Genomic DNA, 72,089 nt, shown 5'->3' with positions numbered 1-72,089 from the left:
CCAGGTTTTTGGGGGAGACTCCAACAGCATTCAAAGTATTTCGAGCAATTCCTAGTTTTCCACCAAAGGTTGAAGGGGTTAGAAAGAAACTGGTTCATGCAAACACAGGGGCCCATAACCAGGGCAGAAGAGGCTGGGACCAGCAGGGACCCAGTTACATGTGTCTGACACGCAGGGGCTTTTATTTGAATAAATTGCCTGTACAAGAGGCTTTCTAGCAGAACAAGAAAGAAGAGAAATTTATGATCTGGCAAAATGTTCTGAGAAGCATGCTAAGTTTGAATTCAAATCGAAAAGGATCCTATTTCAAAATATTCTTCTTGAAAATGGAGCCACAGTCTCAGTAAGCTCCCAACATCACACCAATTAAAACAGATACAGTAAATAGAGAAACAAGTTAAATAAACCTTGAGGAAACATCAACCTCAGAATGTGGGACATTCTATAGGACTTCTGACATGGTTTCTCCAACAAGTTGATGGCATTAAAAAGTGTGCATGTGTGTGTAATGATGTAACAACCAATTGAAAAGTGCGGGCCATAGTTGGATCCTAATTTGCACAAAACAAATGTGAAGAGTCCCTCATGATCATCAGGAAAAGTTAAACATAGACTGAGTATTAGATGACTTTAGCAAAGAGTCCTTATCAGTTACAAGTCTATCCTGAAGTATTTACAAGTGAAATGAAAAGATACTTGAAATTTTCTTTAATATTCTCAAGAAAAATGTGGGGGAGTAGATGAAGCAAAATGGGAAAAATTATTGTGGAAACTGACTAATAGCTAGCTGCAGGTGCCTTCTAGTCTCTTGTGAATATTTCACAATTTCTATAATAAAGGTTTGAAAAGCCAATGTATTACCATTAATGTAAAAAAGTATATAAATATTATTATCTTAACATAATTTAATGTAGCACAGAATGGAAATAATCTAAATGTTCTTCAGTAGAATTTGAAAAAAACAACTGTGATAAACTGATCTGATGAAAATTATGCAACTATTAAAATGACGATATGGAAGCGACCAACAAAGAAAATGCTCATGGAATTATTGTTTTTACAGTAAGGATGACACCCACATTATGATCATAACTCTTTAAAATCTGTGTTAATTAAAAACAAGGAGTAAAATAATAAAACATAGGATATCAGGTTGATGTTCATAAAGTGTGGTGAAATGGGCTTTCTTTTTGATGATATACTGTTGATTCTGAAACAAATAAAACGCTGACCTGAACAAAACAGCAACAAATTGATATGGACCTACCTATGCTGAAACGGAGCAGAATGCAGTAGAAATAACACTGTCTTTGGAGACCCACAATGTGGGCAAGTTCTTGTAAATAATCAGAGAAGCGGTTTCCTCATCTACCCTTCAGGGGTGCTGCAAGGATGAGAGATGTAAGTAAATACCTATCACAACACCTGGCATGTGGTGAACATTCTGTAAACAGTACTTATAACTATTGTCATATTATAGATGGAAGAGTTCTGAGAAGTAGAAAAATGCGAGTTGAGCTGGTGGTGACGTTGACACAGACTTTAACGGTAATATGGTTTTTGCACACAAAAATGAAGGTAGGGCAAAATGCAATGAGGCTTTAAAATCTTACCCGGGCCAGTTCGAGATAAAGGCTAGTTGGAGAGGGGCTACCAATTGTGCAAGGGGCTGGTGACTGAGGCAAAGGCGGGCAGTGCACAGGTGAGCAAGCGTTCCCTCTCGGGAGGATGGGAGAGACATATAGCCCCTCGCTATACTCAGACTATCCTGGAGCTTCATGGCAAAGCCTACAGTTCTGGAGAAAGGGGGAGAAGAGCAAGAAAGGAGCAAACTAAGAAAAAGAACCTAGAGGACCCCAAATCTGAATAGGGCACAGGAAATGTTCAGGCGCCTTTCTAGGGGGCGACAGTGATGGGCCTTCTTGGCAGAGACATACAATCCCTCTCTGAGATTGTTATGATAGATGACAGAGCTTCAGAGCCTGATGACGTGGAGCTCATGGAAGATTATCTCGGTCTGTCTCTCTGTCCTAGAAGACAAGAAAATTAGGTCCAGAAAGGGGAAGGCTCCAGGTGCTATGGCAACATCCTAGGGCAAAGCTATGCCTGGAACTTGGCTAATGAACCCTGAACCCAGGGCCTTGCCATACCTCATTATGCCTCCTCCAAGGCGGTTTGTCCGTTACCATCGCCGAGTCAATTATTTTGACCCATATTTATTAAATATATGTAGCTCTCAATGTCTTACAGCAAACAATAAAACATAAGCACTTACTCTTTTCACTAATCTTTCACACCAAAAGCTCCCTACTGACTTCAAATTATTTTGTTGCATGTAACAAAAAAGAATGTATTTGCTGAACAGATATTCCATCAGCGCGTACTATGTGCCAGGCATATAAAAATGAATGGCACAGGGAAACAAAAACAAAAAAGAAACAAATAGGACTACATCAAACTAAAAAGTTTTTGCACAATAAAAGGAAACCATCAATGAAACGTAAAGACAACCTACTGCATGGGAGAGGCTATTCACCAATGATACATCTGATAAGGAGTTTATTTCCAAAATATATAAGGAACTCTTACAACTTAACACCAAGAAGACAACCAATCTAATTAAAAAATGGGCAGAGGACCTGAACAGACACTTCTCCCAAGAGGACATACAGATGGTCAATAAACATATGAAGATGCTCAAGGTCACTAATCATCAAAGAGACGCAAAATAAAACCACCTTGAGGTATCACCTCACACCTGTCAGAATGGCTCCATCAACAAGTCAACGAACTACAAGTGCTGGTGAGGGTGTGGAGAAAGGGAACCCTCCCGCATTGTTGGTGGGAATGCAGATTGGTGCAGATCCTGTGGAAAACAGTGTGGAGGTTCCTCAAAAAATTAAAAATAGAGCTACCATATGGCCCAGAAATCCCTCTTTTGGGTATTCCGGAGAAATCCAAAACACTACTTTGAAAAGACATATGCACCCCTATGTTCATTGCAGCATTAGAGATAATAGCCAAGTCACGGAAGCAGCCCAAGTGCCCATCAGTAGGTGAGTGGATAAAAAAGCTGTGGGACATTCACACCACAGACTATTATTCAGCTACAAGAAAAAAGAAAGAAATCTTGCCATTTGTGACAGCATGAATGGACCTAGGGGGTATTGTAATAAGTGAAATAAGTAAGTCAGAGAAAGACAAATACCATAGGGTTTTATTTATATGTGGAATCTAAAAAGCAAAATAAACAAACTCACAGATACAAAGAACATTTTGATGGTTGCCAGATGGGACAGGGTTGGGGTAACGGGTGAAAAAGGTGAAGGGATTAAGAAGTGCAGACCGGCAGTTACAAAATAGTCACAGAAATGTTAAAGGACGGTATCGGGGAAATAATAAATAATATTATAATAGCTGTGTATGGTGTCAGATGGGTACTAGGCTTATAGAGGGAACCATTTGTAAGTTATACAAATGTTTAATCACTATGTTGTACACCTGGAACTAATATAAAATACTGTATGTCAACTGTAATTGAAAATTTTTTTTAAATTTAAAAAATGAATGGTCCAAACCCTGTTTTCGAGGAGCCAACAACCAGTGAAGACAAGCATACCTACAAATAGGCATAGTCCCGCAAGTACACTCTATAATGTCCACTGTGCGTGGAATTAAAGATAACGGAGCTCAGCAGACCTGAGGGGGGAGAGGAGACGAGGAATCCCACCGAAGGTGATGCTGAGTGGCCCCTGAGGAACACAGTTGGTCAACAGGCAAGGACAAGAAGCTGGTCAGTTTTAACATGTGCCTGGCACAGCAGCTTAGTGACGGGGTGACGGCTGAAACTGTGCGAACTACCAGAAAGTACAGCAAGCGCTGAGTGGGAGCTGAGTGGAGCCTGTGGAGAAAAAAATCAGTCAGGCCAAATGGCAGCAGAACCAAGACCAAAGTAAAACCAAACCTCTTTTAAATTGTAAGGAAATTACTTGAGAGAGAGAGAGAGGGAGAGAGGGAGGGAGGGAGAGAGAGAGGTGCTTCTTTCTCTGAGCTCTGACTATAATCAGGTGATTAAAAGTGAGGCATCACCAGCTGAAATATAACAAGTCTCCAAGAACAGAACTAATGCTGGTCTTGTGCAGATCCTACCAAACCTACGTTTTGGAATGTTAGTCCTGGAGTGAGCTTACAAATTCTGGCTTCCTGGCAAAAATTCCTTTCTTTCCTTCTTTCAGGAATTGTGCCTCTTTTCTTCTGGCTCCCTCTCACCCCATCCCTCTCTCTAGTTGTGGTATTTAGATTAGAAATTCCAAGTTCAAGAAGATTGAAATCATATCAAGCATCTTCTCAGACATTTACACCTGGGAATACTAGGCAGCCGTAAAAAAAAAAAAAGAATCCCTTACCCTGTGAGACAGCATGGAGGGACCTGGAGAGTATTATGCTAAGTGAAATAAGCCAGGCAGAGAAAGAAAAGCACCACATGGCCTCACTCATATGTGGAAGCTAATGAACAAAATTAACTGATGAACAAAATAGATCCAGAGACATAGAAGCATGGAACAGACTGAGGGATCTCAGAGGGAAGGAGGGGATGGGGGTGTGGGTGGGTGAGGAGAGATTAACCTAAGAATTTATATGCATAAATGCATAACATATGGATACAGGCAATAGTGTGAGGAAGGCCTGGGGGGAGGGGTGCAGGGGGAGGAGATCAATGAGGGCAAAAGGGGGACACTTGTAATGCTTTCAACAATAAAGATAAATTTAAAAAAAGAAATTCCAACTCAAAAATACTTGGTCTCTGTGGTGTGATCTCTCTGGTCCTGTATGGCCTCCAACAGACAGTCCTTTAAACCGCCCGAAGACGCACTCATCAACAGCCCCCAAGAAGCAGCCCCTCTGAAGGACAACGTCTATGGGCGTCAGTCACTCTACCCTCATTTCCAAGTGAGCCCTGGGGAGAATTTCATCAGCTGAAGGGACGTGGTGTGCAACACAGGAAGGCCAGCGGAGGTTCCCGCGGAGATGGCCCCTCTCCGAAGCAGAGAGGGAAGCCGCCCCCAGTGCTGGGCACCACCCCAAGCACTTCGTCTGTGTTACTTAATGTTTTTGTTTTCTTCTTTCCTTAGTTCACTCAGTTTCATTCTTTCAAGTATCTCACAGTAGTCTGTACACATTATATCACTGCAACTAAGCATAAATTTGGAGATGATTATGACAGAGACACTGCCAGTCTACAGTCAGAGAAAACCTATTTCTTCAAACTCCTAGGTACTTTTTCTCTGTAAGAGCTCCACTATTGCCCTGGCCAGTGTGACTCAGTTGGGGGGTGTCCCATGCACGGAAAGTTTGCTCGTTCAAATTCTGGGCCGGGGCACATGCCTGGGTTGCGGGCTCAATCCCTGATAGGGGACATGCAGGAGGCAGCCACTCGATATTTCTCTCTTTCTCTCTCTTCCTCTCCTTCTAAAATCAATAAAAATATATTTATAAAAATTTCTTTTAAAAGCAGTTTCACTATTTTCAGACAACAGAGCATTTAAGGATATACACTGACATGCATATCTTAATTTTTCTTAAACTACATTGTGGGCATAAAGAATGCTCAGTCCTCGGAGAGTTTTGCTTTGCACAAGCACATCCATCCTTCTGTTAAAATTCGTACATTTTCTGAACCTGGGTGCTGTCATGAGGACGACCCCAGGAAGAAGCGACACAGCTTTATGAGGACTTAGCTCTCCCACCTGGCAGGCTCTCTCAAGACAGCCCTGCAACCCGGCCACCGATTTACATTCTTCCCCGCTGCATGCTTGCCTCGCCTATTAGACTATTAAAATATTAATAGGGTCTTGGTGTCTGTCATTATTAATTTTAGAGAGTAATAAGGACGTGCTGAGCCATCGCACTGATAGATTTGTAGAATATGTTAATCGCAGCTCTCATTACTCAGCTAAGTTACTATTTTTTCAGATGGTTTTCCTCGCTAATCATTTTTTATATTTAACAATTTGTCACCTGCAACTCTGCACACTTGTTCCTTAGATATCTACTTATATGTGTATTTTATAATGTCTTTATAGCAACAATTTACTAAACAATTATTGTGCCCCATCATATAATGAAAAAATCTTCTGGCAAATATCTAGAGAATTTAGCTAAGAAATGAGTATATTATTAAGTCTGGCCTAAGAATAGTATGATCTTGTTTTTGAAATGAGAAAGCTGAAGCAAAGAGTTAAATAACTCCCTAAGAACCAACATGCATGAAGATCTAGTATTTTCTAATTCTAGAAGCTTGAAATGTACTAAGTTTAGATTTGAGATGTGTATTTAACAAAGGCAAACTCAGGTTTTGGTTAGAGTATAAAACTCAAATGTAATTGAAAAGGTAACTAATAAGTATTTTGTTGTTGTTGTTACCTAAAATACAAATTCTCTCTTAAGGTAACGATTCTTATCCTTGATAGGTGAATGCCATCAAACCCACGTGTCTCCCCGGTCTTTCCATTCTCCTCAGTCTATTCCCACTATCATTTCTAAGGGAGCAGTACTTTATCTGCCCAAAATGGGGTGGGGGGGAAAAATGCACAAGCCACAGTGCTAAGTTAGAAAGGCTTACGCTTCATATCCAATTACATATAGTAACTGAGTCGGTGCTCACACTATGGTGCTTACTCCTGTACTGACGAGAGGGTGAGGAATGCACGTGGAGCCAGAAAACAGTTTGGCTGGTTGCATTACCACCATCGCTGCTTATGAGATACCTCTCACTGCGGCTTCAAGCAGAAGCAGAAGTGCCTTCAACGTGGAGGCTGCAATAGCCTCAACTGTGTTTTATCTAAGGCTGTCTCTATCACAAGTCAGACAGTGACACAGCTCTTTTTTTAACATGGCCTAGACTCACAAAATGACAAATGAAAATAACAACGGCAGGCTGCTTTGTTTATCCCTCCTGGGCCACGACTAAAATGCAAGAAGCCCCAACCAATCAACTAAACAAGAAAACTCTTTGGGGATGTGTTTTCAGTTTTCAATATTATGCAGTTCAAGTTTAAATGGATAATCCAGCTCTCTTCTCATGACCTTGAAGAAGCTCGTAGTCTTTCACTTGTAAAATGGAAACTCCGGTGCACCTCCCAAAAGCATTCAATGATGAATTCTATGACAGAAAGCATTACATGAAATGGGAGGCTTGGGAAACAGTGTTGGATTAACCCAGGATTCTCCACAAGCCCCTTACTTTCCACTCCTGCCACTAGAAACCTTGTGAAAGTTAGTTCTCGGTCCTTCCTTGGTGTTCAGAATATAAACGAAAACTTCCAGGGTGACTAAAGCCCCCTTGGGGATTAAGTTGATCTATCACTCTGAAGTCAGCGATTGGCCCATGTGACTGCAAGGGCGGCTGGTTCGATAGAAAGGGCAAGAGAATGTTGACGCCATAAACATCTTTTTTTTTTTTAAATATGTCTTTATTGATTTCAGAGAGAGGAAGAGAGAGGGAGAGAGAGAGAGAGAAACATCAATGAGGAGAGAGTCATTGATCGGCCGTCTCCTGCAAGCCCCCAGCTGGGGATGGAGCCCGCAAGCTGGGCATGTGTCCTGACAGGAAATCGAACCCGGATCGCCTGGATCCTAGGTCGATGCTCAACCGCTGAGCCACGCCCGGCCAGGCGCCATAAACATCTTGAAAGTTACTTTCCATTTTCCATTTAATTCCCGACGCAAACACTTTCGCTTGTGATCTCCTTTTCTAAAAGCCTCGGGTGCGGCAGGGGTGGGTGAGTGCAGGTGTGAGGGTGTGGGGGGGAGGGTGAGAAGAAGGGGTGGAGAATGTGGCTCTGAAGGTTCCAGTTGACTGACATTTGCTCCATCATGGACTGAACTACTATATACTCTTGGGTTTTTTTCCCTTTGTTAAATATGCGCTTCATGTCAACCTTTTTGGCCAGACAGTAGCTTTGTTCATCTCAGCCACAATGATACAATTAGTTGCTAACTTTGCCACAATAATACAATTGGGTAATGCCATGGGCTAAACTGTGTCTCCCCAAATTCCTATGCTGAAGCCCTAACCTCCACTGCGAAGGTGTTTGGAGATGGGGCCTTCGGGCAGTCAATAGGTTTAGATGAGGTCATGCCGGTTGGGGCGTCATGGGATTAGTTAATCATAAGAAGCCACCAGAAAGCTTCTCTTGGTCTCTCTCTGAAGAGGTCATATGAGCACACGTCAAAGTAGCCACTGCCTGTAAGCCAAGAAGAGAGCCCCCTCAGAGCCCCCCGCACTGGCACCCTGATCTCAAACGTTCAGCCTCCAGAATTATGAGAAATAAACGTCTGCCGCTTAAGCCAGCCAGCCTGCGGTGTTTTGTTATCACAGGCTGAGCTGACTGAACCAGGCGGGGAGACAGAGACATTTCAGAAAGAGTCGTTTCCATAAAAATAGAGTTATTCTAAATGCAATGGACAGTTATTTCCTGTGCCTCATACTCGTATTTATGGAAGTTTCATTGAAATAGGCACCCCTTGGCCAGTGTCCAGGGCTGCGGCCCTTAGAACAGCAAACAAAAGCGTCAGAACTGAGGCACAAGACTGGATACCAGTCTCCTCGGAACACGGAGCAGTGACTTCCACCTTCTGTCACACGGTCCTTCTCCAGCTGCAGCAGATGAGAGCGGAGGCCCAGCTGGTCCCTGCAGGGAGGGGCTGGGGCCCTGGCCCTGGGGAGGCCTGTGCTGGGCACACTGTGCGCTGGGCAGGCGGGAATCTGCTGGAGGGCCCTCCGCACCGGGGCCCGCCCCACGCCTGCACCTTACAGCCCCCGCGTCTCCATCCGGTAAACCCAAGTGAGCTAACTGGAGAGATCACTGGCCTCCAACAAATAGTAACTTAAAGGGAAAGAAAAACTGCTAAATTCCACTATACTAACCAGGTTGGTTCAGTTCTGACTTTAGCAAATCTACAGCTTTCTATTGGACACCGTATGGTTCTGTTCCATTAGGGCTTATGCAAGGCCAGCATATACAGCTAGGCTTACCCCCTGCCCACCGTCAAAGTGAAGATGCTCTGAGAGACAAACCAGTTTCTAATAAACTGTTTCCTCCTGCTTTAAAAAAAAATAAGAATGTAATGTCTACACCATGCAGGCAAATATGGAGACAAAAATGAAAGCTCTGCCTATCACTGCAAGCTTTATTATTATTTTTAAATAAAATTGATTTGGATCAATTTGAGATAAGTGCTGGGAGATACAAGGTTTTACTTTTAAATTCATCATTTCTTTTTGTTTCCGATCTGGGCTCAACAGGAACATTGCCAGTGTTTTTGCAGTGGCACAAGAAGTTCTAGAAGAGTTAAAATAAGAAACCCTACCTGTTTAATCTGCCAGAAAACACATGAGAGGAGCAATCAACTCTGGGAAGAGTCGCTCTGAATGAGGTACGCCTGGCTGCTTTAGGCCATGCTGTTTGTCAGTCTTTCAAAATTCAAGTCATTACCAGATGCTGATCTGCTATAATATTGTGATATTTTATCTGATTACACTTACCTGATTGTGCCTTATCTGCTATTTGCCTCCCCATTCTTCCATGTATATTAAATGCAGGTGCTTTTATTATTCTGAGAGCTAGAAAGTGTTGACTGCTCTGAATATAAATGGGGATATTATATCATTAACTTGCTCGGAAAGCAGGGCCATTCACTGTGTAAATCACATGCAAGGTACCTGGTGGAGACACAATAAACCATAATGTCTTGAGAAAGAAAGCAACGAGGAATGACTAAGGAGATAAAATTTTAGGGCATTGTTAAAGAAGGGTAATCTTCAAAATCCTATTTGGTTCTTTCAAACTGGCATTTGCTGATAATATAACCTTTGTATTAGAAACTTTTTTAAGTTCATAAAAAAAAAAAAAAAAAAACTTTGGGGGGAGGCATCATAACGTGGAATGTTATCACTAATAGAACTGCAGAGAAGCACGATCACTCACATTCTACGGCTTGTCTAAGCTAGAAAAATGTTTTGAAATACAGGCCTAATCTCTTAGAGAAGTACACTTTGCTTTGGCAAATATATTCTTACCCTATTTGGGCGTACGGCTTAAACAAGATGAACAAATAGCTGAATACTTTCAGCATTTCTAGACATTAAAAGGTGAATAGTTTAGACCCTGGTTGCAAATTTCAAAGGAAGTAACATGTAGTGAATTAAGGCAGAGCCGTGACAACCGGTGGCTGGGATTACACCTTCTGCTTAGTTTCCACTGTGTTGGCCTCACTAAAAGTTAATCCACAGTTATTTAAGTGGAAAGTTTCCATTTTCGAGGCAAACGTCATGTGTTTCAATGAACCACTGCCCTCTTTTAGCTAGAACATCAGATGGCCTGCTCATTAATCAGTGTGTCAGATTCCTCTGCCCGAGGAAGAGCTGGGAGCCAGGCCATGCAGGGGAACACAAGTGACACTTTCCCCAAGCAGTGCGGCCAGTCACCCTCTCTCAGATCTGATGTGTGAGACAGAAGAGAGCAAGTGTTAGTGTGGCGGGCAGTTAGACAGACATGAGCAGAGCGAGGATGATGGATCAGGAACAGAAGGTCACCAGGGCAGAAAGCCTCGGGTGCCCAGCAATGGGCAAAACTGAGAAAACAAAGACCTCGCCCCCAGAGTGACCTTTCTTTCCCTGGCGTATGGCTGGCCATGCAGTTTAGACCCCCTGACCGTTCATATTGCTGGTCATGCAGTTTGGACCCTTCCCTGACCTTTCCTCCCCTAGCATGTCACTAGTCATGGGGTAGACCCCCTTACAGGAGAAACAAGGGGCCGAAGTGTGGCCTCATGAGACTCCCACGCGGGCTCTTGTACAACCACTCCCTTAAGCGTTAGCCCCTAGGGATAACATCTAGGCCTCAGTTGTGTTTCAGCTCCAGACCCAGAAAAGCAGCAAAACCAGACAAGCAATGCAATGGCTACCTCAGGACCAGCTGCATTGGCTAACGACCCCCTGCCCTGGTGCCCATCAATCAGTGGAGACCTAGACCCTGAAAGGACAAACCTGGAGAGCTGGTGAATATTCTTCTTTTTTTAAAAATGTATCTTTATTGTCGAAAGTATTACAGATATCCCCCCTTTTTCCTCATGCCCCCTTCCACCACACACCTCCCCCCAGGCCTTCCCCACACTATTGTCTGTATCCATCGGTTATGCATTTATGCATAAAAGTTTTTAGGTTAATCTCCCCCCCCACCCCCACCCACCCCCGACTTCCCTCTGAGATCCTTCAGTCTCTGTTCCATGCTCCTATGTCTCTGGATCTATTTTGTTCACCAGTTTATTTTGTTCATTAGATTCCACATATGAGTGAGATCGTGTGATATTTGTCTCTCTGACTGGCTTACTTCAGAAAGTTGATGAATATTCTATTGAGATCCTTCCCTGGGACTTCCCCTAAAATCCCTACCCTGAAAAGCCCTTAGGCAGGAGGACCCAGTGCAAGCTCCCTCTTGGGGGCACACCCACACGTTACCTTTACCCTTCTCTCTCTTAAGCTCCAATAGCCCCTTCTTTTGCCTCTGTAACTTGTTTCCTAAACCCACTTCTTCTACAGCTCCCTTCTTTTCCTCTGTGACTTTCTAAGTAAGCTTTTGCTTATAGTTTGAGTCTTCACTCTGAATTCTTTCTTAGCCAGAACTCAAGTACCGAGGTTTGAACCAAGGTCCAGTCTGACTCCACCACCCTAACACCTGGTGCTCTTTTCGCCGCCAACATAAGGACAACTGGGAACACAAGGAGTAAAGTCCTTTCTGCTGAGTAGTCAAGGAGCATGTGGCCTCTGCTCTCACTTTCCTCCCAAATTCCATGTGCTTCACACTGAAGCTGGAGGTGTGGGCGCTACTTCTCTCTCCCTGCTGTTCACCATTACATACAAATGCATAGAAAGGTCAATTTTTTTTTAACTGAACAAATGCATGTTTAAAACACCTCTTTAAGTCAAGGTTGCTCTTTAATCAAAGAATCCTTTATTGTTCTTAAACCATATGCTTGAAAACAAAACACGAATATGGAAGATGGTCTGATCATTCAATAATTCTATATTTGCACACACTGTCTCATAACCTGATTATATTTCATTTATTTGTTTATATATAAAAGTATATTTTAACTGGGTATTTTACATTGTTTAGAAGATCCATTCTTGAAAAATGGTTAAAATTAGTGAAAAAGCAAAATAAATATCCCAAACATAAAAAGTGAAACTACAAGGCTTTCAAAAGAGAGTACAGGAGAATATGTTCATGTCTATGGGTAGCCACGATTTGTTAGGTTACAGGAAGAAATAACCATAAAAGAAACAAATTAGGCTTCGTCAAAATTAAAAACTTTTACTCATCAAAAGACACCATTAAAGAAATGAATAGTTGAGGCATAGACCTGGAGGAAACATTGGCAAAGCATGTATCTGATAAAGGACTGCTATCCAGGACAGACAAAGAACTGTGACAGTTCAAGGAGAGAAAGACAAGCAATTCAATTTAAAATGGGCAAAAGATTTGAAGAGTCATTATATTTACACAAATGGCCAATAAGCACATGAAAAAGTGCTCAATGCCATTGTCATCAAGGAAATGCAAATTAAAACCACAAGGAGACACCACTGCACATGAACCAGAATGTCCACAGTTAGAGAGACCAACACTACCAGTCACAGGATGAGGGGACAGAGCGGTGGCTGATGGCAGGGTAAAATGACACAGCCATGCCAGGAAAAGGTCAGGTAGTTTCTTTTAAAATGAAAGATACACATGCCCTATGACCAGCAGTTTCTCATAGAGGTATCGCCCAATATAAATAAAAATACATTCCCAAAAAAAGAGTTGTGATACAGCTATTTTATTCATATAGCCAAACACGAGTCCCAGGGTCCATCCATAGAACAGATAAATAAACGATGGTAAACAGAGCAACCAGGGGACAAACTGCTGATGAGTGAGAGAAGACAGGTAAGTCTCCCAAATATCGTCCAGGTAAAAGAAGTCTTACACAGAGGAGTGTATATTGTATGACTGCAGTGACATGATGCTAGAATATGCCAAACTAATCTACAGTGGGAAACATTCAGAACAGGGGTTGCCTCTGGGGTTTGGGGGAGGGGCTCACTGGGAAGGGGCACGAGAGAACTTTTTGTATTCCAAGTCTCGATAGGTTATACACGTCTATATGTTTGTCGAAACTCAGTCAATGCACTCTTAACAAAAATCCTTTTAAAAAATACCTCAGTTTGTCCAAATGTTAAAGGCTATAAGCAGCAGTGCAATGAGTCACACAACTGTATAAAGACTATTAAAAATGTAACATTTTTTAAAAATCACAGACTTTCTTTTCTTGTTTTATAAAGATTTTTATTGATTTTTAAAAACAATATGTTTCTATTGATTTTTTTAGCGAGATGGGAAAGGAGAGGGAGAGAGACACACTTCCTTCAGCTGCTGCGGGACATGCTCCTGGGATCGAGCCACATCCTGGGCATGTGCCCTGACCAGGAATCCAACAGGCAACCTTTTGGTGCAGAGATGACACTCAACCAATGGAGCCACACCAGCCAGGATGTAATTTTTTTAAACTCTGTTTTCAAACTTCTAACCATCCTGGCCTGCCTACACCTGCCAAAAACCTGAGATGATAACTGATGAGACCGCAGAGGCCATTCCCAGGCGTCTCCAGCCACTATATTCCTCATCTGCAGAGATGAATGAAGGACTGCTTGGGTTCACAGCTCACTGGAAAGTTCGAATCATACTCACTTGCTTTTAGATCATCTCATTCATGTATGGACTTCGGGAATGACGGCAGATTCCAAACAGGGAGACAGGGGTTATTAGGCAACATACCTATCAATCAGGTCCAAGTTTACAGTCCCTGTGGCAGGTACTAGAGAAACACGGCCAGGGCTAGAAAGGTCTTTGACTACCAAGATTATGCTTTCATAACAAGCTCATCGTGTGACATAAATAAATAACTAAACTGATATTTATATATACATGTACATGTATATAAATATAAAGAGCAAAGACACTGTACAACCCAGCCCTCATGAATCTGCCAAAAATAAAACTAGGCCACTCAAATATTTTATTGGCAGGTTTTCGCAGATCGCTGATGAAATCTATGCTTTCTCATCCCACGACGTCAGGGTCCCATTCAACTCACAAAACAGCCAAGGCATATTTCCATGACAGCAAGCTAAAGAGTAGAGCTTGTAGATGAGAAAGGGGGGTGTCTCCACTGAAATTAATATGTACCTCCACACACCAGTCCTCAGTTCCTCACCTGCTAGTCTGCAAACATTCCTTCATCTCTAGAGACTCATTGAAATCCCAGGGTCTGGGTAAGAAAACACATAGAGCATTCTTAAAAGTCAAAAGAAGTTGAGTAGCTATTTGCTTATAGACTAACTCATCCATCTAGAGATTGATCTCTGTCAAGTGCCCCGTGATTCTGTTACTCTGTTATTTATGAGGACTGCGGCATCATGTTTCAGAGATTACCAACCAGTCAGCACTGATAGGTGGGTATTTTTCTTGCTCACTCAGTGGCAAGCCCATATATAATAAATTCTAAGGAACTTTATCTCTTTCAGTTAGAGTCAAAATAACTGCTGACTCAATGATTTGCCACAAACTCTGTCCCTGGATAAAAGGGAGGACCACACTCTACAGAAAAGAAGTATTTCAATATCTCAGCATTTCCAAGGACAGAGCAAAATAAGAAACTATGTTCTATGACTGAGAAGTTGTGTCTAAATAATTCGATACCTCTTTAAACTTGTTCCCAATGGAAAAATAGCAACAGATTAATTGCCCACATATCCATTGGATAAAAAAAAATTTTTAAACAAACTTATTTTACTTTAGGAGTTATTAACCATCAGGCTTGTATTAAACATTATACAAATAAACATTATTTTACAACCAGAAGAGTGATTCATAGAGCTGAACATTTATTCCCCAGTAATTCTTCTTGGCCATTTTAATAAAGGCCTGAAGTTAATATGATTTCGACTCTTTTTAAAGTCCATTACCTGTAATACTAAGATAAACAGATGACAATACAGTATTTCACTGTATGAAGAGGGCCTTAAAGAAATTTTAAAAAATTTGCCAGCAGCATCCATTATCTCCTTATGAGGAAACAGTTAAGAGGAAAAAAATGACAATGTAAATCGGAATTCGGGCTGTTAGAGAAAATGAGGGTGACACAAACCCACCAGCTGAGAGTCCTGGTAAGGAATGCTCTTACACGGTCACGCGTCCTCCGGCGCAATGACAGATCACGGGTATTCGGGTCAGCATTCTACTTCTCTGCTTCTTCGAAACATGGAAATGAGTGTGTCCCCAGATTCAGACAATAACCAGACAAGGCTGAAGATCTCCTGAAGAGAGTGTGTTTTCACCCAAATTTATTAAGATTAGCGAAACACCCTGAAGAACAGAAGTCAGCATAAACCAGCCAAAGAAAAATCTTCGTTGAAGACAAACTGCACTCTGAACCCCAGATGAGGGGCTCTTGGGGACTGCAGAGGCCCCCAGGTATTCAGCTGAGCCCTGGGGGTGCCTGTGAGGAAGCTGCAAGGCCAGGGGAGGCAGGACTCATGGTGCCCACCCCCACGCAAGGCTAGGGGAGGGCCTGCTCCCAGCGGCCGCTGCAAAACCTCAGGACTCACCGGGCACCGAGGACACAGCAGCGCTTCATCGGCAGCGGGCACCAGCGTGCCCTGGAATGAGCATGATCCAGGGGGACCTCACGGATCCTAAAGGCAAGAATGGAAAGGATCGCATTATTTACAAGCGACTTAACCACGTCTCAGTAAAAAGGCTTGGCTATTTAGAGGAATAAAAATATCCAGCACAGCCCCGGCCAGTGTGCTCCGTGGTTAGAGCACGGGCCCATGCACTGAAGGGTCATGGGTTCGATTCTCTGTCAAGAGCAGGTACCTCTGTTGCAAGTTCAATCCCCGACCCGGTTGGGGCATGGGCCGGAGGCAACCAGTCAATGTGTCTCTCTCACATCAGTGTCTCCCTCTCTCTCTTTCTCTCTCTCCCTCCCTCTCCCCTTCCACTCTCTCTTAAATTAATGGAAAAAAAATCCTTGGGTGAGGCTTAACTCTATATATATCCAGCACCCAATAAAGTAAAACTCACAACATCTGGCATTCAATCAAAACTTGCCAGCCCTATAAAGAAACTGGAAAATATGAGCCACCATTAGCAGAAAAATTCATGAATTGAAACTAACCCAGAACTGACACAGAACAAGCAGAAAAGGACTTTTTAAAAGTTCTTATATAACTATGTATGGTGCAAGCTGGGTACTAGAAACAGTGGGGGAGCACTTTGTAAAGTGCATGATTGTCTAATCACTATGCTGTACACCTGAAACTAACATAAAATAATGTTGAGTGTAAACTGTGATTGAAAAATAAAAATAAAATAAAAAAGTAGATAAGTTGCACTATCCACAAAAAGTTATTATAACTATTTTTATATGTTCAAAATGTTAAACAAAGACATGGGAGATATAAAAAACATACAAATTCAACTTCTTAAGTTGAAAATTGAATGTTTAATATGAAAAATGTATTATATGGTGTTAACAGCAAGTTAAATATTGCAGAATAAAAGACTGGTGAATTTGAAAAGAGAAAAAAGAGAATTTTAAAAAATGAACAGAGCATTAGTGAGCTTCAGTAAAAACTTGAAGTACATTATATAGTACATGTATAATGTGAGTCTCCAAAGGAAAAACGGGGCAATAATAAAAATATGAAGAAATGATGACTGAAAATTTCCCAGATTTGATAAAAACGATAAACTCACAGATCCAAGATGCCAGTGAACGGCCCCCCACAAAAGACAAAAAGAAAACTAGACAAAGTCACATTCTAATCAAATTGTTCAAAGCCAGTAAGACAGAAAACTGTAAAAGCAGCCAGACAAAGACATGTTACGTACTGAGAAATAATGACGACAGGAGATTTCTCACTGGAAACAAGCAAATGAGAACGCAGTGAAGAGGCATCTTTAAAATACGAAAAGAAAAAAGACAAACAATAGCAAGTGGTGGCAAGGAAACCGGAACCCCGACGCACTGCTGGTGGAAACGCCAAATGGCACAGTGATTTGGGAAAGCCTGTAAGTTCATCAGAAAGTTAAACACATGACCTGGCAACTCCACTCCTAGAGAAATGAAAGTGTGGGTCCACACGGAAAACCCGTATGTGAATGTTCATAGCAGCATTATGCACAACAGCCAAAAAATGGAAATAACCCAATAATCATCCAAGGAATGGAAAAACAAAATGTGATGTATCCATACAGTGGAAAATTATTTGGCCACAAAAAAGAAGGAAGCACTGACATATGCTACAACGTGGATGAACCTTGACAACAAAGAAGCAGATACAAAGAGCCACCTTTCGTATGATTCCATTTATATGAAATGTCCAGAACAGGCAAATTCACAGACAGGAAGCATATTAGTAACCAGGGGCTGGGGAAGGTGGGATGGGGAGTCGCTGCTAATGAGTGTGAAGTTTCTCTTTGGGGTGATAAGATGCTCTGGATTCGGATAGTGTTGATGGGTGTACAACTCTGTAAAAACCTCTGTACTATATACTTTAAAAGAGTGGACTTTAAAGTATGCGAATTACATATCAACAAAGCTGTCAAAATAAAAGAAATGATAGAAATGTATGGTGGGAGGTATCTAAAAGGTGAGAGAGAGTGTTACAAATGACGTGCTATGTACACAAAAGATATGCATAAAAAATACACTGTAAAGAAAATTTTTTAAATAAATAAAAGTTTATTTATAAAAGTTTTCCATTGTAATACTGAATGGAAAAGGAAGACCCGCCCTACAAGAAACATAATTTAAACATAAAGACACAAATAGATTAAAGGATTGGAAAAGATATGCCATATTAACACTAATCAAAAGAAAGCAGAAGTGGCCCTGGCTGGTGTGGCTCAGCTGGTTAGAGCATCGTCCAGGGCACCGAAAGACGACGGGCTCTATTCCTGGTCGGGGCACATACCCAGGCTGTGGGCCCCGTCCCCGGTCAGGGCACGTACAGGAGGCAACCAATCCATGTTTCTCTCTCACATCGAAGTTTCCTTCTCGCCCTCTCCCTCTCCCTTCCTCTCTCTCTAGAATCAGTGAAAAACATATCCTCATGTGAGGATAAAAAAAAAAAAGAAAAAGAAAATAAGAAAGCAGAAGTGTCATATTACCAACAGAAAAAGAAAGACTTCAGAGCAGAGAGCATTACTAGGGAAAATAATGTTATTTCATTATGATAAAGAGATCATTTTTTTTTTTAATATATCTTTAGTGATTTCAGAGAGAGGAAAGGAGAAGGAGAGAGAGAGATGGAAACATCAATGATGAGAGAGTCATCAATCAAGCCCCCAACCCGGGCATGTGCCCTGACCAGGAATCAAACCCCAATTGCCTGGATCCTAGGTCGACGCTCAACTGCTGAGCCACGCCTGGCCGGGCAAGAGATCAATTTTTAAAGAAGATATAGTAATCCTAAACATCTATGCACTTAACAACAAGTTTCAAAATACTTGAAGTGAAAATGACAGCATTACAAGGAGAAATAATTCACAATTATTGCTGGAGATTTTAATACTCTGTGGTTGTCAGAATTTTAAGAGCACCCCAAAAATTCTCAGCCTTGCTATCCATGCCCTATATAATTCCTGGCCAAGACTTGTCTACATGCCATGTCATCCCTGTGATTATATTATGTTATATGGCAAAAGTGAGGGATTTTACACCTGTGAGATAACTTGTCAGTTGATTTCGAGTTGGTTAAGAGAATTATCCTGAGCAGGTCAAGTCTGGAGATTAGGGCTGAAAGAAGTCAGAGACTCTCTGTCCTGTTGGCTTTGAAAAAAACTGGCTACCCTAAGTTCCACAGCTGCAAGGAAATGAATTTTGCCAAGAACCATCTGAGCTTGGAAGAGGCTGCCCGGCCTCCGGTGAGACCACAGCCCCGCGGACACGTTGATGGCACCCCTCTGAGACCCCAAGAAAGGACCAGCTAAGCCATCCCCAGATTCCTGTCTCATGGGAGCTGTGAGATAATAAATGTGTGCTGTCTTAAGCCCAGTTTTTGGTAATTTATTATGCAGCAGTAGAAAACTATATACCTTCTCTCAATAAGTAAAGAATATGGACAGAAAATCAGGAAGAATATAGAAGATCTGGACAACACCGTTGAGCAACTCAACCTAATTGACGTTTATGTACCACCAGGCGCCAGCAGAATATGTGTTCCTTATAAGTGTTCGAGAACTCCTAGCTAAGAGACGGAAAAATTAGGGGGGGACGATCCTACCAGAATACTCCAAAACACCACAAAGATAAGCAATTTGAGCTTCACAAAGTTTTAGGTAAATGAACAACCAATTATTGTATTTAAATATTTTAAAATGCAGTTACTATTGAAGATAATGGGCTTCTATTGCAGGAATAGAAACAGGAGTGTTATACTATCAAATTCTTCCTTATAAGCTGACAAAAGAAGCTGTCTCTTCGCCTGATGGCAACAAAAGGCAGAAGATGAATGAATCATTGCTTGTGGAAACCAATTTACTTAGTCACTTCGGACTGCTTTATTTATTACTTGTCAGCACATGCTGTTAGTTCAATTAAATATAAAAATCTGAAGTTCTCCTTTCTTTCCTATCCCCATCTTAAATTTTAAAAAAAGGGTACAAATTTAAAACATTAAAAGAATATTTTAAGTTTATTGTGTTTCTATTATGTTACTTAGGGGCTATTTACTAAACATTCTGCCACAAAGGAAAGATTCTTTATTGCTTTGATAAGTCAAACGTAAATGTTTACAGAGATTAGACATGGAAATATAATCTGGGAGCTCTCCTTCCAGGGTAATACAAACACAAAAATTTAAAACAAGGCCCTCAAAAAAGTGCTCGCTGCAACAGTGCCCTGAATTGGGAGGAAGCCGGAGACAGCGAACTCATGGCGAACATAAAGTTCCATTTCTCCACTGCAGTGTAACTGAACTATTTCAGATAAGTTATTATACTCATATTTGTTACATACAAAGTATATATTTTGCTTTGACCATACCACAAGATTCTCACCATTTAACTGCAATCAACCATCAAAAAAAACACTTGTTCATATAAAAGTATTGCCATGTTGCCATGAAAAGAAAAAAAAAAAAAAGATATTTGGAGAATCTGTCAAGAGAGTAATATTAAGCAACGTATGTTAAGTAAATGGGCCACCTACCCCTGGCAAGCATGAAAGCCCGCTATCCTTAATTACGTGTCTCACTGAGTTTACACCTTTAAAATGTCAAACACAGCCCACCAGTTCGGAGCTCATTTCAGCATTCAGTGATAAACAAAGCGGATGCTTCAAATAACATTAAGTGGCCGTCTACCCACAGAGTACATGGGTTCATTTTATTTATTCTATTGTTTCAGTGAACGACACATTTTCCAGCAAACAAAGAGTTGGACTGCAACTAGGACTCAAATCAAATGTAGGTGCATGTAACAGACATCTTCAAATAGCTGCCTGAAGATGGTGCCTCATTTATTCAGTAAATCAAGAAAAGAAGCTGCCTAGCCTTCTTATATCAAAACAACTTTTTAAAACACATTTTACAACAAAACTTTTTGGCACACAGCGGGGCGCAAGCCTTGCTACTTGCAGGCTGTTCTTCATGAGAAACATCAATTATCACACTGCAGTGTCACACTTAAAGCAAACAAAACTTCTGATGCCATACGACTTGCCCCTGCCCTAGACGGTCGCCCAGGATCGCGTACCTATGGTCTTTCGCTGGAGCTGTCATCTCTCCCTGGTGGGGTGCTTCCCCCCACATCTCCCAGGGCTCTCTCCCACCACGTCAACATTCTCTCAGCTTCCAGAATCAGCAACCACTTCATACACATCTAAGATACTGACACTCTGTAATTTCCTTTTTTTTGGTTGTCAAATGATCTTTAATAGAAACATTGTCCTTTGTAGTTCTTAACTAGCCGGGCCTTCCACTGCACCACTGTCGATGTCACCTATGATGTCATGAGGGTGACGGCCATCAACATTGCAGCCCACAGACTGGGCAGTCCCTAGGATCTCTTTTATGGTTCCAGAGGGTTCTCTAGCTAAAGATCGGTGCCGCATCTGTCAGGCCATGTTGAGAATCTCATCAAATGTGATATTTCCACGGTGCTTAATGTTCCTTTGCTTCTTTCTGTCTCTTGGTGGTTCTTCGAGGGCTTTGATGATCAGGGCAGAGGCAGAAGGCACTGCCTCAATCCGGGCCTGTCTGTTCTGAATGGTTTCACTGTCATCCTCAGACCCTTTCAATCACCGGTTGCTTTGGTGAAGACAGGCCCAGGGGGCCGATCTTGGGGGCCAGGGCAGACTTGGGGCACCCACTTCCCCGCCGGTGCACCTTAGGTATACGACTTTCATCTCGTTGGGGTCGAACTTCGGTGCATGGTGGAGGCGGCTGGTGTCGGATGAACCCGGATTCCGGACGGCCGAAGAAAGTTGCGCCTGAGCCTTCTCCAAGCCGAAACCCACAAGCTACACTTTGTAATTTCTTGGTTATATTAGATCATAAAGATATCAACCTACGGCTTTCATATTTGTGCAAATGCCTTTCCTCCAGATTGCTTGCTTTTTACCTGTCTGGCCCTATTCTCCTGCCAACACCAAGTATCTCGTGTGTGTGTGTGTGTGTGTGTGTGTGTGTGTGTGTGTGTGTGTGTGTGTGTGCTGCTAATTTATCAACAGATAGTAAGTATGAGAAAACAAGGGAAGAGAGCTACAGGTTACATCTAGATAGTGGGATTCTCCTCTCTACTTTTCTCTTTTGTCCAAGTTACATGCAATAAACCTATAATACTGCAAATGAGAAATAGAGAACTGGGAATTAGGAAACACAGCTTTAAAAGAAAACCTCTGAACCTGGAAATCATCTAGTGTTCATGTACTTTTGATCATTTAAACTGAATTGTGGGAGAAAGATAAGAGGAAGGGAATTCACATTTGAGTGATATATGCAATGAAGTCATTATGGGGAATGAGGGAAGGAAGTACTATGACCAAAACTTTAATCTTTTCTTGTAATAAGAACACACTAATCCAAAAATAAATTCCTTTGAAAGTCATATGCAATAAATAAACATTCCATTTGTTGGTATTTTGAATTAGATCTTTAATAGCCCATCTAGTCAGAAATTCTGTTTCTCTGGTTCACTATGAGAAACAAAGCTTTTATTTTTTTACATTAAAAAAATTTTTTTAAGTGTATAGGTTGAGAATAGAACAAAGAGCAAAGTTACTTTTATCTTCAAATAATGATCAGTTAAGAAAGGAAGTGCAGGACAGGAAAATGGCAGAAGAGCAAGGGAGAGCTAATGGTGAGGTGGAACAAAAAAACGGAAGAAAGGGAGACCAAAAAGATTTACTAAGAAGGTTGGTCGCGCCCTGGCTGGTGTGGCTCAGTGACTAAAGCATCAGCCTGAGCACCCAAAGGTCTCGGGTTCGATTCCCGGTCAAGGGCACATAGGTGGGTTGCAGATTCGATCCCTGCCCAGATGGGCGAGTGTGGGAGGCAAGCAGTTGATGAGTTTCAGAAAAGAGTCACATTTACAGTTGCAACAAAAAGGATAAGATACCTAGGACTAAGCTTAACAGAGGAAATGCAGGACCTGTACACTGAAATCTAGAAGGCACTGTTGAAAACAACTGAAGACACAAAGAAACGGAAAGATATTATGTGCCCATGGATTGGAAGAATTAACATTTTAAAAATGGCTCTATTACCTAAAGCAACATACAGATTTCATACAATCTCCATCAAAATCCCAATGGCATTTTTCAAAGAAATAGGACAAAAAAATAATCCTCAGATTTGTATGGAACCACAAAAGATCCTGAAGTTGAAGCAATGCTGAGGGAAAGAAAGAAACAAACAAACCTAAAACCGAAACCAAAGCCAGAGGCTTCACACTCCCTGATTTCAAACTATACCACAAAGCTGTAATAATCAAAACTATGTTACTGATAGAAAAACGGACACACAGACCAATGGAACAGAATTGAGAGCCCAGAAATAAACCCACGCATGTATGGACAACTAATTTTTTACAAAGGAGCCAAAAACACACAATGGAGAAAGGATTCTTCAATAAACGGTGCTGGAAAAACAAGAAAGCAACATGCAAAAGAATGAAACTAGGTGGCTGACACCATTCACTAAAATTAACTCAAAACAGATTAAAGACTTGAATATAAGACCTGATACAATAGAAATATATAAAAGAAAACGTAGGCACTAAACTTACGGACCTTGCTCTCAGAGAGGATTTTGTAAACTTGACCCCAAAGGGAAAGGAAATAAAAGCAAAACTAAATGAATGGGGCTACATCGAACTAAAAAGCTCCTGCACAGCAAAAGACACCATCAACAAAACAAAAAGGCAACCAACTGAATGGGAGAAGATATTTGTAAATGATACCTCCAATAAGGAGCTAATATCCAAAATATATAAAGAATTCCTGCAGCACAGCAACAAAACAAAAACCTGATCCATAAATGGGCAGAGGACCTGAATAGACACTTTTCCAAGGAGACACAGACGGCCAATAGATACATGAGAAGATGCTCAGCATCGCGAGTTATGAGGAACATGCAAATCCAAACCTCAGTGAGATAGCACCTCAAACTTGTTAGAATGGCTTTTATCAATAAGATAAAAAATGACAAGTCTTGGAGAAGTGGAAAAAGGGGAACCCTTGCACACTGCTGGTGCGATGTAAACTGGAAAACAGCATGGAGGCTCCTCAAAAATTAACAGAGATAGCGTATGGCCCAGCAATCCCTCTTCTGGGTATCTACCCCAAATTTTGAAAACACTTATTCAAAAGACATATGTACAGCAGCCCCATGTTCATTGCAGCATTCGTTATTCACAATAGCCAAGACATAGAAACAAACTAAGTGTCCTTCTAAAGATGACTGGATAAAGATGTGGTACACACACACACACACACACACACACACACACACTAGAACACTACCCAGCCATAAAAAACGATGAAATATTGCCATTTGAGACAACATGGATGGATCTTTAGAGTATCAGGATAAGTGAAATAAGTCAGACAGAAATGGACAAGAACCCTAGGCTTTCACTCATATGTAGGATATAGAACAAAATTAACAAATGAACAAACAAATAAACAAATTCATAGATACAGACAGCAGAATAGTGGTGACCAAAGGGGAGGGGGGAGGGGGAGAATAAAGGGAGTCAAATATATGGTGACAAAAAAAAGACTAGACTACGGGTGGCGAGCACACAGTGGAGTATACCGATGTATCATAAAGTTACACTCCTGGCCCGGCCGGGCGTGGCTCCGGGGTCGAGCGTCGACCTGGGATCCAGGCGATCGGGGTTCGATTCCTGGTCAGGGCACATGCCCGGGTTGCGGGCTCGATCAATGACTCTCTCATCATTGATGTTTCTATCTCTCTCTCTCCCTCTCCTTTCCTCTCTCTGAAATCAATAAAGATATATTTTAAAAAATTTAAAAAAGTTACACTCCTGAAATTTATATGTTATTAACCAACGTTACCCCAATAATTTAATTTTAGAAAGAGATTGACAACTCACATTTAAACACTTGGGGAAGAACTGTAATTTAAAGATTCCTGAATTCCAAATCAATGCACCTAATAAAGGTTCGTTTTGGGATTCAAAAACTATCAACAAAATGCCCATCCTTCACTAAAGGCTAGCACGCTTTCTAAAAGGTATCAGTTAATATTAATACATAAATGGAAATATGAAAACCAAGTCCTTACAGTTGTCATATGTTGGCATAACCATGTTCTATAACCAGGAGGGATTGATTCATTTACTCAACATGGAAAACAGTAAGTTATTTAAGACTGATTTTTCCTATAGGTTAAAATTCGCATGAACTTCTGACAAATAGTCCACAGATTAGATGGAAAAAGATGATATCTTAAGGTACATTTAAAAGAGAATAGCCAATTGTATGAGTGTGTATTTAAAACACAAACAGGGATGATTACTTGTCCTCCACAGTCTCCCATCCCTGCCGACCTTCCAGTCACAGTCTTTGGTTCTTTCTCCTGTGACTACATTAGTAGTATGATTAACTGTGCAGCAAAAACCTTTCTGCAGGCTCCAGAATGGATAAGTATTCCATTTACATTTTTAATGCGAATGGCAAGAGCTATAAAACATGAAACTTGACCCAACAAATGCAATATTTTAACATTTAAGTTTGGCTATAAATAAGGTAAACACAAAAAACACTTTTTTCATATTGCAGATTTGCCATAGAAATAAACACGAAGGTTTATATAACCATCAACAAGCCAAAGGACTTCATAATCCGATTTTAATTTAATCTTAGTGTTTTTTACATTATGTTCTCTTCTTCCATGTTTACTGAGAGAAACATCCCACAAATAAGCTGTTACACAGGTGTTTAATACCAAAAGGATTGTTTTACAGCTACCGACTACATCGAGCTCTCTTTTTCGCTAAAGGAGAGAGGGGAAAACTTTACTGGTAGTATGTACTGACGCTCCCTGAATCCCATTTCAGGCAGAGGTTTTGTTTGTTTGTATGGTTCTTTGTTTATTTTGTGAGCACGTTATAATAGACTGATAAACATGATATGAAATAATGCCAAATTTCCATTAACGTGGTGATTTTAAATATCACACTAAAGATAGAATCTTTTTAAAAATTTTTTTCTGTATTCTCACCCTAGGACATGTCTACTGATTTTTGAGAGAGAGAGAGAAAGGAGGAGAGGGAGAAAGAGGGAGAAACATTGATGTGAGAGAGAAACATCGATTGGTTGCCTTCTTTAACGCTCAAACCCAGGATCAAACCCAGAACCTAGGTATGTGCCTGACCAGTAATCAAACTGTGATCTTCTGGATCATAGATCAATGCTCAACCACTGAGCCATGCTGGCCAGGCAACAAAATAATTTAAAGAATACTTTGTCTTAGGGCTTTGGCCTGTGATTCGGGCTGTGAAAAAATTCACAGTCGAGAGAAGAGATAGATGCAGAGAGGGAGTTTATTTTACTTTCCCCAAGAGGAAAGAGCCCATGTACTGCTAATCAATACAAGGGCAGGAAACAAAGGGTGGCCTGTTCTTTGAAGCAGGTACTGTTACTAGGCAACAAGGGAGTGAGGGGTTTGGGTTGCGTAGAAGTTGAGCAGATACCAGGGGCTGTCTTGAAAAGTTACTGTTTGTTTGCTTTCCAGAAGGGGGTCCAGCAGATGTCCTAGGGAGGTGTCTTATCAGTATTTTTCCCAGGCCTGTAAAACATGCTCAGAGCAAAAGTTATGAGGAGTTCAAAAGAGGCTTGTTTGAAGGGGTGGGGTGGGGGTGGGAAGGGAACTTTATGTTAATTAGAGACTGCTTGATTCGAATTATCCCTGAGTTGTGAAAACAGCAGGGAAGGGGGGGGTGGTGGTATAAGAATGTAGCCTTCAGAGTAGCTTATCTTGTCCCACAGTTTAAACAGAGGAGCCAACAATCTTGGGATTTAATTACCAGGTGCTTCTCATAAATTGTGGAAGGTTACAGTAAAGAAAAAGAGAGGCCTTTTTCCTGTCCTTACACTTGGTAAATAATTCAATAAGATATTTGCATATAAATTAGTTCTCCTTGATATACAATACTGCATTATTATTTGTATATAATAAAGACTGAATACATATTTTAAAAAGAAAACACATGAGTATCCTGGGAAGGTGGTGGTAGCAAAAGCTTCTTTAATCTCTCCAATTCCCTACATAAACCAGGCAGAGCAATAGAAAGAAAACCCAAAATCCATGGACAACATAACACTTAAAATAAAACAAAATACAGGTATCCTAACAACCCCCAAATATAAACATGTTAGAACAAACCACCACCAAGTCATAAGACCTTCATAATATCAATATTTCTGTGAGAGAAGCCAAAGGGAAGCCAGTTGGGCATCTAATAGGCCTGATAATAGGGGAGACCCAAAATAAGTAGAAATGACTGTAAGCCCATTTGAGACCAATGAAACTGCGAGGGGTTCTGCCTCTAATGACAGCAGGTGAATTCGAGGTGTAAGAAGGTCTGAAAAGATCTAGATCAGTGTAGCCCCAAAGAACCCCTGAAGCTGACCTGCCAGGGTTCTGCTCCAGGACAGAGTTCCCCCCAAAGAAGAATCAACTGGTTACCAAATCAAAATGAGCAGGACAGAGAAAATCGACAGGGTGGAAAGAGAAGTCCAGGTAAAGAGGGGGCAGTGAGTCCATCTCAGAAAGCCAGCCGCCATAATTCAAACATCAGAGAAGAAAACAGACAAGTGAGCACGAAGGTAGAAGGACCACAATGAACCAGGTTCCTTCTAAAAGTTCAGGAAAACGAGCTTCACATAACAATGAGAAGCAAAAATATCAAGGTCAAATCCTATGCAATGCTGTTATAAATAAAAAAGAGAAAGTATAAAAAGCAGAATCATATCTCGACAGACAGACGTAAGAGCAGAAAGACAGATCCACAGAACAAACCAAAACTGCTACCTTGTACTTTAAAATGGGACTAACATCATAAAGAAATGATACAAATCCTAAAAGAGCATGAATTAGAATTAGATAGAAGATAATTCAGGGAAGAATCAGAAATGAAAGACAAAGGTCCTGTCAGAAGTGGAAACTAAACCAGAAGGAACACAGGAGTGGATAAACACAGCAGAGAAGACCTTTAGAGAAACAGGTAAAAAGTGAAAAATTTTAAACTCGAAACGAGAATAAAAAAGATTCACAAGAAAGCGACGTCTGCTGAAGACAGGCAAGTTCGATGCAAATAACAAGAAATCCAGAAAAAACCCAGAGCCAGGGAAAAACACAAACAAGGCAATAATAAATCAAGAAAGTGTCCTTGAAATTAAAATGCAGATGCAATTGCTTAATGAAAGAGCACGCCACACATCTGAGAATGTAAAAGCACTGAGGAACTAACACCAACACGTATTCTAGGAAAAATTACCGGCGTCAAAGAAGGAAGAAAAGCACAGGGCCACCTGCATACGCAGTGTCACTGCCTGCCTCCCGGACCGCAGATTCTAATCTGCTGCCATGTGCATCTTCCTCACTCCTTTCCACTTACCAAGATTCTACATTAAACCTGGAGTTAGAAAGAAAAAAATCTTTAAGATTGACAAAGCAAAAACAGGTTAAAAAATCAAGTAGCTTCTGCTTAAACAAAGAATACGAAATTGCACACTTGTCACTGTTCCCTCGTGAAAGCCCATGAAAATGACCAGTGAAGAGCCTGAAAGGACTAACCCACTTAGAGAAGACTGATTGGCTAAGGAAATTTTGGAAGTTGAAACACAAGTAAATGAGGGGGACTGACCTAGTAGATGAAGAAGGTTGCAACCCAAGGCCGATAAGAAACTAAGAAGCGACTTGATTCTAAACACAAACCCAAGTGAGGCTCAGTAATGAAAACCCCACGTTCCTCCAAAGACAGAGCACGTGGGTGACACACGAAAGGGGGTCTTCACTCACCAGCTCCGCAGGTGACGCGGGCGAAGCTGAAGCATGCGGTTCTACACTCCAGCAGGCCAAGTGCAGTTAAGGGGAAGGTCAGTCTATGGAAACATGGGGGGGGTCAGTAAAAAGCCTTCAGGATGAACCATGGATATCCGCAGCCACCCCAAGAGAAAAGTGAATTCCACCAATTAATGAGCCTCATCCGTAAAGAGAGCTTCCAATCCGCTTTTCAATGCCTCACTCTTACTTATGTATGAAAACAGCCAAATATCACCATAGACTTAAGGGAATTTGAGAAACATCAGATTGAGAGCAAAACAAGAAAGAAAAATTAATTCTAAGGAAATAGAAGGCAAAAAAGTATAGAAGAAAACTTAAAAAACAGCCACTAAAATTAACAACCTCAGAGAGGTAAAATGTTACATCCATGAAACTGTCAAGCACAAGGCCAGGGCCAGGGCCGAGCTAGGCCTGGCAGGTCTAGCTGGTAAAGAAAGACAATGAACTCTTTCTAGATTCAGGCAGTTTACTGCTTGCATAGACCGTGAAAAGAAGAGTAGTCAAAGGTGCCAAGTCCCCAAGGCCCTCGTGCAGGGTAACAACAAAGTAAAAGATGGAAGAGGTTTGATGGGACACCCTGTTGCTAAGGAACTAATGCAGCTAAGCAATTTATAGCCTGCAGCTGTGCCTAAGTTGGGCAAGACTTGAAAGTCTCAGATCTCAAAGGAACCAGAGGCAGATGGGAAAACTGCCTCAAGACATCCTTCTGCAAGACAGGGATTCTCATTCAGTGGAAGAAGGCAGGCGAGAAAATGTTGTGATGGGTCCTCACAAGACTGCCGCTCTGGCCCTGCTCCTGGGAGGATCACTGGGTGCTGCTCCAAGGCTAAGGCTAGTCAGAGATCAAGCCTGCACAGCCTAACGGTACGTGCAAGGTGACCAGGAAGCAGGACAGAACCATTGCCCTACAGACACAAGAACATAATGCTGTTTTTAAAAGAGGATATTCAGAGAATAGAAAAACAAATTTTTAAATAAAAATATGATAGGAAAAAATTCTAAAAAAATCATTTGAAGAGCCCAGCCAGTGTGGTTTAGTGGTTGAGTGCTGACCCATGAACCAGGTCACGGTTCGATTCCCGATCAGAGCACATGCCGGGGTTGTGGGCTCGATCCCCAGTAGGGGGCATGCAAGAGGCAGCTGATGGATGATTCTCTCTTATCATTTATGTTTCTATCCCTCTCTCCCTCAACCTTCCCCTCTCTGAATCAATAAAAACGTTTTTTTTTGTTTTAAATCACTGGAAGAGAATATTGAGAATATGTACAAGAAAGTTGAAGGAAAAGATGGAAAATAGAGATAAGAAATAAGAAATAGGGAACATTTGAGATCTTGCTTCCTGCAAATTATTGTCATTTGGGCTCAAATAAAGGCTTGTAAAAATTCAAAAAAAAAGAAATAAAAAATCAGGCCTACATACCAATTTCTTCATAAAAGGAGTTCCAGAAATAGAGATTAGAAAAAAAGTAGAGGGAAGGGAACTTATCCAAGAAGCAATATTTAAAAACTTCCCAGATGAATGGCATAAATTTCCCCCCTGAAAGAGTCCACCAGTGATTAATTCAATGAAGAACAGATTCATCCAACAGTTTCCGATTTTCTCCAGGATGGAGCCTGGGGAAAAGGGGAATCTGATCATTTCCAGTGTAGGCCCCCCAGCACTTGCCTGGAAGGGTTTTCATGGCCAGGGTATGAGAGAAAAAAATGGGACCAGGAGTAGTATCTTAAAAAAAAATCCTCTGACACATCATCAATAATTTTCAGAATACCAGGAATAATGATAAGCTCCTAACAGCCTCCAAAGGGAAACAAATAGGACACATATAAGTAAATAGAATCAAAATGACAGATGACTTCTCAACAGATTCAGTGACAGTTGGAAGGCACTGGTGCGATGCTGTAAAATTCAGGACAGTGATTTCCAGCCTAGATGGCAACACTAACACAATGTTTCCATGGAGTATATGGCTAGAGCTGAGCCTGCTGAGTCACACCAAGGAATTCAAACAATGTGCAGTGCATGCATGCTCTCAAAGGAAGCTGGGGGAAGAGGCATGCCACCAAAACCAGGGAATAAACTAGAGCAAGGCAGAGGACTCAGGAAATGGGATATCCAACTGAGAGAGGTGAAGGGCAACCGATCCAGATCGGCAAGGAAGACAGAGCTCCAAGAGTGTCTTTAAAGAAAAAAAAGATAGATTATATGACGTTTTTCATCCTACTAAGAGGAGATTTACACTTCTGGAAGATAGGGTATAAGTTAATGTCTACTACAGAGAACACTAAGCAAATGAAAAATGTGTATTATTAATTCCAAAAATTTTAAAACAAAAAACTGGACCAAAAAAGGAATTACAGATACCACACAGCCCAGTTGTGAATGTTATCAGTGAGAGTGGTGGATCCCCTTCCGCACTGGGTACTGGGGTTGGGGCCCTTAAAATATCTCAAGAAAAAGAATTTTCTGAGAATCCCACGGGAGGATGAGTGACTTTTATTTGTGTGGAATTTCATCCTTGGGTTTCCAAAGTCCCATTTCCCTTAATCCAGTCCTGGAAGGTGTGCAGCTGGGGATTCAGCAGAGCTAGAAGCGGAGCCAGCATCCAGAGCTTCTGTTCCGCGTTGGAATTGGGTCCGATTCAGCATCAGGCTAGTTGCAGTCCATCAGTCCACTGTGTGTGGGTCCACATGGCTGTGGGCCATGTTGGCAAATGCAGCAGAGCAGGAGCGTGAGGGCTCGGAAAGCAGGAGCTTGGGCCAACAGAGCGAACTCCTTTGTTTAGGGGATTAAGGATCTCAGATCTTCCCAGGCTTGCAGTGGCCAAGCCTGCTCTGGCCAACGCCTTGCTCCCAGGTGTGACTGGCAAGCAAGCACCTTCCCTATTTCGCACAGGCTTGACGGGCGTGCGTCTAATCCCTACCAAATCCCTTCCCCCAGGGGGAGACAGACAGGGGGCTTCCTGGCAAAGCTGCACAAATGACATGCCTATAGTACTTGGCCTTCCCTTTGCTCCTTTCCAGTTACCCATAACTAGGTTAAATGACAATGGTGTCAAGAACAGTATAAGTATTCAATGCTAACTTCACCAAAAAGGGCAGTGTATTCGAAGGATGAGGGAGGAAGGTATGTGTTTAGGGGGAAGGTAGAAGAAATAGAGTTTAACCTTCATATTCCAAAACAGATCAATAGATAAGATGTAAAACTATCCAGAAATAGATAATAATCATGTTACTTAAAAATACAGACATAATGGAAAAAATGGCTAAATGATTTGAAAGTGGTTACTTCTCAGTAGCAAAAGCTAGTGTAAAAAGAATAGGGAAAGAGTGCTATTTTTCATTATAAGTCTTGGGGAAAAAGCCTTTTTTGACTTAACATTATTTTCATATTATTTTGGAATAAATAAAATAATAAAGATAACCTAAAAGCTTATGGGCCAAAGTGAGTAATTCTAGACAGTATCCCTACCAAGTAATCCTGACAATAGACTGTGATAGGTAAACACACACACACACAGGATTCTTGTTCAGATCCAGCACCACTATGGGGCAGAGAGAGATTAGGTAACCGGATTGCTTCATTTAGAATGGGGGCGAGGGGGAAGTGGTAAGAAGTACTTGAATTCAAAAGAGTTCCCTAAATTTCCCAAATTTTTACAGTACTAGGTACTAGAACCACAAAATATTATAGCAGAAAGAAATCTTATATATTGGTTAACAACTTATTTCCCTCACTTTATAGTTACTTGTCCAAGGGTACACAGCTGGTTTGGACAGAATCAGAACTTCCCGCTCTTAACTCTCACTCTTTTCATTGCATCACAATGCTTTTTAAAATAATAATTAAATATCAAGGATATGTATTTGAGTTACTACTGATATATTCATTAGCATTTTTTGTTGTAAAAACGAAGTCTGCTTGAAGATAAAGAAAATGTAAAAATATCTGCATTTTTAAGTTAAACCATATTGGTCTTTTACTTTTTAAGAATTAAACAGATACAATAAAGGAACAGTATAACTGAACTCTCTTTTCCTACTTGTTATGATGGAACAGAACTGAGAATTTTTACAACTGTTAGGCTGCCAGCTATGTTTGGCCCAAGTTATGGGTTCACTCCTGCTTTAACTCCCTCAAAAATGGCATTAAAAAGTACATAAGGGTGGGACAAAATAGCTTTACAGTTGTGGGTATGCAAAAGAATTTATTCTTGTATTATTTATTAATTATTGAATTATTTTCCATACAAACAACTGAAAACCTACATTTGCCCCACCATGTATTTTTTCAAATTGTATTACTGTCCAAACGATCCCGAATACCCTTACTCAGATATCTAATCATGCCCTCGGGTCTAACAATTTGTTTAAAGTAGGTTTTGGTAACAATATATATTGTCTGAGTTTTAAGGAATTGATGGCATTTAACAAAAGGATTTGGGGAATTTAGGTGCCTTTTTCATAACTAGTATGTTACCCAGGTAACCTGGTAATAAGTTTTAAAGACATATCTAAGCATGTAAATTAGTAGGAACATCAAAAATGGGTCAAGGTCTAAAGCAGAGGACCCATTATTTCCAGTTGCCACCCATCATTCAAGATTTTGGTAAAATTCCCAAATATCAGGATTGCTTTAAGTGAAAAATTAGGCTGCCAATTTTTTTCTCTTTTAATTATTAATTGAACATTGCCCAGAAATTTTCCTTACCTTGGCGAAAGGGAGGAGGAATTAGGCATAAATGGAAGCAGCACCCGTATCTTTTCTAGCTGGTCTATTCCGCACTTAAATCTATACTGTAACATCCTTGAGTTTAAGATTCTGAACAAGACTAAACACCTCAAAGGTAATCAATAAATACCTGCGAGCTGACGATTTAAATAACAGCATCGGATCAATATATGTTATTTTCTCATTACTTAGGCATGTCTAAAACAAACTTCCCTATTCTCTAAAGCCATTCGTTTTCAAAAAGCTCTCATGTCTTTCAACATTAATAAAGAAAAAAAAAAAGATTAAAAGGAAAAGTTGATCTCCCAAGGAGGACTCTAAGCAGCCCCTAATTTGTTCAGCTCATTTCACCTCACACAGCCCAGCTCTAGCTAAATGTCCTCTAAGCCACCCTGTGCACTGAGCACAGCAGCCACAGGGCTCCGTGAAGGCGGGGCCTTCAATCAGCTGAGAGCACTCGGACCTTTTCCTGCTCCTGTGTGTTTCATCACACGAATGTCATCTACTGCATTTTATAATTAGTAAGCAGCATTACAGTTTATTCTGCAGGGCTTTATTATTTTAACTTTTAGTTTGAATTGAAATAGGAAAGTTTTACCATAATCAATGCTTTTTTATCTCGAAGAGTTAACTATGAGAACTCACTATTCAGATCACATTCACGTTTACCAGCCTAAGAGCAGCTTTTCAAATGATACAGGCCTCTGCTTCATTAGAAAGATTCAGGGAGGAAAAGCAATGACAAGGTTATTTAAAGGCATGTTCAAGAACAACAAACAGAATCTGTAACTGGAACTCCAATGTTTAATAAGTACTCTCCATTTCCATAATGTACCTTCTAAAATTGACATATAATTAAGACACCTACTAAAACACAATCCCTGCAAGTTTTGTGTCTGAGGAAAATCCTCATAGAACATTAGTAAAGTATGACTTATAAATAAAATATATTATAATTGTGAACAAATATAAAAGCAACAGTTCCAGATTTATATTTTAGAAAAAAACAATTTATTTTAAGTTAAGAGTCTCTACCTAAATGTATTTTGGTATCAAACAACTATAATTAGTGATGGGGCAAAATGCATCCATAACTGTGGCAAGATGTTAGTTATTTACAAAAACTATACAAAATTAGATTCATTATAACATCAACATATCAAAGCCTCCTGAAATTAATTTTGCTTTTGGAAATGTATCAAAAGTCTTCAAATTCAGAATGATAGTCTTTATTATTTTTAATTCATGGAATTATAACACATCAGATCTTCAAGCAAAAACAACAGATGAAAACCTGTCTGATAAAATATTCTCCTCTTCCCGATAGCTTGGAATGGAAATGAAAATGTGTTCCCTTTTTAGTGAAGAAAAACACTTGAACAAAGTGTCCAATAATATCAAATACAGGTTAGAATGGCTTGTCTGCTGGAACTAAAGTTGGGCAATTACTCCACATTGTTAAATCCACAACCATAGAAGGTATGTATCTTCAAGGTGCATAAAAGCATAACGAAATTTCTTAAATTGTTAACAAGTCTATAAGCACTAACTTAATATTTCATTGCAAAATATAGGTGGCCTTAAGAGCAACATGCTTGGTGAATTTTTCTTAAGCTTTTAGGTTTGATGCCAAAACATTTAAAAATAAGGAAAAAAATTACCATGACTCTTTGCTAATGACTCTCCAGATATTAATCTGCAGACAAGCTAAAATACTCCTCTAACAAAGTATCCAATTATCTAACAATATTTGCCATGAACTCATAGAACAATAACACATATATAATATAAAAGTAACATCAACAAAAAAAGCCATAGGTATTTTAGGCCTAAAATGAGTTTATCTAATAAGAGTTACATGAGAAATACCATGTAAGACCCAAAATAAATTTCAGATACAAAATTATATGACGTGGCTTTGTTCACACACACCTAAAATTCAGGTTCACGTTAAATAACTAGGCTGGCTTTTTTATATCGCCAGCTTTCATGAGGGCTTTAATGGCTCTGGCCCTCATCTCGAGTTCTAGAAGCTCCAGCTGCTGTGCAGAAGGCTGAACATCTTCTGGTGGAGGGACAGTTAGGGTAGCTGCTTTGGGTTCCTTCGGGCTAGACTCTGCCAATCCCAGAATCTCATTCACACTTTTCTCAATGTCTTTCTCCAGGTCATCTATCTGACCAGCTTCACCTTGGACTGTGCTTTCGGCGACCTCGGGAGCAGCTGCTTCTTCGGGGCACGGGCCTTCTATGTCGCTGTCATAAGCATCTGCATTTATACTTAGAACATCACTATCTTCCCCTTTGCCTGTAACAAACACAAACAGTGAGGAAGAACCATGTAACCTAATTGTTTTGGTTAAAATTGCCTTCCTATTTATGTTTAAAGAGCTGCTTTCACCCACACCTCCCACCATGGAGTCCCAAACACATTCCATCAGCCCCCATCCCACCACCTTTCCACTGACTCCCCCACTTTGAAAGCAGATATAATTTACTATAAATTTCAATGCAGTTTGCATTCCAATTTAAAACATCTAAGCCTTGGGAAATTTATACCATCATATGGAGTTCCATGATCTATTTTCCTAAATAAAATATCTTAAAACTTTACACCACAGTGAAGCGTCTAATTACAAATTGAAAACTGACACTGAGAACCCTTTGGATAGGGTACTGCTTATTACTGAAGTAAAATTCCATTCTAGAAAGAGTTTTAAACACTCTGCTTTAAAACTACAAAAAAGGAAAAATATCACTGGTAAGCTGGATACCATGTGCATTGCAATTATCCCAAAGCTTTTCATATGCTTTTTCAAACACTTTGTTCTAAATCAATAAATTAAAGGAAAATGCCTAAGGCCATTTTCTAAGATAAAATAAGTTTTCATCAAGAGGATTTTAATTAATAAAGTTAGTACACCATAATTTTAAAAAATGCATTTGCAATAAAACTTCTATAACTGATAAGAAAATGAATATAAATGCAGATTATAGCTCTCAACCACTCGAGTCTTGGACATTACTCAAATCCAGGTGTCATTTACAACTCTGAGTGCTCACTTATACCTCCAATTTATTTATCTTCTAAGTTCTAATATGTTAAAAAAGTTATGATCCCCAAAATGTTACCTTTCTTAACTTCCTTATGGTAGGAAAACTTATTTACAAAACAGGCTGACACAGATGAAAAGTTCTGTTAATAGAATGTGTAGGAAGGACACAAACAATTCTACTCCACTGGTTTTATAATAAAGATTTACTCACCTTAACTGATCCCCCAGGATCCTAATAATACTCTCTATTCCAAAATTAAAGTGGAAAATGAATCAACAAATTACCTGCGTCCACAAATAGCACTTGTTAAAAAATGGTTGCAATTTTAATTATTTGGTGCCAAAGAATATTTTACACATCTCTCCAAAGCAACAAGTATTCCCAAACAGCTACAGTATTTCCAAAGAGCCTTCTGCGTAAAGCAGTACTCTTTATATGAGTATTCCAGAAAGTGCTAAGTTGTTCATAGTTTCAAAAGGTTAATTTTCATGCCTAGCAGGCTTTAATCTAAATTTTTAAATCTGTAGACACTGATTCTGAATGAAAATCTGCAGCCCGTTTAAAAGAATTTAAAATGTACGGTTTTTTTCTTTTGTTTTTTAATTCTCACCAAGGATATTTTCCCCCCACTGCTTTTCAGAAGGGGGGGGGGGGGCGGAAGAGAGACAGACAGACATTGACGTGAGATACAAATCCATTGGTGGCCTCCTGCATGAGCCTGGACCAGGGCCAGGGGTAGAGCCTGCGACTGAGGTACGTGCCCTTGGACAGAACAGAGCTCAGGACCCTTCAGCCTGCAGGTCGGCTCTCTGACCACTGAGCCTAACCGGCTAGGGCGAAAAAGTACGTGTTATTATTTTTTTTTTTGGGGGGGGGGGGTTGTTTTTCAGACTAGAAACTGTGCCTTGATATTAACTCTCCAAGGCCTCCAGTATTAACGAATCTGCTGGAATCTCATTAGTAACAAAGTCTATGATATATTGGACAGCAATGCTATGCCTGCATGGATTTCTTTTCTTAGACAACAGATAATTTTGGTTTTACTAAGTTTTAAGTTATAAGAACACACTTCTAATGCATTCCAACTGTAGAAAGTCAGTTTGATAACTTTTAATAGTTTTAGTGAGGTCACATCTTTTAGAGAAACAAAAAACTTATTTTCTGAAAACTGTTATTTTAATGCATAAGAATAACCTTTTCTTAAGAGGGCTTCACTCTTCCTTGCAGCCAAACTAATAGAACTTGACTGTTTCTTTCGTGTAGTATTTTAAACTACTGTCTTAAATTTAAGTGCATCATGTTAACCGTCATATTCAGAATTTAATCATGGCCTAAGTGATTGTTTCTGATAAAGAAGAAAATACAAACAGTTTAATATAGAAAACCCATCTAATATTCTACCAAACTCCCTTTGGACTTCCAGATAACGTGAGTGTCCCCTAGCCTTTAACCCTAACTTTTAAGAACCACAAATTCGGAGATTGCTCCAAGAGTCAATAAATATCCACTCAGTATCTGTTACATGTGTCACAATGCCGCAGAAGAGGCAGGCTTTACAAAATGCCACAGGGAGGGTAGACTAAATATTTGCTTGCATGATTAAGACAGTTTTGCCTTCATGGTGCTTCTATCTGCTTAAAATATAAACATTATACTTTGAAGTGCTAAACTGTAAAATTTAAGTATAACAGAATTTCAGAATGTAAGAGGTAACAGGGAAAAGTGAAGATCATAGAAGTATGTGAAGTAGGTCTTAGAATCGAATAGGTATATTTCCAAGTATGGGGGACAAAGGCCAAGTGCTAGGTCTGAGCTCAGTACCGAGTAGGTGAGCCTACCAGAATAAAATGCACACGAGAATATATAGAAGGTAGCATCCACAATTACTGCCTCTGAAGATCACCATTCTGGGACAGAAAGCACAACAGGGATCCCCTGTCAGCCTTTTACAGTGGATCAGGTAAGTGAGCATTTTGGGGTGACACTGGAGCACAACAACAGGCTGACACATGAGAGATTCCTATCATCTTTCCTCTAGTAACTTAAAAGTAACAGGAAGAAAACCTTTAAAAATGTCACTTATCAGTTTCCTAGTATTAGATTAAAAAGGCTTCTCTTAGAATAAAGTCTGAGGTTAGGGGAAGTACCTAGATGGGGGCTGGTGCCACGGGAGCTAACCATGTGATCAGATGATTGGAACATTCATTCCCAGTCCCCAACCTCTGGGGAGGGGAGTGGGGATGGAATATCAATCCATCACCAATGACTAATAATTAATCAATCATGCCTATGTAATGAAGCCTCCTAAAAACCCCCAAAGGGCTCTGGAGAACATGGGAATGTGGGGAGAGGGGTGTGTTCAGAGAACACGGATGCTCCCTGCTCCCACCCACATACCTTGCCCTAGGTACCTCCTCCTCGCCCATCTGAATAGTAATCAGTATCCTTTATCCTATCCTTTTACAATAAACTGGTGATCTAGAAAAAAATCTAGGAAGAAATATTAAAATGTACAAAAGGGGGAAAAATGAAAATGGAATAGCTATTTCAGTATCCATATTTATAAGCACTACAGTTCAGAATGAGGGAACTATCCCACCTCCCCCAACAATCTGTTGGAACTTATTTAAAAAGGCATCACACTCAAATATTTTCTGCTAGTGACATCTCAGTGCTCCACAATCTGCCCAACCAAGGGAGGCGTGCTCAAACTCGCTACTTCACAAACTGTCATGTGTCCTGCAGCATTGCTTTTGCTTGCTTACATGTATATAAAAGCTCATAAAGAGATGCTACAAACTTGATTCTAATTTCAGATAATGCAAAGGTATCTCTTATATACTCATGGAGTAGCCAGTCATTATCAAAAAAAGTGTAGTATATTTTATAAAACATAGAAATCTTACCCTAACATTAAAAACTTTCATTACTTTCATTAAAGAAGTAGAAAAAATAATAAACACCGTCAGTTTAACTCTAATTCTTCCCACAAAAGAAAATATGTAAAACAGAAGTAGTGGGAACCTTCCAAAAACTATCACCTTACAGTATGATAGTTAAGGTGGAAAATGCAGTAAAAAATACCCTTATGTTTTCAAAATGGTCAGAGAAAAGTAATTTCATGGGGAAGGATAGTTCAAGAGTGTAGAAAGATTCTCAAAAAAAACAATAAACCCCACAAAAAAACCCAAAACTCTATGCAAACATTAGTTATTGAAATGAGGAAATATCCAAAGAAATGTAAGAATCTATGATGACCACATATTTTACAAAGGGCACATAATCAATGATTAATATAAAAGACTGGTATGAATTTATACAGTAATATAAACAAAGCTCAAGGCTAAGAAAAACAAACAGAAAGACTCCATTTTGTTAAGACCAGAAAGAAGCAAGCTCTGAAGCAATACACTCTTTGGAGGAGATGATACAATAATAATGGGTGAAAGTAACTAACATTCCATGTTGCTTCCATCCCCACTACTAAGAATAATGCACATGCTGGACAGGGTAGGAGAGAAAGAAGGAATTCTTTTTGTCCTCCATCCATCCATCATCCATCCATCCATCCATCCATCCATCCATCCATCCATCCACTTATTCATTCAAAATAATTTAGGTATGTACCCACTATAGACAAGCACTGAAGACTTAAGGGATCCTAAGCCATACATAATTCTTTGCCCGATACTTCTCCAATTAAAGAGGATATTCACGTATAGAGAAACGGAAAGCGACTAAAGGGTAGAGACCATGTCAAATTAGTATTTAGGTCCTCATAACTGTTTCTTGAATTGGAAAACAATTACTGGTTACTAGGCAGTGATGAAACAAAAGTAAATAAACAGGCAATAGTGTTATGAACTCGGTGGCAATCAATTTTACAGTGAGAGCTTTGAGAGGAGGTGAGGTCAGCAGAAGTAGGTTAGGGAAGGGTGCACCAATTTGGAGATGTTTGATCTTAATGAACAGCAGCTGACCTAAATAAGAGTATACCACCTGCATGAATGAGTATAAATCTCAGATCTGAATAAACTGCAGTCACAGATATTAAAACTTGTAGTCACAAGTCATAGATTTCCACTATATTTTGAGATATGCTGTGAACTAGGCACACTGATAAACATAGTTCTGGTTTACATAAGGAGTTGACTTCTATAGGACTATAAAGCACAGTAAACCTGACATCAATTCCCAGTAAAATTCTAGGTTTATTAAGAGGTTTATGAGCTCAAAAGTAGTGCTAATTAGCTTAGATAGATCAGGTAACATCTGATCAGGGATCTAAATGATGTGTGGAAGACTCGTATGTTATCTTAGAGAGAAACATGCAGGCAGCAGGAGCAGCAAAAGCTGCTGAGAGAGTGCATGGAGGGCTCGAGGAAAGCGAGGAGGAAAACACACAGTCTGTGGTGGGGGGTGACAGGCCATGTCACAATAAGACTGTACTAGACATAGAAAGGAAGGGCTTCAGGTTCTGTATTAAGGTGAGAAGCTACTGGAAGGCTTTGATAAGCATAGCGACATGCCCATTCTTACAGTTTAAAATAACCGTTCAGGCTGCTGTGCGGAAAGACTACAGGGGAGCACAGACAGAAATAAAGGAGTGAGGAATGCTACACAAACCTACACCAGAATGATATTGTAAGAGGAGGTGTGAAGCAGCTGAATTAGGAATATTCTGAAAGCAGAGCTGATAAGATTTGTTGACACAGAGGAAAGGACTCAAAAATAATTCCAAGGTTCTTGGCCCAGACACTCAGAAGAATGTGATTTCTATTTATGGAGATGGAGAAGACTGTAGGAGAGCAATCTTTTTTGGAGGGGGGTATTTGGGGGGGGAGGTGTCTGCTTTGGAGGCATCAGGGAAGGATCTAGAATCTACTCTGGGACATATTAACTTTTTTTTTTTACTGAATTTATTGGGTTGACATTGGTTAATAAAATTATGTCGGTTTTAGGTGTACAATTCTATAATATATCACAGGTATACAGCATTGTGCATTCACCACCACAAATTGGGACATATCAACTTTTAAGATACTTATTCAACATCTAACAAATAAGGGGGATACATAAATGTTGGAAAGAGGTCTGAATTGCAGAAATAAATTTGAAGCTGCCAGACCTAGAACAATGTAAGATCACCACCTGAAAATGCAAAAAAGAGAAAAAGTCCAAAGAATAAGTTCTGGGGCACTCATCCCCTAGAGGCAGAGTAGAGGAGCATAATGCAAAGGGTCTGAGAAGAAAGTCAGTGTCAGGGAAGCGGGATAATCAATGGTGTCAAACATGGCTGGTAGGTCGAGAGGAGACTCAGCAATGGCAGTGAAATCGCTGCTGGCAACAGTTCACTAGGGAAGGGGGCGTTGATTAGGGAAAGAGGAAATAACTCCAGGTACCAAACAGCACTGTGAGCACCACACAAAGAGTGGGGCTGGTCTCAGCAACAAAGATCTTTTTAACAGGAAGGAAGAAGAATACATAAGTTCAGATCAGGTGGATATAAAATTAATTACACATCTGTTTTCCTTTATTTGACTAGTTCTTTCCAAACGAGGCCATTTATCTATTTCCAAAAGATAAATAAAGATTTTATTTATCTCCCCATCCCTGGTAACTAGCACAAAACAAAAATGAGTCTGTCGAAAGAAGGGATCAGATTCAAAATTCAAAGAGACATCATTCAGAAGAAGTATTAAATTCATTTTTTTATAACCCAAAGGGCACAAAAGGACCAATGAGTAGAAGTTATATTCAGACTATAATTCAATATAGAAGTAATTTTACCAATTAGAGACAGCCAGGTGATATCGAGGGGATGAAACAGAAAGCACCAATGACAACAATGGTAGAAACAGTTATAACAAGAGCTGATATTTACTGAGCACTAATACTAAGCACTTCTTTACAGTGGTTACATGTATTAACTCTTTTAATCCTAGGCCAACATAGTAATAGACACAGTAATAGACACTCATATTTATTATATCCATTTTATAAATGAGAAAACTGAGGGAGAGTTTAAGTAACTTGCCCTTGTTCACAAAATGAAAGTGGCAGGACCAAAAGTCAAACCTGAGTATATTTTGAAAATCTGTGCATTTAAACATTCTATTCTGCTCCTAGATCTGAACAGAATCAGGACGACTGCAAGCTTCCCAGGTTAGAATGCTGGTTCAAGCTGGACATTTCTTCTCATAGGTCCCTTATACCCACCTAAATATATACAATATGCAGGAGACACAGACCTAAAAAGTGTGTTAAATATGAATAAACAGTAAGAGAATGAAAAGACAAGCCACAGACTGAGAGGAAATATTTGAAACACACATCTGATGCCTAGCTGGGTGTGGATCAGCGGCTGAGCATCGACCTAGGATCCAGGAGATCACAGTTGATTCCCGTTCAGGGCACATGCCAGGGTTGTGGGCTCAATCCCCAGTTGGGGCTGTGCAGAAGGCAGCCGATCAATGACTCTCTCATCACTGATGTTTCTATTTCTCTCTCTCCCTCTCCCTTCCTCTCTGAGATCAATAAAGATATATTTAAAAAACACACATAACACATCTGTTAAAGGACTGGTATTCAATCTATATAAGAAGTCTTAAAACTCAACAATTAGAAAACAAACAACTCAATTTAAAAATGGGAAAAAGATCTGAAGAGACAAGTCACCAAATAAGATCCACAGATGGCAAAGTGTATGAAAAGAAAATCAACATCATAGGTCACTAGGGTAATTAAAAAATAAAACTAGATACCATTACACACCTATTATAATGGCCTAAATCCAAAACAATGAGAGCACCAAATGCTAGCAAGAATTTGGAACAGGAACTCTCATTCATTGTTGGTGGGAATGTAAAATGGTATAGCACTTTGAAAGACAGTCTGGTAGTTTCTTACAAAACTAAACTGGTATTTACCCACAGTTAAAATTATGTCCACACAAAAACCTGTATACAAATGATTATAGCAGCTTTACTCATGACTCAAAAGTTGGAAGCAAACAAGATGTCCTTCAATAGGTCAGTGGATAAATAAACTGCAGTGCATCCAGACAATGGAAGATTATTCAGCAATAAAAGAAACGAGCTATCAAGCCACACAAAGACATGGATGAACCTCAAATGCACACTGGCAACTGAAAGAAACCAATCTAAAAAAAGACTACATACTATATGATTCTAGCTGTATGATATCCAGAAAAGACAAAACTAGACAGTAAAAGATGGGTGGTTGCCAGGAGTCTGGAGGAAGGTGAGTGGGAGGAATGAATAGGCGAAACTGTACTACATGAGAGTGTAAAATAGCATGTATAGGTGTTAGAATACATGCTATTACACAGTTATCAAAACCTGTAGTATATAAAACACAAGCAATGACCTCTAATGTAAACAATGGACTTCAGTTAACAACAATGTATTAATACTGGCTCATCAATTATAACACATTTTCCACATTAATGCAAGATAATAATGAGGGAAACTGGGAGAAGAGGTGCTGAGTATATAGAAACTCTCACTTTCTTTCCACTCAACATTTTTATAAACCTAAAGCTATTTCAAAAAATTAAGGAATATAGCCCAGCCGGGTGTGGCTCAGCAGTTGAGCGTCAACCTAGGATCCAGGCAACTGGGGTTTGATTCCTGGTCAGTGCACATGCCCGGGTTGAGGGCTCGATCTCCAATGACTCTCTCATTGATGTTTCTATCTCTCTCTCCCTCTCCTTTCCCCTCTGAAATCAATAAAGATATATTTAAAAATAAAAATAAAAAAATTAAGGAATATTAAGTTTTTAAAAAGTAAAGTCTGTTATCTGTAAGCTCAACACATTATCAACTATATGGTGTGGTACCCAAAACCGCTAGTTAAATCACAGGGTATGGTGTGGGATATGTAAAAGGGTCAGGAACTGATAACACAATCTGACTGCAACTATATGGTGTTTACTCTCTCCTTTGGTAGGAGCACTTGTATACAAGAAGGTGCTTTTCCTAGTGAACTAGACAAAAACATGAGAAGCACAGAGAATCCACAGGGGAACCAAACATCTGATGAAGGTTTAGAGTATGTAACCTCCAAAGCAGCTGCCCTAAGAATAAGTCTAGGAGCCTGTGAACTACATCATAAGATAGAATGTTTAAAATGAGTATAATTTAGCCAGGCTGGGTGTGGCTCAGCTGTTGAGCATCACCCTAGGATCCAGGAGATCGAAGTTCCATTTCCGGGCAGGGCACATGCCCGGGTTGTGGGCTCGATCCCCAGTTGGGAGTGTGCAGGAGGCAGCCGATCAATGACTCTCTCATCACTGATGTTTCTGTCTCTCTCTCCCTCTCCCTCTCCCTTCCTCTCTCTGAAATCAGTAAAGATATATTTAAAAATAAATAAATGGGTATAATTTAAAACAAAACAAAACATGGAAATAAACATTTCTCTCAAAATACTGAACCAAATTCTTTGTAATTTCATTCTTGACAAAACACGTAGGGCATTATGCATCCAAAAGCCTTAGCAGTTTAATTTATTATTTTTTTAAATCTAGAAGTCTCAAATTTAAATGCAAAAGAGGGGCCTTCAAAAGGTACAGATACAGTATGGGATAATCCACCATACAAAATGTAATTTTCATCCTTCCATTTAACTACTACTTATAGAAAGAGACAAATTAAAAAGCAGAGAGGCCCTGGCCAGTGTGGCTCAGTTGGCTGGGCGTTATCCCATGCACCGAAAGGCTGCTGGTTAAACTCCCAGTCACATGCCCCGGTTGCAGGCTCGATCCCTGGTAGGAGGTGTCTCATTCTCATACCAATGTTTCCCTCTCTCTCTAAAAATCAATTTAAAAATCTTTAAAAAAAAAAAAGGCAGGGAGAATCCCATTTGGAATCATTGTTGGGAATAACTTGTGAACAGTCAAAGGAATAAGAAAAACAATGTAAACTCTTTAAGCTGCACTGGTCGCTAAACCATTTTTTACTTTTACCAATTGCTGAACTAGACAGCAGTTCTCCAGAACAAGTTTTTTAAAATCCTTTAAAGAAGTTAATTCATTTTGAGAAGCTGCATTCTGTGAATACTTTTTGTTACAGTCAGTCAGAGAGGTAAACAGGGTTATGAAGAAGGGAATTAGACTCATACTTTATCAGCAGTGCATATGCTTCTCTGCTTCCAACTCCAGGCAGCCCTGTAACACTTTCTTTCCAGTCTCCCACAGCTTTCTAGCACTCGTGTCTGCAACTTAGATATACAAAGGAAGAGGCAGCGCAGAGCTCATCTGCCAACCCAGGGATTTCTTCAGCAACACTCATGGTAGGCATGGAAAACTCTGGGCACACAGATGCTGCTTAATTAACTGATAATCTTTATTCTCTCTTCTTTTACAAAGCAAAAGTCTCTGATGGCATTTTTCTCATTATCTTTTTAATTTTTTATAACTGTATTTATTCTTTCAGTTATCGTTATAAAGTTCTTTTTCAGAAAAACTCAGCATTAAAACTGCAAATTCACTTTTTTTTACTCTAGTCCCTCTACTTACCCAGCTTTGCCTCCCCTGGGACAGTTCTACCTTAGAACAGTAACAGTAGCAACAAGAAGAAAAATTAACTGGGTTTTTCCATTTATCCCTCACCTTAAGGATTCAAGTGGTCTCATATAGTTCTATATTTAATACTTGTACTAAACAATGGCAAAATCTCTTATATCACATTTAACTTTTTAGAATTAATGAAGGAATGAGCTATGGACATGATCAATTCTTTATGACAGTCTAAGAGGGTGGTCTCAACTTCGCTACCTAAATAAACCTATCAGTGAAAACATTTTTAAGTACCTGCCACACTATATTTTTTATTTACTTACAAATTAATATGTACTCTTGCAATCATGTATATGTAATTTGAAATTTTAACAGAAAAAGACTTGAATATGTAAGTTTGTATTTATTTACTTATTTTAGAAGTTCTGGTGTATTCCTTCTTCACTCTCTGGGAGTGTGTATACTACTTTGGTGACCAGTGGTCTGAAAAGTTGAAAGAAGTCCAAAGAAAATACCTATTCTAAACTTTCACCACATAGTTTAGCCACTGAAAACATTTTTCCCCTATTAAAGTCAACTTTTCTATTTCTTGAAGTTCTTGTTAAGAAGATAATTCTCAAAGATAATTTACTGACTCGTGAACTAGGCCAAAATATAACTGTAGGAGGAAACTACATTAAAAACACACACACACGAGATGTCAAATTACAATGCTGTACACCCGAAACTAGCATAATGTTATAAACCAGAGATTTTCAACCGCTGTGCTGCAAGAATGTTTAAAACATGCCATACCTGACTATTTAGTCAGGGGCAATGACCCCTTTCCCTTAGGCTGTCAAATAAAAAAATGACAGCAGCCAGCACAGCAACAGCCGTCTGGTGGTGTGAGAATGAATCAAAATTATACCTTTTTTTTTGGCCAGATTGACAAAAAATGTAATATATTATTTGGTATGCCACAGAATTTCAGTAACTAGATATGTGTGCCATGAAATGAAAAAGGTTGAAAACAGCTGTATAAACCAATAATTATCTGAATAGAAAAGAAAAAGTGGCGAAATTTGAGCCTAAGCGCAGCAGAGCTCTGCCTGAGAAGCCTAATGCAGAATATTCAGAGTAAGAGGCAGTGAATGTCTTATTCATTTTGATAATTTTATATACCATATGGTTACATATGTATTTTTATTATATTCAAACGTATGCATTTCAAGGAACCATCACACAACTTAAAGACTAAATCAAGTATCTTTTCCTCTAAATAGAAAAAAAAATGTAGAGATAGAAAAATACTGTATATTTCACTCTGCTTCCATTAAACAACCTAAGAAACCAGTTATAAAGCACTCACCCAAGTGAAGACACTGTGCTAGGCACCGGCATTTACAAAATCTGACGGCTAGAAAGGAGCTTCAAGATCAAGGCCAAAGAGCCAAACATGACTGGAATCAGCTCTACAACAGCGTCACCAAGTGGCCATTTACTGTAACCTGTGTTGAAACACCTTCAGCAACAGGAACATATTTCCGAAGGTAGCCACTACATTTTCTGTTACTTGTGTTTATTGGAAATAAACAGTTAGATGATAACTTTATCTGCTGGCCCTATTTTCATTCTCAAAGCCAGTATAGAACAAGCCTAATCACTCTCCCACTTGACAGCCCTTCAAATATTTTAAGTGATCTCAACTCTTCAACCTAAATACCCACATCTAACGTAGGTATTTCTCATGTATAGTTAAAAAAAATTTATCCTAACAACTTCCAAGGACAAGGGCTTAATTCTTGAAGTTACAAAGGAGAATAATTTTCAAAATTACACATATCCCCCAACTGTAAACTTTAAAGAAACAATTTAAATATAGACCATTATTATTATTTTTCTAATCCTCACCCCAGGAAATTTTTTCCATTTACTTTTTTAGAGACGAAGGGAGAGAGGGGGAGGGAAGGGAAACGAGAGGGGGGGGAGACATTGATGTGAAAGAGACACATCAATTGGTTGCCTCCCACACGTGCCCCGACCAGGGCCAGGATCGAACCTGAAACCCAGTACTCGCCCTTGACAGGGAATCAAACCCAAGACCTGAAGGCCTACGTTCTAACCACTGAGCAACACTGGCCAGGGCTGTACCATTATTTTAATATTACTGAATGACTTAAGCAAGTTTATTTATAGATACATATATAGAAAAACTCATTAGTATTAGCAGAGATTTGATATTTTAAAAATACTTTTTACAAATTTAATACCTTTGACAAATAGCAGTTTTTATTTTGTTAACAACACCACAAATAACTAATTTAGAAATTTTATATAAACCACTGTTATTTTAAAAGGAGAGCTAAATCTTTTCAATAACACAAGGCTTGAAATCCTCCAGAAATTAACATAATATCTCAGGCTTGCATATGTATATGTGCATGTGCACGCAAACACAGCTGTGCTAAAGATAAAGAGCAAAACTATACTTGGTGTTTCTTCTACAACTGACCTCTTGCTAAAAATGAATGACTCAGGAAAATAACCTCAACAGAAGAATTTCTATTTTACTGCAGTACCTATCAATCAACCAGTAGGTTATATTTATATTTAAATAATGTTTGCACATGGAAGGTAAATCTTCAGATATTAATCTTTTATTAAAGTGTGATAGCCAGGCCAGAAGTGGCTCAGAGGTTGAGCATTGACCTACTATCCAGGAGATCGGGGTTTGATTCCTGGTCAGGGCGCATGCCCAGGTTTTGGGCTCGATCCCCAGTCAGGGGTGTGCAGGAGGCAGCCAATCAGACTCCCATCATTGATGTTTCTATCTCTCTCTCTCCCTCTCCCTTCTTCTCTCTGAAATCAATAAAGATATAGTTAATAAATATAAATAAATAAATGGACCACACTGTAAAATATCAACTCTCGTTCATTAAAAAAAAGTGATAGAAGTTAGTGTAAAATCTGATACTAATCTTTAGCAGTTTCATAAATGTGCATTCCTCAGCCAGATGAATGAAACCAGCATTAAACAAAATGTCAATTTCAACGTAAGTAACTCACAGTTAATACTTATCAATATTTGAGTATTTTAGAAGCTGAAAAAAACAAAAATGTAATTTAAATAACCTGTCAGCATCATACACCATTAATAAATAGGTCATACAGTAAGATTTATTTTACTGTGAAAGAGTAGAGAGAAAATTCAATGCTGCTTTATACTTTGGTCTAGTGAACAAAGGGTTACTATAGTAAGTAAGTGTCAATGAATTTTCTTAAACAGCCAAGCCACTAAATAAAATGACAATGCGTTCACAAGGAGCATTATATTTTGTTTTTATTGAGCTCACTGTGAGCAAGAATAGCTAGCTATGCAAAAAAAGTTAGAGAAAATATTAAATCAATTTTGAAAGTTTTGCATATTAAAAACAGGCCACATTAAGTCATTTAGTAAAAAGGCAATAATCTTTATTGAGCCTACCAGAATTTCTATTTCCACGCAAGTTACTTATTAGCTGGTTCAGATTTCAGCTACACAAATGTTTATCTGGAACATGCTCTACGTAATTGAATCGTCTATGTAATTTATGTTTATCCTGTTATGCAATAAAACATTTTATATTTCAACCACTTTTTTAGTTATTTTTCTGAAAGACTACTTATTTCCCTACTTCCTTTTAAAAAGCGCTGAAACTCAGTTTAACCATTTCCTACAGATTTAGTCACAACATGCGCCGTGCTGCACAATGGCGCTGCTGTACTTTGATCTCATGCTTTCCCGCCTCTGCTTGCTGTCACTTACTGACGACAGTGTGTTCTTGATGGTTCTGCTGCTCAGTGAGAATGGAAGAGTGGTCTATCAAACCTCCTGTGTAAAAGCTTTGTGATATCTGGCTACTCTGAGTCCTTTTTCTCTCCCTCTCTGCCTCCATGGCTGGGTTTCAAATGACTGAAGTTACCATAAGAAAATCAAAGCAAAACAGGCTGTTGACACTGGGAAGGGAGTTCGAAAGAGCTCCAGGTGCTTGACATGGAAGCAGGAAAACATCTTCCCTTCGAGGGCAGCACTGGCTGCCTTGTGCAATGAGGTCTCCCTTCCCTTCTCCCTAGAATTGGCCTGCCCTAGGTTTTTTCTGTCCTTTACGCAACATTCTTTTCTCCACAGATGGTCTAGTAGCATCACCTCCACACTGCCTGCTCATCGGATGCAAAGAGTAGAAACAAAGGCAGAAACAACAGCAATGCTAACCAATTATATATATAAATGGTATAAGAGCTGTAAGACTGTGACTACATTTTATAAAAATTATGTGTGCTTAGCATTATATATAGATGACAAAGAAATGTAAATGTTTATGTCTGTGGGGGTTACTCAGAAGTAGTCAGAATACAAAGATATAATTCCATCTGGCTATTTAAGAGGCTAACAAAACAGGACTTCTGATAAGCACTGGAATTCTCAAGACCATCAGAAATATTTATAAACCGCCCCCTGTACATAAGTTAGAATTACAGAATATCTAGGCTTTGTTCTCTCTATATATAAATTGAATGAATCACAAAATTAATTATCCGACTTTTTTCACTTTGTTAATTAAACATTAGTAACAAAGACCAGTTAAAAAAAAAATTCTGCCTAAATAAATTGATAACCTGCTTCTACCAGGTAAGTTCCTATAACTCAAGTTTTTGAGAATCTATTCTAAATTATTAAATATTAGTTGCTTATGTAACAACACAACCCTCTTGGCTACAACAGGTTATCACTGCTCAGAAGTAATTTTAGCAGGAAAAAGGAAAACTGTGCTTTTTGAGTAACTAATAAAAATTTATTTTACTTTCAATTTCCCCATTTAAGGTGAGAAGAAACAAACAAAAAATATACATCTACAAGATTAGCCCTACTGGTCTACTTGGCTTGAATAAATCACAAACTGCCACTTTGTGTAACTGGTAATGTCAAAAACTACTGACATAAAGCTACTGTATATAAAACAATAAATAAGGCAGAAAATAAACAAGGAAAAAAGATCTCTGCAAAAAAACAACTGAGTTATCCCTTAAGACTTATTTTTCCCCACATACAACTCAAAGCTACGTAGTTAACATATTTCTAGTATCTTAGAGCTAAGGATATATAACACAGATTGCCAGATTAACACTGGTTAAGATGACAACTTCCAGTTGGCGTCTGTAACTATACATCACAAGGCAGAACTTCTCCAGGGGCTAAAGGACTCATGAAGTAAAGGATGTATGCTTTACTCTTTGGATCTTGGGTCAAATACATTTTTCTGTCACCTATCTGTAAAATAGGGGTAAGCTGAAACACTGTGAAAATTTATTATTGGTAAATGCTATATAAAAATTAAGCAGTGATTCATACCTTGTTTTAATTCCAAACCTTCAGGTTGCTTGTTCTCTTTCACGGATGAAGAAGAATCTATACAGATGTCTTGTCTGAGGAATAAAAGTAAATAAAAACAATTTTTAAAACTATATTCAATCAAATCATATTTACAGCTCCATATCCAAGAACTAAGTTAGACACTTGGGAAGACACACTGAATTCTTCTAGGCCCCAGGGTACCATTTAGTACACTCCGGTAACTCAGAAACACGTACACAAGGGTTAGAAACAGCGGCTCTAAAATACCACCAATTTAGGCAGTACACTTCTTTGTAAAATCAAGAGACAAACCTGAAAGGAACATGGAGATCTTTTTTTTCTCCCTTCTAATACCCTGCACATTAGCTAATGGCAGAAATGAGTCACAGATGAATCCAATAATTTTTCAAGTTCAACTGCTAAATTTAATGGGCACTTTGGAATTCAAATTATTTTATATTCAGCTAACTTCGTATCTCAAATGCTTTGATGTCTACAGTACATGGGAAATACATATTTTATATGTAATATTCATATATAATCAAAGTAAATAGATTAAATGTAAGATCATGCCCTAAAAAAAGTCTTGATTCACCATGTTCTGCAACAGCTGCAAACTAAACTAATGCTCTTTCTTAGAGGGCATTATACCATCTTACTACTGATACTACAAGTAGTTTTCAGCAAAAGTCACATTAATTTCAAATACTCAAAATGACTATTTTCTTTAAAATAATTATCCATTATTTCCTGAAAATCTTTATATATACCCTGAAACTAACATACTAAAAGTATTTAGGAAAGTTTCCTACTCACAAAACTATTTCTATCCACTTAACAGCAAAAAATTCCTTAAATAACCAAAAGATAAAGACATAACCATTTCTTTGAGAATTTTCAATATTCTTTCCAGTCAACATAATTGGAAGTTCCATGTTTGTTCCATATAACACTCTAATAAATACAAGCACAAACCCAAACAGAGACTACAAAATAATTTGGATTTGGCATTAATTATACCAAAGAGATTTATAGCTGAGATAGCTCTGTTTTGTGCATTTCTTCCTGTCTAATGTCACCTACTTGCTTTTATTCTTTCACCGGAATGAGGACTGGCAGATCCTAAGGGGGATATCAGTAATGCTCCTTGGCAACCTAGGGCAGAGTGAATGCCATATACAACATCAAGAGCTTTCCAAGGAATACAGCTAAAATGTGCTACTTCAAGCCTTATAGTCAAATCAGATTTTCCCTACTGGAAACATTAATCTAAGTGTCCTCCTTTAAGTGAAAATGTGTGTTTGCTCTTACGCGTCCTTGATGGACACTGAATTCTTCTAAACATAAACAACCGAATTTACAAAAAGTGATTTGCACAAATATATAATGTAACATCACCATTAAAAAAGGACTATGAGCATATGAGCACATGAAATACACTAGGAAGGACACGTCCCCCAAGCAACATTCTAGCTGAGAATGTACAACCTGTACCATGGGGAACCATCAAACCCCAAATGGAAATGAGTAATGTTCTGATGAAAGGGGGAGGAGTGGTTAAATACCCGCATTCTAAAGAGACAAGGAGAGGCTGTGGAAACACTCCTGGATAAAGAGGCTAAGGAGCCACGATGTTTAAATGTTATGTTTGACCTGAGACCACTGAACTGGAGGGAGAAAAACACTGCAGGTGACAAACTGAAATGCCACTGGCAGACTGGGTAGAAGTATTTACCAATGTTAAGTTATTAAAGTTGAATTTACTGAAGTTACACTGTATTGTAGTTATATAAAAGAGATTATCACTATCCTTAGGAAAAGCACATTGCAGTATTTAGGGGTACAGTGTCATGATGTTAGTAACTTAGCCTCAAATATTTCAGGAAAACACACACGTATATAAAGAGAGGGTGTGCAAATGGGATAAAATGTTAATGATAGGTAAATCCAGGTAAAGGGTATATGGATGTTTCTTGTGCTATTATTCTTGTGAAATCTTAATAAAACTGAAATTATTTCCAAACAAAACATTTTAATAATGCAGCAAAATGCATTATTTTATGCATTATTTTATTTTCTCTGTGAAAGCCCCTTGGATTCCCTTCAAATAAAACTAGATCCCTCTATAAAAACTATCTGCTTTCACAAACAATTTGTTTTAGTGCCTAAAGTGAACGTTTATAATGTTCTGTTTTATCTTAAGGCTGTTGAAGAAACTCAAGAAAATTTCAGACAGTAGGTATAGTACACCACCTTGTGTCTAAAAAGTGAACAGATAATGATTGTACATCAGTAATATCTGAAGTTGAAAAAATTTCAGAAAATAGTTTAGAATTATAAAATCTAGTTAATTTTTCCAAGATGCAGACTTTGAAACTAAAATTATCATATACTACATTCAGAGTTCTCTAAAACAATTTAAAGATCTTCATCAAAGAGCATGAAAGGCAAGATATATACAAAAAAGAAAATGTCTTAAAGTGTAAGAAAACTACATGTACATATTAAGTCTTTTCTGTAGTCCTATGAAAATTTTTTAAAAATCTACCTCCAGCCCGGCCGGGCGTGGCTCAGTGGTTGAGCGTCGACCTGGGATCCAGGCGATTAGGGTTTGACCCCCGGTCAGGGCACATGCCCGGGTTGCGGGCTCGATCAATGACTCTCTCATCATTGATGTTTCTGTCTCTCTCTCTCCCTCTCCCTTCCTCTCTCTGAAATCAATAAAGATATATTTAAAAAAAAAAAAAAATCTACCTCCAGATGATAAGAAAAACTAGGTGTCAGAGTTAGGAAAACAAACAAACAAACAAAATATATATATAAATGGTATTTAGATATTTCTATTAAATAGTTTAAAACTATATAAGAATTTTATAACAACTGGAGAGAGAGAGAGAGAAAGGGGGGAAGGAGGGAACACTGCTAAATCTGGTTTGGGTTAAGAATCTTGCAATGATTCTTTTAGTACTTCTTTCCATTAAGAAAAAAAAAAAAATCAACCTCCTTTTTTATTTTTCTAATGCCCTTCTCCCATCTGCAATGCACCTTCTTAAAGCAACTTAATTTACCATCTTGGCTTTGAATTATAAGAGAGTCATACCCATCTCTGAGACTTAAGTGCTTAAACGAGTATCTGCTCAAATTTCTTTCTTTCACCCCAAATACAGTTCCACTCTCGATCCTTTCTATGACTCAATGAATTTGTTTTTAAAATCAGAATAATTTAGCATGGAGACCTGCAGAACTTAAGAACAACCACACGTGTGAATTATTAAAGGTTTAAAATATATTTCTAAACAGAAAAAGAAAGTCAATTTCTTGTCCAAATGAAAAATACTGGGAGGAGACCTCAGCAGAAGATAAAGAAACAGGACCAAATCAGCCAGGTCCTTCCCATTTTAGCAAGTCAGCTGGCAAAGGGTCGGGGAAACTGGCATAACCAAAGGTATGACCCAATAATTAACTTCCAGGTATTTATGCTACATATAATCACAGAAGAACAAGATTACTTATATACAGAGATATTCATACGACTTTTAGTAACAAAAGATAGTAAACAACTTCAATGTCTCCTGATAAGCCGTTTATGTTCTGCTATATCCAACAATGGAATAGGTGGCATTCAGGTATATAGGAAGCCTTATAGGTACCAGGTAGAACAAAATCCAAGACAAGACACAGTGCTATACGGAACAGAGTTAAACGGATAAAGGTAGGGAGCAGTCTGCACAGAACACTACCACTTGTGGAAAAGAAACACACATCCACGCGTATTTGTAAATGTATGGAACAGCTCTGGGAGGGTGCAGGGACGCCGGTTCACTGTGGCTGCCTATCCGGGAGGAGGAACAGGGAAGAGAGAAACTTGTTCTACTATATATTTTAAAAATGTTGTACTGTGTTTATGCATTTACCATTCAAATAAGTTAGCTGTTAATAACAGGCACTAGATAAATGCCAATGCGGAAAAATGTCCTTATTTCCTGGAAATTCTAAATAAATATTTAGACTCAAAATATCTACAACTCACCTTACAATACTTCAAGAAAACAAGAGAAGCAGATATGAAAAACTGTAGTAACTGTGCCAGGGTTTCATTTCACTAGTCTACTTTTCTATACACTTGACACTTTCATAACAAAAAGAAAAATACAGCTAAATCCCTATTATCTTAGATAAGTAATGTCATTTACCCGAAAATTTTTTTTTATTAACTAAGTAAAACACTTAAAAATTACACATACAGGTTAAGCATTCCAGGTTAACACAGAACAGAAGTGTACCTTCATTTATCAATCTTCTAAGTCCACAGCCTTTCCTTTAATATCAATCCATGGAAAAGAGTTCAGTCTCAACCTACTCACATAAATCATTTCTAGTTTTGGCTTATTTAAATTCCAAAAATATGAGCTCAAAAAGTAACCCTTTATATTTTATACAATGTCCCCCCCCCCCCCCCCCCCGTTTTATTATTGTTGTCCCACAGCTATGACAACTTTTTAGCAACTCCTCCTGGAGTTTTTTCAGAGCACTCAACTTAACTACTCTTTTCATATCGATACTTCATCCGTTTATACATTTACCTAAATTAGGCAACTAAGATAACTGAACTGGAAACAAACACGAGTGACTTGGTAAGCAAACAGTTCAAACAGTGGGAGAAGTACACAGGAGTATTAGAGAACAGTCATTAACAAGTTTAGTGCACTGTGAACATTTTTCAAATGAAATAAAGCAATTAATACAATGAACCAGGTTAGTGATTAAGAAGAATTTAAAATTTTAAAACAGTGATGAAGGAATAGCAGAAAAAAAGGAAAATACCAGCTAACATCTAACCCAGTGCTTGAACAGCAGGGTGAAGCAGTAAACTGACAGAAAAATGACAACAGAGTTTCAAAATTAGGTTTCTGTAATATAAAGAATACAAACTGTGTGTGTGTGTGTGTGTGTGTACAGTTAAAAACAATGCTTCCTAAGTCCCTCTAAGTTCCCCCACAGGGAACACAGTTGCAGTTCATATGAAGATCCCGTCTAAAACTTGAGAAGGTCCCTCCCTCCCATTCTAAGGAATGTTCTGGAGATTCTGAAGAGGTGCCTGTCTAACGTTTAAAGTCACTAGGTCAAGATCTGCTTGAACGTTATCGATTTGGGAGAAGCTGGGATGATGGAATGAGAAGGGACATAGTGGGTGATAGGTATGCAAGGGTTCATTGTACAATGAGAATTTCCATAATAGAATTAAACTAACAAACAAATGATTACAAAACACCATGAATTCCAGAGTGGGTTATGAGTTGGGTGAATGACAGGTATTTTCTGAAGTGTATCATTCCCAGCAAGCCCAGGTCTTGGGTCTACCTGAGGCCTATTTTCGTATCCATTGATAAAAATGCTTACTTATGTACTATAGACTTATGCTACCCATTAATTCAATTTTCCAGAGCACAATACATTTTATTCAAATACTTTATTCCACTGAAGTTTAATAATAGCAGTTTGTGGAGGATCCTTTGATTCCAAAATTCAAGTTCTATTGACACTTACTGAGAGTTTAGCATTTGGCTGAATGCCATCGCCCCTCTGAAAGTTACTTACAGTTATATATTCAAGTAATTAATATATGTTACTTGTTGAAACCAATCAAATTCTTAGTACTCTAACCACAGCTGAGCCAAACCCCCTGGAACAGCTCTAATTCATCCAAGAGGACATGGACGCTTCATCCTTATTAAAACAAAAGGTGGTAAGCAGCCGTGTCATGACAGCTCAGTTGAGAACCAATGCAGCTGTTCATCACCGGCTTTTTAATAAACTAACAAACAGCATCAGAGCTCTACCATGTATCACTGCCAGGGTCAGCAATCGAATAGTGGTCATCAACCCAAATTCTAGTTGTTGCTCTCATTCAGACAACTGATCAAGCCAGAGGAGTAGCCCACTATTTTCAAGTATAAACATCTTAATACAAGAAAGAACTATGCTGTTCTTTCATTCTAACATCTCTAAAGTACATAAACTGACTATAAACTACAGTAAACAGAAGCTACTAATTTTAAAGGGTGGAATAATTTGTAGGCCATTTAAGAAATATAATTATTACAATGTATTTATCTAGTATATTGTAACTAATAACCAGCACACTGTTAAGTAGTAACTTGTTCTAAATGACATCAACTTGCTCTTTTCAACACCTTATATTTTAAGAATACTCCTGCATGCCATTTTAAACAAAAGTGCTGACATTTCAGACTTACAAAACAGGTAAGTAAATGGAGATTTAAAAATAATTCCTACCAAAAATAATCATTTACTTTACAAAACAATTCCTTGTGAATTTTACTTGCTATTTAAATATTCTAGTGAACATAAAATGGTTCAATTTGTATGTGTTATTTAAAATCTCTGAGACCTATTTAGGAATATCTTATTGTTTTTAAACTTAATCATCCAAAATTGGAATTGGATGATACCTATTTTAGAACATATTCATCCTCTAAGAAAGTAGCAGTGACTAGAAACAATAGTTGCAGGCCACTCACAGAGAACCTGCTTTGCAGTGTAACCTTATTTTGAGAACCGGATTTTTAAATTTCTTTATCTTCTGGAACTGTGATATTATCTCAACATTGCTTATTATCTGTTGGGAAATACAGCTTCATTTCTACTGACATCTCCCTCAATATCACTTACTAAAAGTGTATTAATTTAAAATTCATAAAAAGTTATTACAGCAATTCTAAAATATTGCTAAGATTTCCCTAAAGTGTTTGAATTTTTATTCTTTATACATAAAACCTCAATCCCTATTATCTTATTGCACTATTCAAGACTTAAATTTCATTATAAACATATTCCTTGGAGCATAATCACCTCGCATTATAGGCCAAGCTAATACCTGTTCTCATTTTTAGTGCTATTTTAGCTACAATAAAGCTTCTTTTCCAGCACATCTACAAATGGAGATAGCACCCTAATTCCAGGCCTCCGTATCACTTTACTTACTTAAAATTGTTATTTTTGTTAAGCAACTGTCGTAATCTGTAACATTTGCAAATCTTGTCACAATACCTAACAGTTTTAAAATACTACAAAGTCACAGATGTTAAAGATTTTAGCATATCTATACATTGTTTTATAAACTTACGCATTAGCTTACTGTAGGTGAACTAGAGTGACAATTCCATCCCTCACCATTTTTAAAATGAAAGTATTTAGAAACTATGGAAAATATATCTTCATAGTTCCTAAATCACATTCCTATAAAAACTATGTTAATACTCATTAATTTCAAGTTTCAAAGCAGCATACTGTCAAAAATTTCTTGTAACTACCATTTTCTTATTATTTTAAATAGTAAACAACTATTGCAACATAAAATAACAGTAAACAAATAATCTTTTAAAACAGCAGTAGAGATCAAAAAAGCCTGGGAAGGAAAAGATACATCTGAAATCTAACAGAGGATAAATATAACCAACATATATAAAGTTGGCAATGTGAGAATATAAAGCTGTAAAAATGAAATTTCTTTTTACTTATTCATAAACATTTGTGTGTACTTCTGTGCCTTAAAATCTTTAATGGTTTAGAAGAAAATTACTTTACATAGCCCTATTAAATACCATATAGATACACATACACATATGTATGTATACCTCATATTGCCAAGTTGTTAATTTATGGTATCTTAGACAATTTTATTAATGTTATGTCCTTTCTGGTAAAAACTATAATAAAGGGCATAGATTAGTGATTAAAATATACTAACATTTTCATGTATTTTTATTTTTATTTATTTTTTAAATATATCTTTATTGATTTTAGAGAGAGGAAAGGAGAGAGAGAGAGATAGAAACATCATTGATGAGAATCATTGATTGGCTGCAGCCTGCAACCCGGGCATGTGCCCTGACCGGGAATCGAACCCTGATCACCTAGATCCTAGGTCAACACTTTAACCACTGAGCCACACCCGGCCGGGCTCATGTATTTTTAATAACACTGATTGCTTTATCTAGACCTATTTGAAATTATTTTACTCATCAAAGCTGGGATACAAAGGTAAAGGTATGTGTTTTGATTGATAAATCGTTGACAAACTGAAATAGTTGGTTCCACGGCCCAACCTCTGGCTTTTATGTATTTTCTCTTCAGTGTCTCATTGTATAGACCTTTTTTACATTAAACATTCAGACAAATGAAGAACTATGTAGCAAACTGAAACATACATGCCACACAAAAAGAGTAGCTACACTGACCTCCAACTAACTTTTTGCTCTCCTAGGAAAAGTTGCCTGATCTGAATTTTCAAGCAACTCAGAAATCCAGATTTTGGTGTGCTGTCACTTGTTTTCAATTGTTGACAACCACCTGAAAAATTTTTACATATTTAGATCAAATGAAACATCCTGATGGCTCTAAGCAAACTATCAGTAACTTTGGCTTATTTCTAGGTTTTAATCAAGTACCTTACATTAGTTTTCTATTGCAGTATGACAAATTACCACAAGTTTGGTGGCTTAAAAGAAGTCTCAGGGCACTAGAATCAAGATGTAGGCAGTGCTGCGTTCCTCTGGAGGACGTGGAGGAGATTGCATATCCTGGTCTTTTTCAGCTCCTAGGAGGCCACCTGCATGCCTTAGCTTGTAATTCCTGTCCCACCTTGGAAGTACATCACTTCAACCTCTGCTTCCAGTGTCCCTTCTCTTTCTGCCTTTGTCCCTCTTACCTCCCTCTTGTAAGGATTCTTGTGATTATACTGGTCCCGCCTGGATAATCCAGGATAATCTTCCCATCTCAAGATCCTTGATTGAATCACATCAGCAAAGTCCCTTTTCCCACGTAAATTAACATATTCTTCCGTTCTGGAGATTAGGACATCTGTGGGAAGGTCAGTGTTCTACCTGCCATATAAGTGTTCTAGGTTTTGTTTGTTTTTTTGGGTTTTTTTGGTAGATTCTTGAGATTTTTTTTACATAGGTGATTATGTGCCATGGTCTGAATATTTGTGCCCCCTACAAAGTTTGTATGTTGCAATCCTGTACCTCAAAGGCAATGGTGTTAGTAGGCGGGTCTTCTGGAACTAAATAGGTCATGTGGCTGAAGTCCTGAATGGGACTAGGACATGAACAGTAGGAACCTGACTTCAACCCTCCCATCCATCTCATGATGGATCTAACGGATACTGAGGACCTAAATGAATTAATTGATATAGACCATACTCTGAAAACACAGATTATAACTCCTAACTCGTGTGGAATATTCATATAAATTGATAGGTTTGGTCATAAGACATCAGTTAAGTCTTCAATAAAAAAGTTCAGGAATCATCCTGGTTTTGGAGCAGTAAATGTACAAACACAGGATGGATAACCTCACTACCTATATATTTTAAAACTCACCAGCTTTTAGGTTAAAGGATAATTATAAAGTAAAAACTAACAATAACCAGTTTTATGGGATACAGCTAAAGTGGTACTCAGAGGAAAGTTTTAGGATTAAATATATATTACTAATCCACAAATAATTAAAATAAACTATCCATTTCAAAAAATTAGAAAAAATATAATAAGTTTTAAAAAACAAAAGCATACAGGTAATGTCATACTTAACTGGGAAAGGCTTAATCTTTTCTTTCTAAGCTAGAAATAAGCAAGAATATCTACGCTCACCGCTCTTGTGCAACAATGCACTGAAGTGCTAACAGGTCAATAAGGTAATAAAAAAAAAGAATGACATATAGATTAGAAAGTGTCAAAACCAAAATTAGACCAAATAAATTTGAAGATCTGCTTTATTAAGTGATTCACAAATCAGACAGAATCCCATTTAGCAAGTAGAAGGGGGCTCCAAGGGGCTGTACAAAAGGGAAGGTTTTTATAGGATCCTGCAGGGGCAAGGGCAAGGGAGCTATTAGCAAAAGAAAAGAAAGGATTATTTGTAGGCCAGGAGAAAAACGACAAGGGTTTTGTCACGCAGTCTGCACCTTCTTCCTTTTGGTGGTGGTGGTGAGATGGTGATGGTAACTGACAGGGCCCACAGGACAGGTTACCTAACCAGTGCTAGACCAGAAAACTCTGGACTGATTGATGATTACATTTCTGGTGAAGATAGAATCCAGAAGTAAATCTAGGTGTGGTATCAGGGCTTTAGCAGAAGTGATGCCAAACTGGGGCTGTGGTTTTCTTTTTTAAGAAAAGGAAAGAAGAAAACTGTCCCTATGTGCAGAACTCATAGTATCTTAGTCCACTGGGGAGTAAGAGTGGGTAGCATACGAACAACAGAAACTTACGGCTTAGTTCTGAAGGATGGAAGAGTGAAAGCAGGGGACAGTGTGGTGAGGTGAAGGCCCTCTTCCAGGCTGTAGGCTTCTTGTGTCCTCACGTGGTGGAAGGGACTCGGAGATTGGTGGGGTTTCTTTTACGAGAGCACTAGCCCCAATTTTCACATCTCTATTCACAGGTAAGGTGGCCTATAATCCCCCACACACCTTTGGGCACTGTTTATGAGATTCTGGATATTAAAGGCACGCAGAAATCAGAGAAGTAAACTGAAGACCTTTTCATACTGTCCTAGGGCCTGGACTAATTTAAATAACAGGTATAATCTGTTTGAAAATAATAACAAGTGGCATTTACTGACTGCTTTATTAACTGTAAACACATCACATGTATTGACTCAAGTAAGTAATAATTCAGTTGTGAATCCACCTTGTCATGCTGCTTTCTCAGCTGCAGATCTTTACCTAACTTTCAAATTTCTTCTTTGTTAATCTCTTCAAGTTGTCCACTTTGTGAGGGGTCAATTTAGTTAATTTGTATTTTGACAGAAAACCATCTATATGCTGGTTTCAAGTTTGGTCATACGATGCTCCATGTGGATTCTCATTATGCTTTTAAACTCACACGTCTCCTTCTTCCTGATCTTAATTAAATTGCTCTCCACTTACTTCCTTAACTCAGCGATCTTCAACCTTTTTCACCTCATGGAGCACATACACTAATTACTAAAATTCTGCAGCGCATCGGTTGAAAATTGCTGCCGTAACTAGGTCCAAGAGGAGTTTAACTATGTTCTGGTCTTCACAAAGACCAAGTTTATGGATTTATTTACCCTTTTTATTTCTGTTTTCTATTTCTTTAATTTTAATGTTTACCTTTGCTTTTCATTTTCCCAACTTTCTTTTGATTTATTATTTTTCTAATTCCTTTAAGATGTGAAATACGTCCCTGGACTAGTCACAAAGTGTTTATCTCTTATATCTAAATCTTTCCTTTAAAGTCAGCTTTGTGATAATAACAAGTCAAATGGAACACATGAACTCTAAGTGGATCCTGGATCAGAATCAACCAGTTAATTAATTAAAAGAAGCAAATATACCATAAAATATTTTTTTAGTAATTGGGGAACTTTTATATGGCAATATATTCCATGTCATTATTTGAATTTCTGTTCACTTTCTTATGAGTGATGATGGCATTGTGGCTACATAGGAGGCTGTCCTTATTTTTAGGAAGTGCATACTGAATTGTTTAAGCATGAAATGTTATGACATCTACATCATATATATATATGTGTGTATATATATATATATATACATATATACATATACATATATATATATATATCTTTATTGATTTCATAGAGAGGAAGGGAGAGATAGAAACGTCAATGATGAGAGAGTCACAGATCGGCTGCCTCCTGCACGCCCCCTGCTGGGGATCGAGCCTGCAACTCGGGCATGTGCCAGGACTGGGAATCTAACCCCAATTGCCTGGATCCTAGGTCAACTCTCAACCGCTGAGCCACGCCCAGCCAGGCTACAACCTATATATTTTTTTTAATTTTGTTTTTGTTAATCTTCGCCTGAGGATACTTTTTCCATTCATTTTTCAATGAGAGCAGAAGAGAGGGAATGGGGGAAGAGAGAGAGAGAGAGAATCATCGATGTTAGAGACACAAACAGACTGGTTGCTTCCCACATGAGCCCCCAACCGGGGACTGAGAGTGAACCTGCAACCAAGGTACATGCACCTGACTGGGAATGGAGCCGTGCGCGACCCTTAGATGGGCAGGCTGACAGTCCAACCAATGAGCCACACCGGCCAGGGCTCTACAACTTATTTTTAAATGGTTTATGGGATGAACTGCATTTCCCTCCACTGCAAAATTCATATGTTGAAGCTCTAACCTTAATACTTCAGAAGGTGACTATTTTGGAGAGACACACTTACAGAGGTAATTAAACTAAAATGAAACATTATGGTGGGACCTAGTCCAATCTGACTGGTGTCCTTATAAGGGATTGGGACGCAGGGGGAGATACTAGGGACGCACATACATAGAGCAAACATGTGAAGAGGCAGTAAGAAGATGGCTATCTACAAGCCAAGGAGAAAGGCCTTAGAAGAAAGGAACTGTGCCACTACCTTGATCTTGAACTTCCAGCCTCTAAAACTGTGAGAAAGTAAATTTCTGTTGTTTAAGCCCCCAGTCTCTAGTATTTTGCTATAGTAGCCCTAGGAAACTAATACAAATGGCTCTGAGGGGGGAAAGGAAAAATATAAAGAGAAAGCAAAAATGGAAAATGTTAACACTGCTCAATCTAGCTGGAGGGTCTATGGATGTTCATTATATCAGCCTTTTAACTTTCATGTAAGTTTGAAGTTTTTCCAAATGAAGAAGTCTGGGTGGGAAATTTCACCAGGAAATGTGTGTGTGTGTGTGTCTGCGTGGGTGTGTGTAAAATTAGTTTGGTAGGGCTGCCACGGACCGTCTGGCTTAAACAACAGAAATTTATTTCTTACAGTTCTGGAGGCCAGAAGTTGTAGGATGAAATGAAATTGTCCTTTTTGGTTGATACTTGCCCTATTGCATTCTATTAGAGATAAAAAAGTAATCAAGATTTCAGGTTAACTGTGTACTACTTATTTATGCCACTGCCTCTAGTAATCTCTTCTTATTTGTGCTACTACCTCTGCAAAGAGAGATACAAGTCAGTCTTTGGCATTTACCAAAAATTAACTGCTTTAGTCAAAAATCATCAACAGATGCTAAAGTTAGTATTGACAGAGAAGAATCATCTAGGAAAAAAAAATTAGCATGTTGTTTCTTGATTAGTGATCATCCCAAAACTTTAGGGATTATATATAATAATAATCAAATTATCCGAACCTACAGAAGACAAACCACCTTGTCATCATACCTGTGAAATGGGGCTATTATCACCTAGCATTATACGCATGGAGAGGAATTCAGGGAAATAGTGTTCTATGCTACTAACACAATGCCTGGTAGAGTAAGAGTAGGTACTTAGCAAACAGTGGGTACCACTAGTATTATATTCAAATTCCAAGTGAGAGATGCGACTCTGCTTCAAGCTGATATTGCTGCTGTCCTATGTTCTGAGTAGCAGTTTAAGAAAATCACCTAGCCCGGCCGGGCGTGGCTCAGCGGTTGAGCGTCGACCTAGGATCCAGGCGATCGGGGTTCTATTTCTGGTCAGGCACATGCCCGGGTTGCGGGCTCGATCAATGACTCTCTCATCATTGATGTTTCTATCTATCTCTCCCTCTCCTTTCCTCTCTGAAATCAATAAAGATATATTTAAAAAAAAAAAAAGAAAATCACCTAATCCTGAGAGCAATAAACTACATCCTTATATATACACCAAAAGAACCTATCATTGCAAGTTAAGTAAATCAATCTTTCTACACTGGTGAATTACTTTATACAAATACACAGAAAAATCATCCTTCTTCAGGTAAGAAACCACCAAAGGAATAACAAAATCATTTTGAAATGAAGATGAAAAATTTTTAACTTACTGACTGACTAAATCAGATCCCTTCTTAGGGCCATCATCTGCCTCCTCTTCCATATCAGAGTCTGCACCATTGTCACCTTATAAATGAAACAAACTATTGAAAGCATGCTCATAAAATGTCACAACCATTTAATTTTCATCCTTACATAAAAAGTGTCACCTTTAAACATGATGCAGATGAAAGAACTTTAAAGTTTATAGGAAACTAAGAGTAATGAGAATACAGAGCAGAAAATAAAATTATTTTAGAAGAAGTCTTTGCTTTCTCAAAAATTCATTTTATAGCATTTTGGTTAACATTTTTTACTTCATTTTATTACTGTGTACAAACGTATGCTCTTACCTATACTCTTGAGATGGAAAAACCATACATACATCAAAAAATATCTACACTTAAATGTTATTCTGACATGGAAACTATATTTCTCTGTACAAACAGAAGTAAAAATACTGTTCAGTGATTACCCAATAATGAAATTAAAGTAATATTCAAGGAAGAAAAAGAATACCTCAGGGTTTATTCTGAATATAGTATTAACTAAAAAGTTATCAGAATGTAGAAATATGTATTCTTACCCTCAAGAATCTTCAAGATTTTTTTTTCAGACAGGAGCTCTAACTGTTCTTGGCATAGTTTTTTAATTTCTTCTATTGAACAGTTCTAAAGAAAATGACATTTTTAAGAATGCATTTATGTAATATAATGCCAATGTAAACTAGAAAAGAGCTATCACAAAAAAAGCCCAGGTAGCAAAATCTCACAAATTTAAAGCCACATAAATCCTTTCATGGGATGAAATCTGTAAACCTGCCAGTTAACATGTGAACATTATAATTTATAAGATTTGATGAGAATTCACAGTCATGTTTATCATTAAAGAACAAACTAAAGAGTAAGTCGGGAGCCCAGATATTCTCAACAGCATCCTATTTCTGTTAGGTAATTCCTCTAAAGGTTTAAATATTCAAATCCTGGATCAATGTATCTTAGATATATGATTTTGGGCCCAATTTGTCCAACCCCTATTTCCATAACTCCATTAGAATAACATGTATTTCCCTGAATAATTTTCAGAAATAAAAACAAGAAAGCATTGGTAAATGTAATGAAATATGAGCCACTACCAAATATCGTTGTATATTGTTACACAGCAGTATATTATTTCTTAAAGCACCAGAACGAATCATCACACCTCTAATTTAATTACTAACATTGCCTGCATTTAATAGAATGACTTCCAGAAGGTCAATAAATTCCTTACCTAAATACAGTCAATTCCATTTTTTTTCTTGGCAAATTTTTACATATACAAAGCCATTTATGGCTCTCCAAAATCCATTTTTTATATGTTTTCAAGTAGTTTATATCTAATTATAATTTGCATTAAGTAAACTGATTGCTACAAAAAAGGTTTTTGTATATTTCTTTCTATGTGCATAGTCTGATAATGTATGTAATGAAGTACCTTTAACACATCAGGAAGCATCTTCTGTAATTTCTTCTCTCCTATGATACAGAAACACTGTTGAAGCATTTCTTTTTTGTCTGATATGTAGAAACTAACTGGTTTTAATGACACAGTCAGGTCCAGACCACCTTCTTCAAGGTCACTGTGCTCTGCCAGGAATAATTCTTTTTCCAAAGTTGGTAAAAGATATTTCGTTTCCTAAAATTAAAGGAGATAAAGAACCATTGACTAATACTACTTAAAGTGTATGGAATATGTATATAATGCCATACATTTTCATTTAACAAATTCTTCTTCATGAAATATTTCCAAATTCTTGGTTTACATAGATTATCTAAAACCACAGAAAAGAATATTTAATTGCTCAGTATTATCTGAACTTACTGTCCACACCACAATTAACTCAAATTTACATTGTGAAAAGATAATACCTTAGGACATACAAAATATACTCACTATTGAACAACTTCCTAACAATTTTAGTCTTTTAAAGAATTAGAATATTCCTCTAGCTGGTCATTCACCCAAAAGTTTTATGTATGTCTTGTCATTCTTCTTTTTTTTTTTTTTAAATTCATATAAAAATGGGATAGCAGCAAAAATATTACAAATCACAAATATTACACAATAACGTATTAATGATTACCTGGAACTATTATCACTTTTAAAACTGTTATATAATTTAGTCATAGTCAAAGCAGCCAAGTAATTTAAGACATTTATGCCAATTTTACCACCTGGCTCCCAAATCTATTCAGTCTCTCCAAATCTATTGTCATAATCCTGGTCCAAGGTACCATTATCTTTTGCCCAGATTACTTTAATAGCCACTTAAGTGTACTTGCTGCATCTAATCTGAGGTCTCTCCAATCTGTTTTGAATAATGTGACCAGAATGGATTTTATAAAATGTACATAATACTAATCTTTCCTATTTATAACCTTTGAATGACTTCCTACTGCTTTTAGGGTAATATGGCCTATCTGGCCCTTCATGGTCATTCTTTGCGTTTCAAATACAATGACCTTCTTTGAATTACTCGAATATAACCTGTTCTCCCTTCAACTCATACAGGCAGGACTTTTGTATATACTGTTCTTCTGCCTAGAACAGTCTCTCCCCACACCCCATTTCCCATACCACCCACGCTATCTTCCCAAGATTAACAAATTCAGGTACCAATTCAAATGTCGTTTTTTCTGGAAATCCAAACTATACAGCTGAGGTAGATTTCTTTGTTATATTTTCTAATGAAATTGTTTAAAAAGCGGGTTTTTAAAAAGCCAATTTTAAAGGGTACTATAATTAGGCTGATAAAGTATAAGGAGGTCAACTCTCGTTCTAATGGCTCGCAAAGTAATTCCAATGTTAGTAAGAATGTAGAGAAACCAGAAGCCTCAAGCACTGTTAGGAATATAAAATGATGCAGCCACTTTGTAAAACAGTTTGACAGTTTCATTCCTAGATATATATCCAAGATAAATGTAACCATATGTTTGAACAAAAATGTGTACACAAATGTCCACAGCAGCATTATTCATAATAGCCAAAAGGTGGAAGCAATCCAAATGTCCATCAAGTGACAAATGAAAAAACCAAACATGGTATTATTCAGCCATAAAAAGGAAATACTGATATGAACAAAGTTCACAAAACATGCATGAACTTAGAAAAAACATGCTAAGTGAAAGCAGCCAGTCACAAAAGACCACATACTACATGATTCTATTCATTATAGTATGTCCAGAAGAGGGAAATCAATAAATCTATAGAAATAGGAAGCAGACTAGTGGTTGCCTAGGGAGGCAATAAGGAGAGGGTGCATCTTAGAAATACCTAAAAAGTACATAGGGGGGTTTTTTTTGGGGGGGGGAGGGTGAAAAAAAAATTTCAGATTAACTGTAGTGACTCACAACTCTGTGAATATGCTCAGAACAACAGAATTGTATACTTTAGGCAGGTGAATTATATGATATGTGAATATTTCTATAAAGCTGGTTACAAATAAATAAATAAATAGGAACTCCATACACAACAAATATAATGGCACTCTTTGAATTCTGAGATGTTATGTATATGCCTAATATGTAATTTCTTTTTTTCCTCACAAATACACTTCTCACTAGAAATAGAATTTAGTTCTGTATGCAAATATTTACAGCTTAGCATTATTGGTCTGAGCACCATGATACAGAGTACTAAAGATATGGAAACTATTTAAGAATGGTGATCTCCAAAACTGAATCTAGAACAGGTGGGAAAACTGAATAGTCAGATCTATAACTATCAGAGAATTTGGAAAAATTCTTTTTTTTTTAAGAGGAAAAACAAAAACAAAAATAAAAAATACCAGACCCAAACAGATGTATGCTGTATGGTTCAATGGTCAACTGAGGAAAAATCTTGGGGGGGAAAAAAGATATAAACTTTTCTAGAATACACCAATAAATAAATAAATAAATAAAAAGCAAAGATTCCCAACTCAATCCATGAGGCTACCAGAATTTTTATACCAAACCCAGAGACAATAAATACAAAAATAAAACCCACAGGATGCTTTATCTTAGTAACATAAACTGATTTAAAAGTACAAATAATGAATTCCAGCCAAGTACAACCAAACCAACAAGCCAAATAGGATCTATCTCAAGACTGCAAGGATAGTTCAATATGAGTTACTCATCAATAAAACTACATTATCTGATTACTGGAGAAAAACTATGAGGTCATCTCAACAGAATGCCATAAAAGCATCTGATAAAACTCTACAACCCTCAGACAACTAGGTTAGTGAAGAAAATGTCCTTAACCTGATCAATCGTATCTTTCAAAACCTACAACAAATATACTTATTGGCAGGACATTACAAATGTTCCCACTGAAAAGAGGACTGGGTTGAGAATGCCTGCTATCACTGCTTTTGTTGAACATTACACAAAAAGTATTAGATAACGCAAAAAACAAAACACCAAAAATGGGAAATACAGGAGCGGGAAAAGTAGGTTTACAGTCGTGAGTAGTGAAACAGAGTTTATTCTTGTATTATTTATTTGTATTACAACTGTAAACCTACTTTTGCCCACCCCTGAACAGTGCTGAAAAAGAGGAAACAAAACTCACTGTTAGAAATTTTTCTGAGTCAATTTTAAACCAATAGTGGGGCTAGATCCAAGAAAATACATAAAAATAACGGTCTTCTCTGCTTCCACAACTCCCAATTTAAAGATATAATATTAAAAAGTGCAGAATAGTTTTATAATCTTGGATTAGAAAAGACCTTTCTAAAAAACACACGATCCAAAAGTCACAGGAAATTAACATTAGTCTTGACCACAACGGAATCAAAAGCTTCGGTACACCATGGCCAAAGTTGTAGAAACACTTGCAATATACCTTACACAAAGCATTAGAATCAAGCCTTTATGAAGAGAGATTCGTAACTTATCAGTAAAAAGTTGAAAACAACCAAAGGAATGTCCAATTTATAAAGGAACCAAACGACAAAAAAGTATATATATCTAAATGCTAATCTCACGATCAATCAGGAAAATATAAGTTAAAACATATGCAACAATAATTTCACCCATTAAGCTAACAAAATTTTTAAAAATGGATGTAGTGCAAATTTGAAGAGATGGGTATTTTTATATACTGTTTGGTTCATAAACCAGCACAGCTGTTTTGGGAACCATTTGGTCAATTACGTGACCCAGCAATAAACACTGACCCAGCAATTGCACTTACGATGCTTGTACATGATACAGGTACAAGGGTGTTCACTTTACTATCATCTCTGCAACAGCAAAAAAACGGGGCACCTAACTAATTCATCAATGAAGATGCGTACAACGAAATATCCAGTCATGAAAAAGTCAGGTATTGCATATATAAAGGCTCCTCGTCCCAGCCATGCAGCCGTATTATCCAATTCACTGGGGGCAATGCCACGGCGAGTCTTACGTGTGGAAACTGAACACACACCTCTCGTAAGAACTAAGGGCGAGGCTATCAGACTATCACTGGGGGGGAAGCTTAAAGGGAGGCCGCCTCGCTTTTCCTTCTATTTCTGTGTTGTATACCTGTAAGTATGTATTTATGCACGTTTTATAATATACTATAAGCAAACGATTTTTTTTAAAAAACACGGTATCTTGGCAGGTCATGAAACATAAAGAACTTTTCTTTTATATAGTCAGACACTGGATACACATCTAGGCGTGACAGACTGTGGCTGCGGGTGAACTTCCCTAAGCTCTCTGACTCTGTGTTCTCATCTTGGAACGTGGAGTTCATCATAACTGCAAAAGGTGGAGATGTAGGGAGAAGTAAAGCGTGGTTTGCAAGGGCAGTAAAGGCCGGCTCCCTCCTCATATTTTTTAGGCAGACTGAGGAGACCACAGCAGTGGAGGGAGCCCGTTACCAGCAAACCCAGGAACCTGAAGCCTAAAGCAGGGGAGTGTGGGGTTCACTGGGACTAGGCACGTGCACCGCGAGCACGGGCGGAATCTGGGTTTCCAGCGCCACCAGCGGGCCCGGCGCCCCTCCCGGTCGCCGCCCGCATCCTTCGGAAACCGCGGCGGCGGGAGGGCAGCGGGGCGGGCGCGCACGCACCTGCGGCACCGAGCCCGAGACGCTGGAGGACGAGTCCGTGCTCCTCCGCTTCCGGCGCTCGCCGCGCTCCCCGCCGCTGCCCGCGCTCGCGACGCTGCCGGTGAGGCTGGCGTTCCCGCAGCAGGTGACGCTGCCGCAGCCGCTGGCGCTCCCGCAGCCGCTGGTGCTGCCGCTGCCGCTGCTGGCCAAGGTGGCCACCAGGTCCGGCGTCGCGAACGCCGCGGCCGCCTCCTGCCCGCTCCTTTTGCGCCGCTTTTCCCGGGAAGACTTCTTCCCCGTCATGATCCCCGCGCTGTGACCATCGGGATGCGGAGAAAGCCCGCCGTCTCGGGAGCGCCCGGACCCTCACGCCGGCGGCCGGCGGGCGCTCGCGTCGCACTTTGGCGTCACTTCCGGCCTCGGCGCGACGCCGCGGGGCGCTTCCGGGGGCGGTGCCGGAACTAAGCGCCGCCGCCCGCCGCGCAGGTGAGTGGGTCGGCGGCGGGTTGGCCAGGTGAGTACTGGGCGTTCTGTGCGTGTTTTAACCTCTGCAGCGGCCGGATGAGGGAAACTTACAGCAGCTCTTGGCCTTACTGATACTGCTTTTTAATCTTTGTCAGTGTACAAATGCACACCTAAAGGGGCAGCCTTTGATCTCCAGTTCCATCGCCCTTCCAATTTCTATGACACAGAATAGCATTGTAACAAGAATTCAGGGGAAATCTCTTTATCATCATCACCGGGACACATTTTAAAAACGTATTTCAGGGAGTTATACAAGAATTGGGTCTTCTG

The 72,089-nt window shown here is 38.7% G+C and overlaps 1 protein-coding gene and 1 pseudogene across 1 annotated transcript; both read right to left on the bottom strand.

The window, feature by feature from the left end:
* Nucleotides 1–21,047: 21,047 nt before the first annotated feature.
* Nucleotides 21,048–33,515, bottom strand: LOC107543080 (large ribosomal subunit protein uL11-like; annotated as a pseudogene).
* A 914-nt stretch (nt 33,516–34,429) lies between these two features.
* Nucleotides 34,430–71,674, bottom strand: CAAP1 (caspase activity and apoptosis inhibitor 1). Its single transcript, XM_087822635.1, has 6 exons — nt 71,316–71,674; nt 66,702–66,902; nt 65,812–65,896; nt 65,237–65,312; nt 51,405–51,478; nt 34,430–35,746 (listed from the first exon to the last, which is right to left on the bottom strand). The coding sequence occupies exons 1-6, from the start codon at nt 71,595–71,597 to the stop codon at nt 35,400–35,402; spliced, it is 1,065 nt and encodes a 354-aa protein (XP_087678761.1). The 5' UTR covers nt 71,598–71,674; the 3' UTR covers nt 34,430–35,399.
* Nucleotides 71,675–72,089: the final 415 nt, after the last annotated feature.

Source organism: Miniopterus natalensis, chromosome 12 (genome assembly GCF_054644295.1).
Source record: "Miniopterus natalensis isolate mMinNat1 chromosome 12, mMinNat1.hap1, whole genome shotgun sequence".
Lineage (NCBI taxonomy): Eukaryota > Metazoa > Chordata > Mammalia > Chiroptera > Miniopteridae > Miniopterus > Miniopterus natalensis.
This window is presented reverse-complemented; position numbering and strand designations above follow the sequence as displayed.

Coding starts and splice junctions, on each gene's coding strand:
- CAAP1 (XM_087822635.1), bottom strand. CDS start 71,597: ATGACGGGGAAGAAGTCTTCCCGGGAAAAGCGGCGCAAAAGGAGCGGG. Junction 66,903..71,315: donor TCTCGGGCTCGGTGCCGCAG/GTGCGTGCGCGC, acceptor CTTTAATTTTAG/GAAACGAAATATCTTTTACC. Junction 65,313..65,811: donor AATCTTGAAGATTCTTGAGG/GTAAGAATACAT, acceptor TTCATTTATAAG/GTGACAATGGTGCAGACTCT.